The 51,344-nt window shown below is 39.9% G+C and overlaps 1 protein-coding gene and 2 long non-coding RNA genes across 4 annotated transcripts; 1 reads left to right on the forward strand and 2 right to left on the reverse strand.

The window, feature by feature from the left end:
- Positions 1 to 225: 225 nt before the first annotated feature.
- EMP2 (epithelial membrane protein 2) lies at positions 226 to 30,968 on the reverse strand. Of its 2 annotated transcripts, none has more exons than XM_075767728.1 (5): positions 30,842 to 30,968; positions 7,531 to 7,642; positions 5,130 to 5,223; positions 3,569 to 3,715; positions 226 to 2,988 (listed from the first exon to the last, which is right to left on the reverse strand). In XM_075767728.1, the coding sequence occupies exons 2-5, from the start codon at positions 7,606 to 7,608 to the stop codon at positions 2,804 to 2,806; spliced, it is 504 nt and encodes a 167-aa protein (XP_075623843.1). In that variant the 5' UTR covers positions 7,609 to 7,642; positions 30,842 to 30,968; the 3' UTR covers positions 226 to 2,803. The 2 variants fall into 2 exon arrangements, with proteins under 2 accessions (XP_075623843.1, XP_075623841.1); XM_075767726.1 differs by lacking the exon at positions 30,842 to 30,968 and adding an exon at positions 23,080 to 23,351.
- On the reverse strand, positions 14,772 to 20,253 carry LOC142603973 (uncharacterized). The gene is made up of 2 exons (XR_012837862.1): positions 20,094 to 20,253; positions 14,772 to 19,381 (listed from the first exon to the last, which is right to left on the reverse strand). It is a non-coding gene; the product is annotated as an uncharacterized LOC142603973 (long non-coding RNA).
- Positions 23,536 to 29,773, forward strand: LOC142604002 (uncharacterized). The gene is made up of 3 exons (XR_012837897.1): positions 23,536 to 24,637; positions 26,768 to 26,861; positions 29,618 to 29,773. It is a non-coding gene; the product is annotated as an uncharacterized LOC142604002 (long non-coding RNA).
- Positions 30,969 to 51,344: the final 20,376 nt, after the last annotated feature.

Raw genomic sequence — 51,344 nt, forward strand, 5'->3', positions numbered from 1 at the left:
ATTATTTTCTCACACGGTCAAGGCACTCAACCTCATCCTAAATACACAGCTGTTTCTGCAAATGATGAAAAAAACCCCTTACAAGTAAACTACTTATCAGAGCATCTGCAGATCTTGCGTTACAGAGTAGCTATTCTTTTACCACCATACACTTAAATGTTCAATAAACGAATACTTTCTCTGCTTAGCCTGGAAGGTCTTCAACAAAGGACAAAAATAACCAGCTTGTGGTTCTAGTACAGGCAGGAAGAATTTAATTTTACCTATTCACACAAATACTCAACTACTTCTCATCCAATATTGTGTAAATATATCCCAAGCTTAAAGACAAGGTCAGATTGCTAAATGTATCAAGCTTGCTATTACAGTACAAGAATTTGTTTTAACTTTATTTTCATGTACAGTTTCAGAACATATAGAGCATAGAAAATGGTATATTTTAAAGGCATATCAGATAGAAAGAATATCCTAAAATATGTTTGTCCTGTTAAAAATAGTTCAAACTGGTTTGGCATTTGTTTTCTTGGTGTGCAGAACATCCCCATCTGTTCTAAGTAGCATCATGTGTATGCTGCTGTTTGTATGCTGTGGTGTGCACGCTTTTCACGTTCAATTAAAGGGACAGATCTTTTACTGTGGAATTAAGCTATGTCTTCATGTATATAGACATCTTTATTTTAATATTTTCTCTATAAATGACCCGAGCATTATCAAGGCAAGAAACTGAAGAAACATCTCTTCAAGTCAGTGGCATAACAGCTTAACTTACAATTTTACAGGACTGTCTTCTAGGTATAAGATAGTTTTAATCCATATTTGCTTAAGAATTTTCCATACTGTTTCCTGTTTGAATAAAACTAGTGAAATACCTAGCTAATATTCTATCTACTTTCAACCTGAAATGTGCATCTGCTTATTTAAGGCAAATTCTGCTGCATAGCAAAATTCAGGCTTTAATCTGAAATGTATTCAGCAAACTGTAGGAACACTTTTTTTAAAAAGTAGGGTAATAATTCTTGAAATTCAGAGCATTCCCACTAAGAAAAAAACCTGACAAAATACTAGCATCATGCTAGACTGGTGAGAATACATTTTGCTCAGACCAATTTGGGGTTTTTTCTGTTATTATTACTTTTCATGTGTTGTCCTGCTTCCTGGTCTAATTTCTTAACAATCTTGTTGGGCTTTCTTTGCTCCCAAAAGACAAGTAGTACATGCCAAAGCATTTTAGGATGTTCAGGTTATGAAGATGGAACTATACGACCTATTACTCATGTTGGAGACAGTTCCTATACAGTTGTGCACCTGAACTTTTACTTTGTAAGAAATCAAGGATGAATTATCTGACGGATCAGACTGTCAGCTGATGTATAATGCAGTAACTACCAACTCTAGTAGAGCTACACCACTTTGTAGTAATCAATTTGTTCTACATTAAGTGTAAAACCTCATTCAAAACCTATTTACTTTTTTATTGCCTGTGTATTGGGCTGGCTGTAGTGAATATACTGAAATAAATACATGGTTAGTGCTTTTACAAAGTCAAATCTATATTTAAGCATCAAAGCTGTGACTAACCAGAAAAAGTCACTTCATTCATTTTCCACACTGATTTCCCAACTCCAAAATCACCATCAGCCAAAGCCAGTATTACACTGATGAGCAGTTAAGCCTGGTCTTAGAGTACAGATTTATCTCACAAAATTATTGAAAAATAAAAATCACCAAGTCATTTTATCTTGAAAAACTATCCTGGAATTCATAAGTATAGTAATTGCACTCTGATTTATCTAGTAGGAGTGTTTAGTTCAAGTAAAATCCACAAAGGAATTTAGAATTAATTTTTTAAAGGCCGATTTCCTAATGGGCAGACTCAGGGAAGGCTTTTGTAAATGATGTATTAGCCATGAAGTCACCATATATTAAAAGCCCGGTGTAATAAACATGTTGAGTTTAGCTGTAAAAACCTAAATTTGGCATAGTTTGATCACTAATTTGCTTAAAAGTTTGCAAATGTAGGCAAGGTAATGCTTTTTTTTCTCCCCTCTTCTTCCCTCCAGAAAGACTATGCACAATGCAAAAATAAAGGGATATAGGACCTGAATGGGGTATTTCTTACTGCTCAGACTATTCTGGTCACAAACTGTGCAGTGAATTTGCTGGTAAATTCTCCCGCCAAAGGCTCTGTATGCTTAAATCACATGTGAAAGAGAATCAAGACAATCATTTGCTGGAATACAAAAAGGAGTTGTTACTTTTGCAAAGCAAGTGGTTTTAATAAAAGCTTGATGACACTTACTGCACATTATAAATAGCAGAACACCGGTCCTCTGCCAGAACAGACACCCTGAGTGCAGCTTTGGGCTTTTAGAATTGTTTGCTTTTTCACTGTGATCTGGGCCTCATTTTTTACTCCCCCTATATTTATCCCATCCCAAAGGGAAACATCTGGTCCAGGAAATACAGTTGGCATATTGCTTACAAATTAATTTGCAGGGGCTTTATTTGTAATCTACTAGAGGCCAGGAACAAACTGTTAATGTCTAGTAAAGGGAAAACCATTTATGATGATGAAATACATAAAAGAAACAACTTGGCTCTGTCCTGCTCAGACCCCTGACCTGTAGGTGCCAGACATTCCATTAAACCTGCCTTTTTTTTAAATTCTGTTTCATATCAAGAACACAGTACATTTTTAGAGAAACAATACCTTTACTACAAAACCATGTAAATGATTATATACAAAATGGTTACTGGAATTTGGTTTTGTACTGTAGTGACAGAAATAACTAGCTGCTGACACTTATTTACGCTTCCTTAATATTAGGTACATAACACCACTGATCAGAGTAAAGGCAAATGCAATCCAGGCTAAGACGAAGGAATAGCCATAGTGGCCTTCAGAAACTTCAATGCTATATGCATTGCTCTTGTGTAGTTCTTCATGCTTATCTGTATAAATGGAAGCTGCAATCATAACACACAGACCTGGAGGAGGAAGAAAATAGTAAAGTTTAGCATCTTAAAATATCATCAACATGCACAACAACTATTCGCTGTCTCTCTTCTGTCAGCTGCTTCCACCAATGTCCTTTTTTTGCAGACACTCATTTTCCACCCTCAAACTAAACTGGGAGTATTTCAGGACACGTTTTCAGTTTCTTTGGCATGGATTAAATTTGAAGTGTTGTTGTGTATTTATGTCATTTGCAATGAACACAAAATAATTCTAAACATCTGGATAGTTTTAAAGACTAACAAAAAATTAAGGAAGTACCTGCCTGTAACACAGAGTTATTGAATACTGTTCAAGCAGTTCAGAATCTCACAGTCTCCCTTCAAAATATAAATTACTTTATTCTGAGCAGTGATGTCATCCATGTTTTAACTGCCTAAATAGTACAGAATGGAGCAGTTCACTGTTTAAACAAATATGAAGGATAAGCTGTGACCTCAAGAGCCCTACAAATTTCTCATGCAGCTCATTCTTTTTGAAACTTTTTTCCCACTGCCTTTCCTACTTTCATGTAAACATCATTAAAGTCACAAGTATTGAAAAATCACTCACATGACAGGAGCTGGATAATAGAGGTTAACACAAATCTTTCTCCTTGCTTTAGACGGAAGAGTTGAAGAATGAAAACCAGAAATGCCACACAACAGAAAATAGTAGATAGGATCATGGTGGCCTGAACAGCCTGAATTGATTGATACTCTAAAAAAAAAAAAAAAAAAAAAAAAAAAAAGCAGCCTTGATTAAAAATACAGTTTCTTTGCCTGCTCCTGCAACGAGTAGAGGAGCAGAGCTATGTTTTGTAAGGAGGAGTTCAGCAGATACAGCAAACCAGTTGTGCATACATTGCCTAGGGTGGTTCTTCTCTGCTTCCTTGATATTAATACAGCCAGTCGTTTAAGGACTTTTAAAAGCTTTTCATAAAACTGAACAGAAATACTGAACAGACTATTTCTCCCACAGCACATCCTTTGCTACCATCTATGTCCTAAAAGCGCAGTGAAAGTGCCAGGTGTCCCAAATGGCTTACAAATGCAGACCCGAGCTTCTCACCAGAGCCGGAGACAGCTCTAGCCCATACGATGTAACCAGACAGGATATCCACACTGGGCACAGAAGATTCCTTTGATTCAGGTTTTCCATCCTGTCAATTACTTCCCTGTAACTTCCCTGTAACTAGGAGCTAAAGTAACTAATAAATTTGCAGCTACATGTAGCTGCTGTGTGTAACTTTCCTGCAATGATATGGCCAAGTTAAGCTACTTAGGTAAGAAAGATCCTCATAGCACCTCTCTTCTAGCATAGCTACACTGCAGTTAGTAGGTCTGTGAACAGCAGACATACCTCAGCTACTCGTAATCTAGCTAGTTCGGGTACCTAATTTCAATGAGTGCATAGTAACACAAGCATCAAATGCAAATTCATTAAATTTGTGTTAGCTTTGATATGCCTGCGCATAATGGATCATCTCACTACAGCATAGATAGGCTCTAAACCAATTTGTTGCTTGGAAAGCAAAGTTACTTTATGGGTACATGGCTCTTCAAATCACTTACCTCTTTAAAACACACAAAGATTGAAAGTATAGAAATAAAGTAAATGTAACTTTTGAGATTTTTTTCAATTTTTGTAAAGCAGGATGTTAGGCTGTGCTGTACATTAAGTCCTCTTTGTTAAAACTGCAGCTTGTGTTCTGACTTTTTTCCACTTTTTCCCCCATCCCTGTATGCAGCCAGTATTTTTAGGTTCTTCTTTGGAAGTTAAAGTTCAATTCTGAGGCAAACTCTATCACCTCAGCCATCACTTTCAGATGACTTCACTGTTTTTACCTGATCTAATTTTTTAAGAACTCTTTGGCACTCACAGTTAGTTGTATGTGTTTACTCTTGCACTGGGCTTTCAAGTGTACCTGACAGTTCCCTCTGTTTTCCTCATACAGAAACTGCTGGAACAGTTTGCTTTTCCAAAATGAAAAGCCAGTATTAAAGTTTTTAGAAGACTTGAGTAGTTCAAGCAGCTTTTTGAACTAATATATTATTGCACCTGCAAATTTTGTAGCAATTTCACCAGATCTCTTGCTAAAGGAACTGAGACATAGGCATGGAGAGACACTCACCTCCGAATTGATCAGTGATAGCCATACAGGTGGTAGTATTTGTGGCACACATTCTCCAGACATCTGTAGAAAAATTATCTCCTACCCACCAGGCCTGCAAAATAAATATAAAGGGCTCTTACAGGAAAAAAAACCAACACCAAAACCACAAAATTCCTTACTTCTCCAAGTGTCTCCTGATGAGATACATCAGCTGGAACAAATTTCTGTTCAGTTTTGATAATCAGAGAATCATAGAATCATTTTGGTTGGAAAAGACCTTTAAGATCATCAAGTCCAACCGTCAACCTAGCGCTGTTAACCATTCTAAATGTAACTAATTAACCATTAATAATAATTAACTGTAAACTAATTAACAATTCAAGCTAAATTTGATATCTGATGGCATTTTGGAATAAAGGGTATATCATTATTCACATGCCATTTTCATTTTAGACCTGTGTAAAGTAGCAAAGGGAACAGATGGCAATCTCAAACATCCCAAAGCACAAGGGATTTTCCACTGTTCAGGCAGAAATTTTGGATAGTCAGTGGTTGCTCACTCCTTAAGATACCTAGACATGATCTGCTTTGTTCATCCAGACACTATTTAGGATGCACAACTCTTTAAAGGCACAGGATTTTTTAATTCGCAGGAAATAGCAGGGTATACGTCTACGAAACAGAAGCTGTTTAGAAGTTTTCTGGTTCCTGACTCTGAATTGAATTTATCTCAACTTAATATAGCTGTGCTGTCACTGCATAAATGCAGTATGTACACTATGGCATCTGACTGGAAGTGGCTAGTGACAAATTAAGATCCTCTTGTGGTATTTCTATTTTAATATTTTAACTTTTAACATAAAATAGTACTACAGTGACTGAACAGATTTTTACAGTAGCCTGGGAAATGCTACAAGTGGCATTTCCTCAGGAAACCCATTCCCATTCTGATAGCTACCCAGGCCTTTGTTCTGACTACAGTCGGAAAAATGTGACTTTTAAATATGACTCCTGGTAGCATCTGCTGCTTAAACAGACATTCCAGAAACCTCACAGCTTACTGTGCAGCTTTGCAAACAATACTGCAGTAAAAACTATAATATATTATGATAGTAGGCATATGTGTAACACTGCGTTTTAAGAAAAAGCATTACTTTCTCAGGATGCCATTAATTTGGATTTTGCAGTCCAAGTTCAATATATTATTTTTCAGCTCTGAGCACTATATAATCCTTTCAACAGTTATTTTCATGACTATAAAAAGCCTCTGAAGAATGTAAAGTCCGATAGAAAGTGGTTACACAGTTTAAGTTCGGAATTGTTTAAAAGTAGCTAATGACACAAAGCAGAGTGCATAGGGGTTTATTTCTGTCATTTGATTTGTATGTAGCGGATCTGAACTAAGGATACGTTACTTTGTCCACTGTCCTAGCTTTCTAAATATTCAAAGGAGCAGGGTAAGACAACCTGCTTTAGTACTCAATTTAGTGACCTACTTCAATGGAACAAATCAACCAGCTGAATGAAAGATAACATCTGAGTTTGTACAATTTTGCAATAAAAAGTTGTGGGTAACACATTGTTTCACTTGGAGCATGGTCTTGGAAAAGACTGGGATTCAAACCAGCTTCACTGAGTACAGTAAAGTATTTTCAGTAGATAATTTTTTTAATCCTAACAGTCTGTACGTACACTGAACCTCGTAGAGAAAGAAAGACTCCAGTGCACAGTTAAGAGTACCAACCAGGATAGCAGGCTATTATGGAAAGAGGGAAATTCAATTAAGAGCTAGATGTAAATTCCAGAAGGTAATTCTGGTCACAACAATAAAAAGGAAATTTGAAAAGAATGCAACATAAATTGGTCTAAAACTTTGTGCTGAAACTGCTTAACTGAATGGCAACAGATAAATTCATGGCGTCTTTCATGATTTAATTGGGCATCTTGGACAACCACTTCTGAGGCAAAGCACACCTTGACTGAAATTGTCCCCATACATTAATCATGAGCTCTCTGACTTGATGTACTTGACACAAAAGGGCGATAAATTTTTTTCCTCCCCTTTCCCTCATATCTAGCTGAACCAAGTCCCATAGCTCCACGCTGCTAGCGTGGTAATATCTGTAAATATACTCCCTGGCCAAGTATTGCACAGGGGAGAAGATGAGCTGCACAACACGGCCTTATAATATGATGCCATACAAATGTGTGGCATCTACTTGTATAGTCTTATCCAAGGATACCAGCAACAGGCATATTCAAGGCATTTTTGTTACAAAAAGGTATAAGCAGACCAGTGTGCCTTACAAAATTACGTGCTTTTAATAAGTTGAAGAGAACTAGAGAAGAATAATTTAATTTTTATGAAGCAAAGAAACACCTGTGTGTTTGAGAGAAAAAGAGAAAAAACGACACTTACATTGTCAATAGTTGAGATGAACAGCAGTGCTGCTGAGGTTATGTGAAACACAATAATGAAAGCCAGAAGAATCAACATCCTTGATCTGTGGAGGCTTTAGTCTGAGATAAATCTGTTAAAAATAAGAACATATATAAGCAGTCTTTAAAAGCTGTCAACTGATCACACTATCATTACACTATTTCACTGTGGCTATGAGTAGTCACGGTCAGCGTGAGCGGGTCTCAGAGTGAGGCGCTCTTAGAGTCAGGAACATCGTATGCAGTTTGAGTCCACAGCACACATTCTTACTCCAAAGATAAAAGACTTCACTTAATCAGACTTTACATCGGCATAACAGCTTTCTGTTTGTTACATGTGATACGTAACTAGCATCACTGGCGTTAAAATGAATCACAACTTGAAACGAAGCCAAGAGGTGCATTTTGCAACCTGCCAGTGGGATGGCTGCAGTGAGTAAACACACAGAAGTTTCTTTCTGTGTGCTTCTCCAGCAAGGATGACTTTTAGAGAAGTACTTTTCAAATTACAGCCTTATTTGCATGTGATGCTAGAATTTCCACTGGCTAGGGTAATGACTTGTTTCAACCATGCTTTCAAAGTAGGAAGGAACACAGATTTTAAAAGGATGCTTGTAGAACAAAATTAAGTGCATCAAGAACTACCTCCTAGATTTAGTAACAGCTATGTTGTACTTTAGGTGTCATATAGGTTGTCCTTTGTTCATATAGTTGCAAGTGCTATCCATTGATTAATGACTTAAGGCTACCATTTTCTCCAATCTATTGGGTTGAATAAACCCATTAGACATGTAATAATCCAATTAGTTATTTGTGTTCGGTCACTTAATGGTCTCTCTAGTCTACCTATTATCTTCATACCTTATCTAACCCATTTATTTCACATCTCAAATGGAAAAAAAAAAACCAACCTCATGTACAAAGGAATCATAAACTTTAATTGAACTGGAATCCCCAGGAAACCTGTGGGCACATAGCAAATAGGTTAGGGAAAACTACTGTTACTAAAACATAGAAATGTACAATTGCTTGGTATATCTATTATCATTTTCTTCTTGTTGTGTAAAAATGCTTGCCAATTAATATATGTTATATTCTATAAGGAATCTCCAGTCTTGCGGATATTTTCATTCTCCACTTCCTTTGCTTTGGACACATTCTCTTATGTCAAATGATCCCATTCACATAACACATAAAACATCCAGAAGAAAAGGCAGTTATGATATTTTTTTAAGACTTCCATGGTTTTTTTCATGTCTAACCCTTTTTCCCCTACTGCCATTTACTAGAATCACCAACCACACGGAGAATAGAATTTAACCAAATAAAAGGACTACTTTGACAACATTTTTAAAGCAGCTCCACTGGCATTCTCATCAGGCCAAAATACAACTACTCTGCAAAACTTTACCAAAAAGATAACAGACAGCATATAAACACACTGAATAGAGACTAGAAGTTCCAGACTAATCCTTTTTATCTACAGCACAGCATAGCATTTCACTGCAGTACAGCCTTACAAGAAGCACAAAGCCAAACAGTACTAAAGTGCTCTTGAGAAAATAAACATTTATCGGAGAACCTTATATCTGTATCTAATTGGAATGACTGTACGGGAAAGCTAAGTCAGATCCTAAAATAAGGAAAGCAACAACTCAAGTTTTTATTCCCTCCCGTTTTCTCACTGTTTAAACTTTGCCTTCTCGGCCACAACAAAGAACAGAAGCGGTAACTTCCTCCAAAGAGCCGATTCGGCTGTATGACTCAAGATCCTCTGAATCTAGTTCTGCTTCTAGAAATGTCATTCATGGCTCTCTATCGAGCCTTTCTTCAGTGAACGGAAGGAAGACGGAAAATAAGATATTTTGTGGTTTTGGATAATGCCACATCAAAATATTTTCATTGTCAGATGTACCAGTTTTCATACAGCACCCTCTTGTCTTGTGGTTAGGTTTTTTTCTGAGTTTCATTTGTTGCACAGATGGTATCTAAGCAGACAATAATGCAACAGTCATCTGCCATATAAGGAGAGAGAATCAAATTGTACTCGGTATTATTCTAAGAATAACAATACAATTTCATCTTATTACATGAAGCATCATAAAGTAAGAGAGACAGAAAAATGTAACCTAATTAAAACCAATCTTGCAAAATCAAGACTTGCCAGCACAGAAAGATCCCCTTAATCTTCAATCAAGTGAATGTTTCTGGTTTACTGCTCTCAGCCATAAACAGAAGTGTTTCAAAAAGCATGGATAAACATGTATGGGTGATGAGAAGATATTTTATGTTTTACACAAATAAAGCCAAGATTGAATGAAAGAGCTTTTTGTTTTGTCTTTACCAAAAAAATAAAGGACAGTAAGAATAGTTTGATGCTTCTGTTCTGAAGCACCTTTGTAACAGCCATTTTTAGATACTTCTGATTTGCTGGCAATGGCTCCTTTCGTGAGCTGCTACAACTTCTGTGCACACAGTGCTACAACAACTATACACAGACACGGGAATTAAATACACTCAGGGAAAGGAAGGAGACAGACCAATTCCAAGTAATTAATACCAGGAAAAGACAACAACTTGTTAGCCCATCTGTCATGTCTGAACAGGAATCCCAGAAGTGCACAGAAAGATCTGTGGACTTCAATCACTCCTAGAAACTTTCTCTTCCCACAGAGACCACAAAGGAGTGTCTCTGGTTCATCACAGCCTGTGCAAGGAGTTATGAGGGGAGGAGGGTCTTCCAGCTAAACTCTAAGTAACCTGCGTGCAGGAAGCAAAGAGCAGCTCCCTTCTTCTAAGATGCAGCCAGCAATGACACAGAAGCTCCTACAGCATCTGCATCCCTCTCAAGGTGGAAATTCTGGACTTCATCGGGGGGACTATTAGCAATCAGTCCTGCTCCACTCCAGACAATGCTGGAATTTAAAAGTTTATTTTGGAGACTCAAGATTCTTCCACTCCCTCAACAAGAAGCTCTTCCTTCCCTGATCCTCTGAGGACAGCCTGCCTGGGTACCTCTCCTAGCAGCAGACAGCTCCCTTCCTCTCTCTATGAGCAAGGGAAGGACATAGTTATGTTTTCCCATGGAGAACTTCTGAGAAGACCATTTGCATTAACATTCAGAATTCTTACTTTAATAATTTATTACTAACCAAACACTTTGGTAACATCCTATTCTGCATACTAGCTGTAGTCCTCTTTGTTTCTTATTCACCGTTAACTGTTTCTCAAGGGTTCTCTTCAGGTTCACAATTCTTCCTGGCTCTTTTAGCAGCAGCTGAAACCCCTGCGGAAGTGTGCCAAAGCAACAGCATGCCACCTGGCAGTGGCTTTTGCCTGGATCTTTCAAAATGGAGGGTACCTGCAAGAACAAATAAGCTAGCACTACTGTTTAACCTGCCTGAACTAATTCTGCTCAACAGAACCACCAGCAATTTGCATTACATGAAAATCCTGTAATCTCTTACATTTAACTTATGCAGCCACAAGAAAATATTGCTTAAAAGAGGTTGTTAGTAAGAACAGAAAATACATTTGTGATTTATTTTTAAATCACCTAAATTTGGGACTCTAGTACTTTGTACTATTGCACTGAACAGAAATCTGCAAACAACTATATTAAGAAATGATCAGACTTTTGAAGTAAAACTTTGGCATCGATGTGTGATGTGATGCGATAGGGGACTCTGTTGTATTTTTTTCCGTTGCTGTTTCGCAGCTTTAGAAACACTGCCCTATTATCAGTGCTAAGACATGCTGCTATGAAAAGGTTTCATGCTCTTACGCAAGTCTTGCTCTTAAATGAACCATTGCTCAACTCTTCTGATTTAGTCTCTTGATTGTAGGTAAGAATATTTGTATTGATCAAAAAAAGCTTCCTGGGCAGAGCCATTTTTTACTTTCCATCATTTGAAGTACTATGCACTATGCTCTCAAGTCAAGGTGTTTAGAATTTTTAAAAACACTGCCTTTAGGCATGGATGAAGACTGGGATGATGCAACAGATATTGTTCATCATTCCCGAAAGTAGTTTGAATTCTTTTAATAGATTTTACACACACACACACACACACAAGCTTTTTGGACACATTATAGTTATCTTTTAATAGAGATGATGGAGCCACTCTTCTTAGAAGTACATGATGAAAAGACTAGAGGCAACAGTCACAAGTTACAACAAGGAATATTCCAATTGTGAAAAATGTATTAATTATATTCAGTGAACGTGATTAAACACTTGGACAGGGCCCAAGACATTGTGGGATCTCCATTCTTGGATACCTTCATAACTTGACTGAAGCAAGGCCCAGAGCATCCTGAACTAACTCCCTGCTTGGAGCAGGAGTCTGCACTAGAGACCTCCAGAGGCCCCTTCCAGCTCTGCTCTCCTGTCAATCCGTAGCTACTTCAGGAACCTCCCTGTACTAATGTCCAGCAAAGCTCTGACAAAAGAGAGCATAAAATTTGACTTAGCTCATCACATGTGACATTAAAAACAGATTTTGGGGTTATAATAAGAATGACATTGGATGCTAAAATGAATTCTGCAATTGCAAGCCTCACCGTTTAATAGCACTTTACAAAGCAAGGCAGAAATGTACAGCTCAGTTAGAAGTGCAGACTGCCACTGAATCCAGAAAGAGTAAGTTATGAGGATCCTACTGAACACATCCAGATTTGCTGTGGTAATAAGGTTTCCCACAAATGCTGTTAAGTTGCAGGACACTTACACAAAACACATTGAAAACAGAAGGCCAGTTATATTAACAACAAAGATTTTTTCAATTGCTGCAGAACTGTTTCTGGGTAATACTCCAGCGCTACCTTATTTTGCACAGGGAGGATAAATGCAGCAGTCACACTTGTCTTTAATCTTTTCAGCAATACAGACTGTTGGAAGCAGTAATTTGCACTTTCGTTACAAGAGGTGGCTAAGAAGGGCCTCTGCTATAATCTTCTAGACATGCAGAGGCAAGTACCTTTTCATAAGATAAAACAGTACAACAATCACAGAACTGCACAGTAAAAAAAAATTTAAAAAAAAAATTATCCAGTCCAGGGTTCCCAACATTTCTGTATTGTAGTAAGCAAACGTTACAAAACTGGATTGCCTCCCTATGTCAAACTCCACACCTTCCCACAAAAAAAAGCCTTGGTTTATCTTTAAGATAAAGTTTATCTTTAATGTCCAGCAGTACAGAGAAATGTGCCTATTTGAATTTTCTCTACTGTTTAGTACAGCAAGCAAGCGAAAAGGAAAATTCTGTATTTGACAGTTCTCAGCAGAAGGTTTATCACTACTTTCCAGTTCAGATGTCATCTCCACAACCCATGCTTTCATTTCTTCCCATGCGGTTACATTCTGCTGCCAGGCCATTTCTCATGCTTGTGCATACTTGATTCTTGCAACCAGAGAAACATGTACATAGTACAGTATGTTTATCCTGTGATCATTTGCATTGAGAAGGCTAAAGCTTATCCTACAACATTTTCTGCTGCCCTCACTTCCCAAGATCAAGTCAGTTTTCTGTATCATCTTCACCTAAGTCAATGTATGAAGAAAATCTTGACACAGACAATCCTGGTCTATACTCCTAGAAACACAGCGAAACCACTGCAGAACAGCTCCTGCTCGGTACAGACCAAGGCTGGAGGCATGCACGCTGCTCGTCACCCACATTTAGTGTGCTGAAAAGACACGCCCAAAAGAAGGGGTAGAGGATCCTGTTGAACAAGTTACTGTACCTGCACCTTTCTGCACTGAGATTTTTCATTGCAACTAGAACAGCAGGTCTTTGGGCCATCAATAAGCATTCGATTCAGCTGAACTTTCTTGAGGTCACTGGTGTAAAACTGAATCAAAGCAAGCCTTCTTAATTATCAATTCTTCTGCCCTTCAGTGCTATAATTAAGTCTGTATATGTGAAGTTAGAAGAAAAAGCTTGTATATTGGTGGCATGAGAAGTCTGTCATCTTGTGACGCATCATAAGATGTTGGATTTACATGATAAACACTTCGTTTTGCTCAGTGTTCTTGTGTCACATCTCATGGTGTCTCATGACAGAGAACTCGGGAGTTGGCTCATGTTTTGCCTGTACCATTGTCTCTAAACTTGCACAAAATTTCCTGGTTTATAAGGAACAGAGTGATACTGTTAACTTTTTTTTTTTTTTCCTTTGTTTTCTTTCTTTTACCAAATATGAAAGGTTGTGTTCTTCTTGCGTGATCCTCAGAACTGGAACAAAAAGTGAAGTTCAGATAGCAGAGTTTCTCCCAAAGTAGCAAAAGCTTTGGGATTTCAACAACCCTCTAATGCCTAAATATCAAACAACATAAAGGACAAGAAAATCAGGAAATTTAACATCAAAGGAGTAATTATACCAGTTGAAACAACTTACTCCAATTTCATTATTCCTTCTGCAAGAGTTAATTTAACCGTTGGGAACACCAACATTACAAGATATAATTTACTGAGTGTTATTCCTTAAGACAAGGCAGATATAATATCCAAACTCTTATACTTTCTTTCTATACTTTGCCCTTTCACTGTTCTCCAAGCTGACTATTGCTCTGACCCCATTCACAGTCTGTGGTATCCATACATTAATCCATCACTTGAGTAATTTCCGTTGGATCACTGGATCACCCGTCTGTCGGGTTTTGTTGCCACAGAGTTCACCTGGCCACGTGCCCGAGCGGGAAGGCCGGCCTGACACAGGTGTCAGCACAGCCACCCTTCCTCACTATCCTCAGAGTTTCTGCGCTCTGCTGTGTCTTGGCGTGCATGTACCCCAGCTGCGGCACATGTGGAACCTTTCCACATCTCCATATCAGCTACAGAAGAATCCTTCTATCATGCAAGGAGAAGTCTGGAAAGGATAAGCACAGTCTTGTACCGTTCTTTCTCTCTAATTTCTTCCTGTGCCACCAATGCGTATCAGAAAAGAAAATACAACTAAAGCAATCCAGTTCTATTTTAGATGATGACTTGGGAGCCTTACTTTAAGGAACCAACCTTTAAACATTTCATAGGACAGGAGTGCTAATCTTGAAGCTAACATTGCGTGTACACTTATAAACTGCATGCAAAGGTTTTGCTGTCAGTAATCCCTGAAAAATGTATTGATAGTTCTCTGGTGCGTGAAGTGCGCTGCTACTGTTAGAGCTCACAGGTTTACAAATTACAGGCAAAATGAGTTTTCTCTTTTATTAAATTCTTATTTATAAGTGTAATTCAGTAATTAAGAATATAGGTCTACCAACAGATGTGGAGTCTCTGTATTTGTGCTCACATATTCTCTGTTTTCAGGGAATCAAATATATTGTAGTACTGGACCCTTGCTGACCTATTCATCATGTCCAGGTGTAGATTCAAATTCTGACCTGTTTTCATGCTCAAGTATCACAAAGCTAACAGTCAATACAGAAATAATGTCCTCTTTCAACCAGTGATCTCTGTAGCCAGCAGTAAACCTCTACAAAGTGCTGGTTGATTCTGATCAGACCTCTACAATATTGAATGGGAACCCAGGAGGGAAGTGCAAAATAAAAATAACAGTCTACATAGCAGGCAGGCTCCCACCCGATTTTCTCCTGATACAAAGCTAAGCATGAAGAACAATGTACGCTCTTCGAGAAATAAAATTTCAGGCGCCTGCTTGACACTGGACTTGGAATCAAGGGTGTTAAGTGTCCTGTCCACCCCTAGATGGCACAGACACCATTGGCTCTTTTTGCTCACAAGCAGAGGACATACTCAAGCCTGTAGCTCTTTGTGCTACCTATTTTATGTAGAAGGAAGAGAGCTTCTCACACTTCCAGCTACTCTTCAAAGTCCTTCATCACAAAGCAAGGAAATCAGAAGGAAATGAAACAATGTTCCCTGTATACAATCACCGTATGTAGGCAAAAAAAATTCAATACAGCAAAAATTAATTCACAGTATTTTGTAGAGCTCTATTTGAATTACAGCTTTTTTAACTCAATGGTAGAAAATAAAAGTAGGGTCATTCTGCCAGATCTAGATTTGCTGATGCCCTGGACAGCAGGCTGTGTTAAGATCCAGCAAACTCCAGCCCAATTAAAGCAGTCAGCTCGTTGTATTTTGATGGCAAAATACAGGGGCTTGAAGACAAACTGGCAAGACATGGAATGACCTAGATTTTATCCAGCTTCCTTCAGAAAATCTTGCCTTGCAACCAAAGCCCTGAGGTCTGCTTTTTGTGTGCACCAAGATTAATAGAAACGTGCATCTATAGCTTAATAAAGCCTTTTGTTATTATGGTAGTTGGGTGTTTGTCCATCCTATTGGTACTGTGCGGGACTGCCTAAACAATGGCAAACTTAGAGTGAATAAGCTCATGTTCTTGGCCTACCTATCACCTATGTGTTAGGGGATACTGAAGCCCCCTTTCAGCTCTTTCTGAATCTATTTCATAAATCCTAAATCTTAGCTCCTCTTCAGAAACCCTACCTACTTACCAAAAGTAGAACAGACCGTGCTTACAGTTAGGCCTGGTAGATCTTCCCTGGACTTCCTCCATTCCTTCTCACCCTGTCCTCCTCACTAGATCTGTGCTATTAAGCCAGAACTCCAAAGTTTGTGAAATTATAACTCTGCTATCCCATGCATTTCCAAACAAAAACAAGAACAAAAATTGCAGCAAAAATGCAAAGTGCTAGCTTTGAGAACTGAGACCCAAAGAAACTAATGTTTCTAATTTCTTAGGAATGCTTTTAATAAAATTTTGACCTAGGGATGCCAGCATTGCTGCCACTTCTGTAACCCTGTCGGTCATTTATTTGCAAACAAGTTCAGACTGGGTTTAGACTTGCCCTACTGTGTGCATTGCAGAGGGAAGTCACTCTGCCATGAAGGCTTTGTGGGCAGGCTGAGCAAAAGAAAACAGGCAGGACCTATGGGAAAACACCAACACAATGCCCTGTCACAGGGTGGGGAAGTGGTACTTACAGGGAAAATGAGCCTTGTGACTTACCTGAAAATCCTAAAAAATACCCTCAAGCTTAAAAGATTCAAGATAGATGTATTCAAATACTCCAGCAAAACCTGGAAGAGAAGTGTAACAGCCACTGTATGCTGAGAAGACAATTCAGCAGGTACAGAAGCCAGGTACCTACACTGACAGACTACTGACTACAGGCATATTTGAATAATAGTCTTTAAGCCTTCATCTTTTCAAAACTGCTCTTTAGAGGTTTTTGTGTATTCAGCAGAAAGGCAATGTTTGTCCTCCTCTAGCAGCACAAACCAGCATCTTCCTCAGAAGTCAATCTTTTATATATATATATATGCTTCTTTTTCCCTAAAGCACTTTTTCTTGTAACTTCACTTTTACCCTAGATAATGATAATCTCAGATTTAATGTGTTCTATGTCTGCTTCTAAATCCCAATACAACCCACAGTGGTGGAATAACTAAATAACACCTGAAATGGTTACAATTCAGCTCTAATTCCCATCATTGTGCCCTCCATCGTCTGCTCGTCTACCTTCAGTTTATGCCAAGTCACATGCCTTTGGAAAAATGCTAACAAAAACTGGTCATTAATGAAAGATACTCCATGGAAGCAATCTGCTCAAGAGATTAGTTCTCAAAGGGCACATATTGCTTGAGAAGATTCAGCAGTAATTTAAAAGAAGGAATTACTTGTATACTGTAGTTTCTGGTTTCTTACAAAACATGAATGTATTCTCTCAGCTTTCACAGTGGCATCTGCAAAACACGTTACAAAACATTTGTAACTCGAAGTATGTATGAGTAGAGCTTAATTGTACATGTAGAAATTGAAAGAAAGCACACATCATTTCAGGCATTCAATGCATCTTTTCTGTCCAGCCAGTTTGCTTTAAGTTGTGTACCAGATACCACTTCAGCATATACAAAGTTGTGGTGTACATTAAAACCTTCTTAACAATCAGGCTGGTCTAAAGGTACTAAAAGCTTGTTTTCCTAAGCTAAATGAGACAAGAACTTCTTGTTCTGGCTTGTTCATTTTCAAAGATGAAGACAGACTGGGGATATACTTGCTTGCAGGTCAGGGCAAACACATGGAAGGAAAAAGAACTGTTTAACCTAAAGATGAAAATAAATGGCTATAAATCACATGTAAGCACATTTAGGATGTAAATTATAACTCTTAGAGCTGTCAGGTTCTGGAACAACCTTACAATCACCACAGCAAGGGAAAAAAACCCCTGCCTCCACAAAAAGGGATTATGTGTGCTAGCAGGGGAGTAGACCCGGTGACCCAAGAGGTCCCTGCAGTTCTGCACTCCTCTGAAGGTTAACCCAACAGTTTCTTTGAGGTCTCTGTATGTTTTGCAACATGCTTTTGCATGATCCTCGTGCCTTTGGCACTCTGCTGAATTCTCTCCTGTCTTTCAAAGACTTCAGGTAATGCTGGGAGCAAAGTCGACTGTTGATCCGTACAGTGGAGTAACACAAGCGGTGATGATGGGACTGACGACACACCATCAGCTTGCAGGGATGATTCATTTCTCAGGTAGGTAGTAAAGCTACAAAGAGTGAGCAAGGCCTGTTCCCCTTTTCTGAGGGTGATCCAAGGGCCACCGTTGCCCCCCAAGACTCAAGAGCAGTGATGAGGAACCGCAGAGCTCTTTGCAGCCTGCTGGCACAGCCCTGCCTCTGGCTCGAGGAATCAGACAGCCGTTTCATGGAGCCGGGACAATGACATGAGGGTGGACCAATAAGCTATTCAAGCTATGAGAAGTCACCTGGGAACCTGCTTCTGAAGCAAATAACTGAACTGAGGTGTGGCCTGGCCTCACCCCTGCTCAATCGCTGTGTGGCCACGGTTGGGTGTCGAGGTTGTCCCTGTTCAATACCTCGTCAGGGCAGGGAGGGACGGACTAAGTACAATACCAGAGCTTTTCATCAGGGTGACAGATTAAATGTGTCCTCAATCTGATCCAATGGAAAGCAAAACCAAAGCACACCTGCAGCATTAGCTCTAGACATTAACATAGTTCTGACAGCAAATCTCAGACCCTGAGCTCTACTGACTACAGACTGCTGCTTATTCCAGATACTGCTGATTATTCCAGATACAACAGAACAGCTCAAGTTAGTTATGTTGTTCCACCTAATTAACCAACAAGCAAAGGCAGAAAAGGTTTGTCTTTCCAGATTCAAAGCAAAGCGTTTAATTTAGTAGAAATGAAAGCTGATATTGTTTTAACTTTGGCAGATGCTCTATGGAAATTGCTAGCAATTAAATGTGTTACATTCACTGTTGTAAAATTTTCAAACTGCTTGTTTTGATTTGGCTTTGACTAGCTCTGTATTGAGAAATTTTGGTTTTAGTTATTTCAGAGTTTACACATCATCTATCAAGAGTGTGAAAATACATCGCTATTGACAGTACAACAGTTGGCTATAAAATACGAAGAGCAAACAACTCTTCCACAACTACTACCATTTTGTTTCACAGCAATACTGTAGCATATGATTGGATGTAATACTCAACCTACCTTCAGAATATCATTTTTGCATTCTAATTTGTAATTGGTGCAATTCAAGTAAATCTTAAAGATTGCCATGTGAACTTTACCATTTCAGGTGGAAGGATTTCTAACACTTATTTCATTGCACAGTTGAGCACACTAGTTGCACTCCTCTTCTGCACTCTGGTGTTTCTGTGTTTGAATTAAGTGGCTGGCTTGCTGCTGCCGTGGATCCGGAACTGTCAGCCTCAGAGAGCAGGTGAGTCTGCAGACTGATGGCAGAAATCACTATCAGCACACGCATCTCAACAGGGGCATCTGGGGGCTTTGGAAGGTCGCCTTCTGCCTGGAAGAAGGCCATAATTTTGATGTATTTCAGGACACTTAACACCTGCACTAAACACCTGAGGGAGTGTTCATACTGCCCACCTTGGCTGTTTGCGGCCTGTGCGATTCCAAACACAGCATAGCGTTTAAGAATCAGTGAAGTAAACCATAAATATATATCCTATAGCCATCTCTAAGGAGTGTCTGAGTCAGTCCACTTTCTGCCCCACCTACAGTCTCCTGTGAACATCTCTACACAGCCAGAGGGTTGTATTTTAAGGTCACACCCAAATTATGAGGCTTCACCTGGCAGGCACATACCATCACTAAAGCTGCCCATGAAACTTCATAGGCAAAATAAAAAGGCATAATTACATTTTCCCCATTCAGTGAAGAAACAATAATTCCTTTGATGGATGAATTCAGGCCATCACGCTTTCTCTTGAATCCCACCCAGCAAGATGTATTTTCTAAAAATTAAGATGCTTATCTTCCTGATGAAGTCATAGGCATCACCTGACATACTGAGATATATTTTACAAAATTATCTTCTCCCTAAAATAGTAAAGGTTTCAACAAAAATAGCAAAGACTGAGACCCCACCACAAAGATCACTGGTTTGCTTTGAGCATCCAAACAACAAACAAACCCTACCAAACATTGAACAGGTCCATGAATGGAATTCCTTAGTGCTGTGCTTATGTTTCCCCTGCTTTCCCTCTGAGACCAACCTGATTTCAATAAAAGCTGTGCATTCCTTCCTACTTTCAAATTTGGCTGCGCTGAAGTATTGCATGGATTTTTCTTATTAGTTCCTGTATAACACATTGCCTTTTCTCCTGGGTCTTCTTCCAACAGGAACAGGGCAGCAGGACCCAGAAAGTACATCTTCTGCCAGCTAGCAATATAAAAGATCTTGTCCTCAAAGACCTACTTATCTCTTTAATTAAAGACATTCTTGTACTGATTTATGTGGTGCCATCATGTCTTACATGATGCTCAAGACACAAACAGAACATGAAGCCTAAGTGGAAAACCAAAATATACACAATCCACTGAGGTGAAAAAAAGAAGAATTTCCTTGTGCTGTCATCTATCTCAGTTTTAACTGGACAGGGAAACAGCATTATGAAAGGAGACAGACTACGTCTACTACACGTACCAAAACTGGAGGAAGGTCTTGCTCCGCTAAATATCCATATGGGATTCTACAGTACAACATTGTTCTAATCATTGTAGGACCATCAAACCCAAGATAGGAAACAACCTTGAGACAAACGAGACAACAAAAAAAAGGTGTGAAAATGGAAGTAAGAGAAAGATACAAGGCAACTGTGAAGTGAGAGATGCTAATAAATCAAGAGGTAAAGAGTGCATTAACTGAAAGCGGGTATAAGATGAAGGTAGAGATGTTAATTTCTTTTAAGCAATGTTGGCCAGAGACAGTAACTACAGCATCTAAGAACTGAGACAGAAGCCTTGTCTAAGAGAATGACATTGCAGCAGCCTTCAGTCTTGACCTGCTCAGTCTGTCGAACAACTTCCTTTATTAACAAGGTTTTAAATCTGTGTAAGCAAATAGAATACACTGTCTTTCCTCACAGGCAGATCCACAGCATAATCAACACTGTTTGGGTGCTTATGATAGAAGTCATTCCAGAGACCACAAATAAAGAATACACCGCCAGTAGTGTCTTGTCTACTGATAGTATGTTGTTTTTATTTTAAATTATATTAACAGACTGTTTTCCTTCCCAAATGAGCATACTAACAAGAAACCGATCAACTCCTAAGAGTTTTCATGGTATTACTGCATTTCACCTTGAGTTACTGTTGATGGCTATCAGCAGAATAATTCCTGGTTTCCTGGCTGGGCAGACAGCTGACCTGCTAACATCCATGTCAGCCATGCAGCTGACATGATAAAATCTGTACACATCTTTATTCAGCATGGAAGACGAATCTTCCTCCAGGTATCCTAGCAGTCTATCCTCCAACTTTATTTTACAAGTTCACAAAGGGATGCAGAAGATATCAAGAGTTCTCTCTTTCAACGTATTTTAAGCACAGGTCAAGTCCTTACATCTTACACTGAATAAACTCCCATCAGCTTCTGGTGACCATGTTTCCCATATACCTTTCTTTTCACTCCCACTTTGATTTTACCAGCTGTGGTAAGTACCTGTACCCCAGCTGCATTCCTTAGCTTGGCATTTACTTTGTCACATACTCTCTTACTAAAAAGTAGCTGGATTCTCCAGTAAAGTGCAACTCACATTTCTCCCCTCACTGAAACTCGTGCCCAGTACTCCCCCACCACTCATGTGGGTTCCTGCCAGCCCATGTGTGAGGCACCTGCCACCTCAGTCCGGGCACTCCAGCCTCACAGTTCTTTTCCTGAACTACCCTGCCCTGCCTGGACAGCAAAGCCTCCGGAATCAACATCAGAGAGCAGCTCTGGATGGAAAAGTCATTACAGACTATTTTATTTGACAGAAAAAAATGTCTGCTCAGGAAGGCAAGAAGGTTTATTTTACATAGTTAACATACCAGCACTGTACGTACAGAGTCTGAAAGTAAGTGAAGAGAAAGTGCTACTTTTTTTTTTTTTTGATGGAGATTAGCCAACCATAGCTGTTCACTTCCAAAGTTCTTAAAGAAAACTCTAAGAAAACCAGGTGTGTATTTTACAGCTATTTGGTGGGTTTCTTCACAGCCCTGTATCAAGTCAGAAGATACTTCTAAGACGTTTCATTGCAATAATTACTGATCATTTACATCTTATTCCCAGGTGTTGGGGAAAAAAAAAAGATCTCCCTGCACCATGTGAACAAAGCATTTATGCCAAGAAAATAATGGAGAGGCCGAGCTGCAGGTTTCTTGGTGGCAGCATTCGGTGAGTAGGAGCAAGCCCTGGGTACGTCTGCTGAGGAGAGTGCACTGTTCTTCTAGAGATGTCCAAACAAGGAGCTGACCTCTAAAATTCAATACTCAATATTATAAGCAACCCATGTTACTGAAAGCTGCCCATCTCGTATCTGGCACATAACCCCCCAGGTATGACTTGGACATTACAGACAGAAAAAAAGCAGCAGTGAGAAAGACAGACCTTATTAAAACTGTAGTTTGACTCAAGTGGAAAAAAGTTTAACTCTGGCAAAAACTTCACAAACCGAAATCTGCACTGAATTATACAGAACTGTATTTTCCTCCCACTAGGGGGGGGCAGCTGCCAAACCCAATCAAACGTTATTGTAGTATACGCAAACTCCACTTAGGGTGCATTAAAAAAAACAAACTATCCCGTGGAGATAGCGAACTTTCTGCTGGCTTGGCCCAGCCTTTGAGTCGCTTGCGATGAGCCCAGTTTTCCCGCCCCGTCCCGCTCCCCCGATGCCCGATGCCGAGCGAACTGCCCGGGTCCCGCGGCCGGAGCACCCCGGGGCGAGGGAGCGGGGCCGGGGCGGCGGCAGCTCTCCCCGGCCGGCGTTAGCCCTCCGGCCCCGACAGACGGCTGGGCACAGCGGCCGCCGGCGTGCAGAAGTAAAGTTTGTCCTGTAGTAAGCAAAACCCCTTCATTTTTATCCCCCCCCCCTTTTTTTTTTTTTCGGTTTCTTCCTCCCCTCTCTGGCACAGCCACCCCCTTCCCCCCGCGGCGGTGGCGGCCCCGGCCCCGTTCCCCGCCCCGCTCCCCCCCGCCCGGCCGAGGCTACTCACGGGCGCGGGGCGGGCGCGGGGCCGGCGGGCAGCACTCCGCGCGGGCTGCGACCGTCTGGCGGCGGCGGCTGCTGCCTCCCGCCCGCCCTCCTGCCGAAATGATGTCAGAAGCGAACTGGGTGTGGAAAGAAAATACTTTTCAGAAGTGCCCCTCAGCCGCCTGCGAAGGCAGAGGTGTGGGTGTGCGTGACCGTGTGTGTGAGTGTGTGCGCGCGGGGAGGGAGGGACGGGGCGAGCACGGGAGAAACTTTTCCCCGCCCGTTTCCACTCCGCCGCGGGCGGGCATCCAGGCGCGCCGCTGCCCGGCCCTCCCCGGGGGCGCTCGGCCCGCCGCTCCCTGCGGCCGGGGCCGGTCCCGTGAGCGCTGCCCCGGCGGCGCCCCCGGGTCGCGCCGCCTGGGCAGGGCGGGCTGAGCCCCGGCCGCACGGGATGCCACCAGGCGGGCGCTTGTCCCGTTCTCCGGGCGGCCCCCGCCCTCCGTCTCGGCGGCGTGGGCTGAGGCGGGAGCAGGCTGGGCGCTGGCCCTGTCAGGGGAGTGCCCGCTCCGTGTGAGGCGGAGAGGGTCCCTCCCGCCTCAGCGCATCCGTCCCGGGGAGCCCCGCCAGCCGCCTGCTAGCCTCCTGTCACCGAGGGCGAAGGAAGGGGCAGGAGGGACGGTGCCTGCCCGGCGGCAGGGCGAGGGCTTTCCCCGGGGAGGACGAGGGGAGGCCCAGGGAGCCCCCAGAGGAGCCGTCTGTGGAGAAGGGAGCCCCTGTCCCCAACGCGGCCGGGGCCGCTTTCCCCGGGCCGACAGCCGAGCCCCGCGACCACCCTGTCCCGGCACCGCAGGCCCAGAGAGGCCGGGCGGGAGGACGGCGGCGCGCTGTGCCGTGCGGGCGGGGGGCGGCGGAGCAAAGGCGCCATTCCGAGCCGGTGGTGCCAGCCGCGCTCCCGCCGCCGGAGATTGTGTAACCGCTCCGCGCCGTCTCCCGCCCCTCAGCGCCGGGGGTCGGCGGCCTGCGGGGGAGCGGGGGGTTCCTCCTCCCTCGGTGGGACGGCGTGAACAGCTCCGGCCCTCGGCGGCGCCGCTGAGGGACGAGCCCGGAGCAGCAGCAATGCCACGTTAAGGCAGAGCCTCCTCAGCGGAGAGCGCAGCGCCGCTGAGGCTCGGCTGAGAGGAGTCCTGTCTTTTCCGTCAAGGAGAAAACCCTGATTCTGGAGAGCTGCGGAAATCTGTGTTTGTAAAGCCATCTCCGGGCAGCTCAGGTGAGCCCCAAGTACCTGCTCGCACCTCACGAACCTCCTCTCTCCTGAGAGCATCAGTAATGAGCCGTGTCCGTTTTCAGCTTCATGTTCACAAAATACGTGACAAAATAGTTGAAATAATGACCATCACCAATTGATGCTATTTACTCCTACTGTGAAGCAGAACGAAGACTTTAATTCAGCTTTTTGGCTGCCTTGCAGGTTTCTAAACCCTCTACTTGCTCAGAAGGCCAAAAAGTCTCACCTGATGTTCAGGATTAGCTCTTATCACTGCGTGAAGTTGGTGATGAAATCTGGCTATTCCGGTGTGACAGTCAGGCTGCTTATGTTTGTTTTCTTTTGTGTCATATATTTTGTTACAGTTCTGCACAAGTTGCTGTTAACACTTGTTTTGTGTTACCTAAATATCAACTAGACCTTGACTCTGCATTCACACTGTACATGCAAGTTTATGGGCAGTGTTTCCCAATCCCAGATTACCTGTTCTGTAAGAACTGTGGTGAATTCCAGCAACACCATCCGTATTCCTAAAGTATTCACACAAATAGCAACTATTATGTTGAGCAAAACACTGTGTTGGTTACTACTAAAATCCAAGTAGAGTGACCTCACTTCATTGCACCTTCACCCCTTCTGAAGTGCAGCATTAGTGGGCACCTACAGCTATTAGGAATCTCATGCATTGCTAAAAAGCAAAATTACAGAAACACTGAAAGAGCTGCTTCAGCAGTCTAAGTGCCACGAACTCCACCAAACACTGCAAGCAATTCAACCAGAGTAAATAGTTGGATACTAGATTTAGGTCGGTTACAACTACCAAACATCAAAAAAATCTTGTATGCATAAATCACTTTGGAATCCCACACAAGACTATCCTGTGCCGTAAACACTCCCCACTGTTCACTAACACTTTATGTTTCTGTACACTCATATATATTCCAAGTTTCTGGATAGGAGGGACTGGCAAAGACCTTTAGTGGCTGCTTCCTTTGTACATCACCTATTTTCTGGTAATTGTCTTGTGGTTAGACTGGCATGGGAATTCAAAGTGGCTCTCAGGGGAGATGCTCACAGCTTTGGGGCTGAAGGAGCAGGAGCGAGAAACCTGGGAGTATCGGTGGAGGAGGCAGCCCTGCTTGTCGATTCCCGGGGATTTCAGGAAAGAAAGTGGTACCTCAGGCTGAGCCAACCACTATAAGCATAAGCAGCCCAACTTCCACTGGGCTGCAGTCACTTAAAACATTCCCCTCATACAGAGCTAAGTTTGCCAGTGGAATTGTGGTATGAAACAGAACACTTGATTTTTAAACAAAAGATGTTGTTGCTTGCAACTTAAGTGACTAGAAAGAGGACAATTGACTGTTCTACTTCATCATGTACTGCATTAAAGGCACTGCTTGTTAATAAGTGTATAATACTGTCCCTATAAGAAAACATTTACTGGTAAAAATAGTCTCCTTTCTTCTCCCTCAATTTCTCTTACTTGTGTTTTTGATTGTTGTATAGTTGTCATCCATAATTTATCTTAGCTAGAAGCTAAGAATAAATATTTTTAAAGCTGTATCAACACACTGCCAGATGAATTCAGGCTTTTCCTGGAAACAAATTATCCAGGTTCTGCTTTTCAGACTTGCATTGGACTGATGTGCTTTGAGTGAGGTGGTTTTTTTAATGCAGTGTTAAGTGTCTAAAAGTGGTGTTGACCCTTTTTCTGCCTCATCCTTCATTCATTTGCATGGATGACCATGTGAAGGAAAAGCTGGTATATCCAAGTATCCAAGTACCTCCTTCTACTTTGGCAAGTTTATCTTTGGCAAGTTACTGACAACAGAATTCATAGTGGGCAAACGCAAGACAACCATTCCATGCCAGTTCTTCCTGCTTGTCTTGCCATATCCTAGACTGTACCTTTGAAACCAGATGGAATTCATAAATGAACAGATTTTTCTCTCCCACTTCCCACTACCAGCTGTTACACAGTGGACACAATTTGCCTGTATATTTGAGATAAGCCTTTTCTCCAGTAGCTATAATTCCCTTTTATCCATGAGGAGCTTTCAAAGCAAGGTCTGAAAGTGCAGGCTGAGTAGCCATCATGACCAAGAAAGACTGTGTAATGGAAATACAGGCTCAAATGTTGATCCTACTGGCATATGTGCGTGCATTGAATGTTGAAAGCTTACAGACAATTTGCAGATATGTAAAATGGGTTGGTGTAAATGTCGGTCTCATTAATTTGTAATATAAGGAGTGGAATACGTTCTTTTTTTTGCATGTAGTGACTACATAGCTACAGTTTATGGCTTACCATGTATCTATCAAAATTAGCAAACAAGTTTGGTGTTTACGTAGCTAGAAGGGATCAGGGCCTGCTTTCTGATGTGCAATAAGAGGTTGGAAGTAAAAACACAGGCTAACAAGATCTTTGGATTTATCTGAACAGGAATAGGAGGGAACCTGCAAGAAAGGAACCTCATGATCACCAGTGACACCAAGAAAGAGAAACCTTCAGATTGAGGGAGCTGCTCATCAGTACGGTAATTGAGTAATTACTTGTCCAAATCTTAAATGACTTCTGATAAAACTATCTCTGCTTAGATAGGCTGTAATCTGACTTCTCTCAAAGTGGAAATACTATGCCAAAACTCGTAGTAAGAGGAACATAAGGCGACATCCTCTGTAGGCATCCTTGTGATACCTATGTGTTAGTTTGTCAAGACATACCAATGAAATATTTTTAGCGCAATAACTTTTGATTAGCAGACCTGCTACCTCACTTATCAACCGTGCCCCCCAATTTGCTGTAGTCTGTGAAATTCTTGAGTGTGCACTCCATGCTATCATCCAGGTCATTAATAAAGACATTAAACAGCATAGGTCTCAATATTGTCCTCTGAAAGATGCCACAGGTCACCAGCTGCCAGCTGGACATTGCCACACAGGTCACAAACTTTTGAGCCTGGCAGTTCAGCCAATTTTCCAACCACTGTGTTGTTCACTTCTCCAGTCTGTATCTCACCACTGTGGTGATAATATCACTAATGATATCATTACACCATTTGGACAAGGTGCTTTGGGGATCTGGTGATGAAGGAGCATTTCTCTTCCAATAGTTGTTTCTTTCATTCCTGGTTAGTTTTACTTTACTTCCTATTTACTCCATTTCTTGTGTTGGAATATAGGATCATTACCACTATTAGACCTGGTGACTTATGCATTATACCTGTAAACAGTAACACATGGGTTGTGTAAGGGGTTTGTGTAAGTTGACCTAACAAACTCGGTCTCTTTTCATGTTGATTTTATATTACAAAGTTTTTAGTAATACACTTCTAGTTTTGCATCTGAATTGGAAGAACGAAAGTCTGAATATAATGGCTTTATTTAGCAAGCTTAGACCTGTTTTTTCAGTACCGGCAGATGGCTTACATATATATTCCTCAAGATATGAGGTGAGTTAAAGTCCAATAAGACAGTGAACTCTCATCTATTCTTCTCTAATGTCAAAAATTAGACCTGTTTGAAACATCTGATAATTTTTCTTTGGATATTTTTCCTGGTGATTGTGTATAGATGAGTGAGGGAATAACCCTTTCATTGCAGTTTGCCCATTATATTTTTTGAAAGTGGTTATCTAAAAAGTAGATCGTATGTTGTTAGATTTCTCTTCGTTTCTGTCTTCCAGCAGGATGGGTGCTGAATTACCCCAGTCATTGCTTCCTCTGACTGCAAAAAACCCCACTCTTTGAGAGTGAACGTACTCCTGTTTAAGCTGTGTTTTTCCATATTAGTTTTTCGCATGAAGAGGCAGCAGTTGCCAAATACTTAGGGAGGAATATGGGCTTCAAAGAATTCTTCAAAGAGCACTGATGGAAGAAATCTCATGTGTTTCTTCCATCAGTACCTACCAGGTACAGTAGCATGGGGAAAATTAGCATGCAGCTTTAGGTAACTGAAAGGTCAACTTATAAATGTGTCTCTTTTCAAAAAACAGTGATTTGTAATACTTTGTCTAGCAGTGCCTGTGAACAGTAGAGTGTTGCCCACAATTCAGAGAGCTGCCATCCATAGAGCTTCCCATGCTGCAGCTTTTATCCTTCCATTGTTTGTCACCTTTTGTTAACATAAGGTCTGACAAGCAAAAAGACTTTGCAGAAATACTAAAGTGAGACTAATTTTGTTTATTTACAGTTAAAAATTCTTACAGCAAATTCTATAAAATAGGACCTGGAGAGTTCAAAGGTAATGTGAAACATAACAGTAAATGCTTAGCATTGGAGATTTTGGAAATCTGGAGCTGAGATTCCTAAACTGCTTGCTTGGAACACATCCATGCCTTATCATGTGATCCACATACTGTTAGGCATAGGGAGACAGCAATACCATTCAATTTACCATAAATACATATTATGTCTTTCGGAGCAAAATCACACGCTGCTAATGCTCAAAATCCATATGAATGTGATTTCTTCTGCCCTGTGGACCTTAGGAAGTATGCTGTAGAACGATTCCACTGTTGGACAGCTCTGTGAGGGGAGGAATGGAGAAAACAATGAAAAAGTAAAGAGTGAAATAGACTTTTCCTCTCTCATGGTTCTTTAAAAGTCCATACAAGGGAGCTGCCATGCCCAATGTAGAACATAATTTCATTAGTCACCTGAGAAACCACTGAGGCACATCAAAGTTCTCACAGTTTTGTCCTCCTTCTCCTTCCTCTCTGCAGGTGTCAGAGGGTTCTTTGCTTTCATTCCTGAGAGCCCTGGTATACTCATAAAAAGTGTCTCAGATCTTTACAAACCTTAGTGTGTCCTTGGTAAACAACCTTACTCACATACCCCTTCCCACTCCAGCACTGGGAACATTTCCTCCTCCCCCTCAAAGGAACATGATGAGATTAAGTAAGAGCAGCAGCTTCCCAACAATCTTTAACTCCTTGAGAACTGAAGTCCTTGTTCAGGCTCGCTGAGCCTAAGAACAGGGAGGTTGGTAGGAGTTCTGGCAAACTTACAAAATCTTGAGGGATCTGAAGATGTTTCCTTTTTCTTATTCCCCACTTCCACCTCAGTTAGCATACTTCTCCACTGCCTCTTATCCCACTGTCATCCTCCAAAACAAAAGATGCATGAGTCAAAAAATATTCCTGAAAATGAATGCCTTTGGTTAGCTGCGGTAAGGCTTTGGTGAAACAAGTGAAAGACTTGGGCATAAACAGCACAACATGTCAGGGAGCTGTGTTCCATGGTTTACACAGCAAACATATATAGGATATATTAATTCAAATTTTTGTCTGCAGGACCTGCAAATCTGTGGAGATGACAATAAATGAAAAGGAAGAGCTTACCCTTCCTTTCTTCCCCTCTCCTGTGTCTTCCCCACTCCTGTGTGTTCTCATGTAAAATGCTTTTTTTGGTATTAATTTTGTAATCACTTAAAAAAAAAATAATAAAAATTTCTGTCAAAAACTAGCCAAGACAAACTGTAGCGCTGCCCCTGGAAATGTTATTACTGGATCAGACAAAGCTGTTTGCCAGTGCAGTGATCTCATTATGAGAACTTCTTAAAAGCAGTATTTCAGAAAATGGTGGTGGATGATGGCAGCAAAAGCATTGAGTGCAGGGGCCTTTAAGTCAGGAGGGTATTTTGATGCTGTTGGCTAGTGGGTCACATCTCTTTAGCCCATTTGCAGAGTTTTTCTATTTAGTCAAAAGTTGTACAGACAATGGTAAATTAAAAATTAGCTCTGTAACTGGATCTAGCTATTAAAATTCTTTGTTAGGATTTGACAACCCTAGCTTTGTTTGGAAAAGGAAAGGAAATACATTGGCAAGAACTAAAGGCAAGCTGCAACAAAAAATAAATTGTGGAGCCTCTGAAGTACAGTACAGTATGTCAAGGACTTTTAGTACATTACAAATAAACCTGCACGTTGCTTACCATCCTGTCAAAACAATTGCAATAGTAACCCAACCCTGTGAACGTATAGCTTTACAAATCAAATACATAAGAAAACAACTTCTAGCCAGTCTCTCTGCTAGAGATACGAATACAGGAGAATAAATCTTGTTATTAAAGAGGGGTAATAAGGACTTGGCCACAGAAAACTTACTATTGTTTGAGATCTGCAGGAACCTGTGGTTAAAATGGCAGGACTACGATTTCATTGTACAAACAAAATCCAAAACAAAGTCAAAAAGTGCCCTACAAGAAGACACTCTTTTGAAAAGTAGCCACTTGTACTGCTTAGAGGAAGAATATATTTTGTCACTTTGGTTACTGACCTTGTCATCCAAAAAAGCACAAATCTTTAATCACTCACAAATCATTATGAGTGAATTAGAAAATATGCCTGTTTGTTCCCCCAAGAGAACTGCTTGCTCTCAGCACATTCCAAATAACATCAAATATTTAGAATGTAAGGAATGAATAAATCACATTTTCATCTGATTTATAAAGTAAAATAAGCTACTTAGCTTTTTTATTTCTTACTAGTGTCCAAACTAGTTCAAAGGAGACTTACCCATGTGCAGCAAAAGGTGAGTGACAGACGGTTCCATCAGTGAGGCTGCTGTCTTTCTGTAGAAATCTGTTCTGCAAGACACATGTAAATAAACAGCTTTAGACTCTGACCCATCTATAAGATGGTTCTGCTGGTTCTGCTGCCAACCCCATGGAGCAAACCACAGCATTCCTGCAGCTTTCTCATTTAAATAGCAAGCCTGCTCTGCTGATACACTTCTCTCCATGTAAATTGGTGCACATGTACACATGTACATTTCCAAATATGTACACGTAAAAATTCAAATCCAGGAACCGGGTCATCTGAAAAGAATTTTTGGATTAGCATATTTTCTGAGGACTAGCACACACTACAAAGGCTCTTATTCTGTACACCATTGGGAAATTCATCACCTTTGTTTATTATTATGATATGTCTCCATGCATGTAAGGGTTAGCTCCTCCTAAGACTGTCTATTAGAAAGAACACAATATTGTAATTCCTACTGAATTCTTATGTAAGTTTAAGTATTTCAATGATCACTTAACTAAATCTCACAGGAAAAGCATTACAGAAAAGGGAGAAAACTCACCCTCTACAGATTTTAACACTTACTGAAGTCAGTGGCATATGTATTTAACTCTTCATGGGAGCATTGGGGTGCTGCGTGGCCATGAACCAGATTCTGCCTGCAGATATGCATTTTTTACTCTCATTGACTTAAGTGGATGTTGCCACAGGCAGGTTTTGGACCTGTGTACTCTTAAAATGGATATTGTTTTCATAGTGATTGCAAGTATTAATACTGCATGGGCACAGCATGAGCCCTGTCGTTAATAAGAGCTGTTTTTAGTGAATTACAGGCAATAAAAAATGTAAATTGAAAGTAATAACAAATCTTACAAATTTTACAGTTTAACTCCTACTACATAAACGATGCATAAGGGCATCAGGAAACAGCAGTGTGTTGTAACTCTTGCAACATTAGGAGTCTCAAGGCATTTAGTGTTTTCTCAAAGACAGTCATAGGAATATGAGAAAGACTTTTGCCCTCATATTAAAAAAAAGGCAGAAAATATATTTGTCATCTAAAAGAAGCCTAAAAATAATTTTTGCAACCTATTATTTTTTAAGCCAGTCATAAAAGATATAGTGACCTGACTTGTGGTTTTTGAATGTAGGTACTTGCCAATAATAAGATGTTATCATACGGGTCTTCGTCGAAATAAAATAACTATTAATAATTCCACAAAGCAGGTGAAGCTGTATTGTAATAGCTGGGACTTCCGTACATATTCTACTTTTAAGTAAAGTTTGGGGAGGAAGTAAATGTTGCAGCAAACTGTAAAAATCAGGCTGCTATAAAGGGAATGAAGAAGAGATTCTGATTAGTTCAAGCAAAAAGATTGTTAATGAGAAGAAGATTTGAAGCTGAGACGGAAAGTACTAATGAGAGAGTTAGGTCTGTCTGTACTGAGCCTGCAGACCTGGGTGTGTTCAGCCCTCCTCCCTTTTCCCTCTGACCCACTCCCTGTTTCCACAGGAAGGAAATACATACATGTAAGTCAAAAGGAAATCTAAGTGTGCTCCACCAGGCTGGCCAGTTGTTCAGGACTGACATCTGCCTTTCATTATAGGTAAGGAATTAGTTGCACAATTTGAACAGCATCGTTGGGAGTAAACCAGACAGTGGTAGGATTTAGATCAAGAAGCTGGACTTGTTGAAGGCAGGAGTAGCATTATAAATTTTAAGTAGAAATTATTAAAGCCGTATTTTTATTTTTAATTTATAAGAGACCATATCATTAGGATGTTCAGGAAGTGAGATGAAGCAGAGTATAGGATCTGTGCAAATAAGTTTTAGATAACTGAAGGGGCATCAGATATGTGCCAAGAAAAGATGGGGAGAGCAACAGTTAAGGGCATAATCCAGTGTTTTGAGTAGCAGCAGAAATATTGGAGTGAGATTGATTTGCATGACTTGTGCAGTACCTGTGCTCGGGACTTGGCTTTTCAACCTGATCTGCACGTACTTGTGTTAAGAAAGAGGGAGATGTATTTGTCTAACAAAGAGGAGAGCAAACTTAGCTAAGCTGAATTTCACCACTGATGGGAACTGAAGTCTCCCCTGGAACCAAGTGCACTTCTGGGAAAATTGTTTCTTTCTCCCTCCTGCCCCGTTCCAGGACTTGGACACTTGTAACTGTTCCCTTGCCAGGCAAATGTCATCCACCACACAGTTGGATCCACTTCTTTGCTTATTGCATTTATCCTGTGATCAGTCTAGACTTGTCTAGCATTGCTTTGCATTCCTGGCAGTTTTAAGGACACATATGTCTTGCTGGCTGCATGTGGGCTGCTCGGATTGAACAAGCTGTGGCTGGAGTGCCCAGGCTGGCCAGTTTTCAGAAAACCACAGCAGCTTCATCTCTCTTCCTTTTAAGAATTCCGTCTAAACTGTGTTGTGTTCTTTTCTCCCTGGTTAAAACATCATGTAGGATGCTCTTTACAATCCTATGTGTGGAAAAGCATATTCTCATATAACATCTAGCCTTACAGATGTTCCTCTTTCACTTAAACCAGGTGGCTAATAGCTACTAAAATTCAAGGAGGGGCACTAAGTATTGAGATAATCTGTATCTTATTTTTATTCCTGTACAAAACTGCTTTGTAGGTGTGTATTGGTAAAGATTTAATGGCAGATAAAATCCAAAATATTTCAGAAGGAAAGGAATAACAGGAGTTGCAATTTATTTCCACGTGAATTATGTAAATCACTTGGTCTGTTTAGCCTATAGACTAACCAAAGGGGCCAAGTGCATCTCTTGAACCTATTCTGAAGGTAAAAAGCTGGGTAAAAGGACACTTGCAGCAATGATTAGAAGCCTCAAAATCAGATGATGATGATGATTATATTTTGAGACCGGGCAGGTAACCAACTGCCCCTCTTGGGGAGCTCATTGGACAATGCAGAGGGTTTTGGAGTTTCCTTCTCTTCTATGGTAAATTACTCTGTTGGCTAGAACGCAAGTTCAAGACTGCTGAGCCTTTGTTTGCTATTGCACTTTGTTTGCTAAGTGAAGTGGTGACTTCACTTCTTAGCTATGAAATGGACTTCACCTGCCATCCAGACTTGTTACGAAGCTTAATCAGCCCATGCACGAAGAATTCTTTCAAGAAGAAACCTTTCAAGACAGTGGTTATGATTATTTCCATAGATCTGATATGGTTCTTATTGTAGTACTTTTGCATTACTGTCATGGTGATCTGAGATTCACTTACATCTGAAGAATGAAAAATGTTGGTAGGAAAACTGCGAGAAGTTTCCCTAGCTCAGTATTTAAATCCTCCAAGGACAGCAATCCCACCACCTGTCTGTCAGCCTGTCTCAGCGCTGCACTATCCTCCTGGTAAGAAAGGTTTTCCCAACGTCCAATCTGCACCCCCAGATCTATAATTTGTGGTCATTGCCGTTGCTATATTGTTTAGCACTGCGTAGGAGAGTTTGGCTCTTATGTCTTCACAAATCCCTTTCAAATAGTTTTAGGCATTTATTAGAATTCCTGTTAGCCTCCTTTTTGCCAGCCTAAACAAATACTTTTTTTTTATGATGTGCAATATTTCCTGCACAGTACATAGTGAAACCAGCAGGGAGACAATAAGCAGGAAAGCCAGACAAGAGCATGATGCCACAGTGGCTGCATCTGGCAAGTAGCACTGCACCACCCGCAAGGGAGAGGTGCATGACACTCTGCTTCGTGCAGTTCACCAGCGGGTACCAGGTATTGAGCCTGCCAAGAAGCTTCTTAGCAATGACTCTTGAATGGTCTAAGGATATATTTATGTCATTAGTTCCCTATTTAGTCAGGTTTTGGACGCAGATAAGTGAATCATTAGATACATATCAGGAAGCTGAAAATTTTAAAAATGACAGCTATTCATAAAATATGAATAGTATGTGCCTAACCATTCCCTACTATTTCTACTTCAATGTGTGTACATGTGCACAGATTAGGAAGAAGGATCTGTGAGCCTGCAAGGCCCATGTTCTGGAGACCTCTGTGTGAAAAGAAGAATATCCAATATAAAATCTATCAGTCAGGACATGATAAATTGCATTTTTGTATAGCCTACAGTTTATCTTAGGAATGAAGAAACTTATGGTCCTGAATTGCATAAGAGCAACAAGATTATCTTGCTCCCAGTTATGTATAAATTCATCATTTAAAGTTCTATGTTTCTTTATGTATGTAATGGTATGGATGTGGAAATTGTTCCCTGTGGCACAGGGCCATATGTTAGCAAAAACACGCTAGAAGAAAGTTACACATGAGCTGTTTGGCTCGGTCTTTTTTTGGCTGAAGCTGTCACTGCATTGGCGTGAGAGACTCTTTCAGTTTTAGTAAAGTTTGCAGGTTTTAAGTGCTCTTACTTTGTCCCTATGCCAGTATGGTTGGCAATACATATAATTCAGTAAATTAAAGTGTCTAATGTAAGAGGGTTTTGAGAGTACAGCAAAATTATTTGCCTAAACACAGCACAAAGCAAGGGGTAGTTAAGAATACAGGTGAGATATAGTGTACTGGAATTGACCTGATGTCAAGGGATATGTAACTAATATAAACTGTATAATAGTATAAACTAAACTAATATAAAATAATATAAACTGTAAGTTATTTCCCAGTATGTTCTAGTGATAAACTTACAGAAACAGAAATACCTTTAATGATGTTTTGGTGTGGAACTGTCTTTACTCCTTGAATCTCGCAGCATTCAATGTGAAAAGTGCAATGGTATAAGTAGAGTAAATAAGTAGAGTTTTTGTTGGAAAACACTGACAAATCTTTTCCTCTATGCTCTAATAAACTTCTGTTTACCAAGAGCACAGTCCTAAATATCATTCTGCAGTTTTGCTTCCTATACCTCCATAATTTTTGACTGAAAACTATCCATCTGCTATTTTGGTTAAAGAGCAAACAGTGGAACAGTTTGCAATGTAGTGTGTGTTTAGTTTAAATTCACAGGAAGGGTGTTGAACTTCTTTAGGGTCTCTCATATTTAACCTTTGGTTGATAACCATAATCCCTCTTTGAGGAGATTTACTGCTTAGCAAAGACGTTTCAGTACATCATTAATGATCTACAAAGTATAAAGTCACTAAATGCATCGACAAGATCTCTAGCCACTCATAGTAGGGCTTGTAAGAATTGGACTTTCAGATGGGTATAAAAGTAAGAATGCCTTTTGTAAAGAAACATGTACAAATCTATGTTAATATTGTAATTGCTTGTAGTGTACTTCCATGGTAACCTTTGTCCACCAACAGGTCTGTTCAAGAAGCTCTTTGATTATTTATCTAGTGCATATACTATATTCATAGATTTTTCCCCTCTTCATGCTGGAGGGGTGCAAGGAAAGAAAAGCACCAAGAACATACCACAGAGCAGAATTTCTAGATAGCAAGACTGTGTAATGCCTAGTCTGTTCTCATGCCTGCCAACTGCTGTCAGACAGACTGCATTATTGAGCAGAAAGTGGAAGAGATTAGACAGTACAGGGAATAAATATTAAAGTGGGACATTGAATAGTTTCTTAGTATTTTCCACTTTCTGCCCTTGTACTAAGAAGTGAACATAGAGAATGTTTTAGACATCTCACATTATCCGTCTCCTTTATTCCACTCAAGGACATAAGGCTGGTCTACATACACAAACTGAAGGGTAGAGTACCACTGGAAAATAAGACTGTATTGGCAGTCGGTCATTAATAGTGCAATAAATATAAAAAATTAAAATAAGTAAGTATCATATGGTAAAATGCATTATTTTAGCAATGCTATTCACGTACTACCAGTTATACTACAGTTACTACTGTGACAGTTCATTTAACCTTCAGAAGGCCAAAGTTCTTCCCATTCCAAAGCTGAAGAGGTTATATCGCTTTCAAAGCTCTGGCTATTTTGTAATACTTATTTTAGAACTGTGGATATTGCTATTAATAGAATCATCTCACCCATTTCTGAGTCCAGAGAAACAATAAACATCAGTGATGTTTTGTGGCACTGAGACAGCTATGCACTGCTGAAAGGTGTTACCTTTTCCAGCTCTGAATTTGTCACCTCTTCTAAAGTGACTATTCAGTACTCATAATGCAAGAAATGTTTCTGAAGCACATTAACTATGTAATTCACTAGTTTGTTTACTTTTATTCCATACTGTCTTACTTGTCTTTTGATGAGCTAAAGAGACTCATGCTTTTCAAGTGTCCTCATTCAAGATGTTTCCCATGCCTTGATTTTTTTACCTATCTCTACATTTCTTCTTTCTAAGAGCTTTTATTAGGTAACAAAATCTGGAGTCAAATGATTGTGTGTAGTCTTTCAGTTTCAAAAACCCCAATAACCTTAAAAAGGGAAGAGCTGGAGTTTTTTCCTCTCTCCTGAACTAGCAGCAGATTTTTCATGCAGATAAATGTAGATCTGATAGAGATGGGCAGTTAATTAAAATAGAGGGTTTTGGTTTAAAATCTTTTGTTACTTAATGATTTTCTTCCTTCTAGTTTCCTCCTAAAAACAAACAAAAATGTTTTGCTTGGAAACTGCATAGTAATGACCGCTTTATACATACCTCTACCAGTTAGTGTAGCCTGTGAATCTGCATCTTTGCAATGAAACTACAAGTTACTAAACTTTCTCAAAAGGCCCTTTGAGCAGACACGCTGTAGGTAATTAGGATAGGGCCATGCTTCAGTTCTGGATTTTCTGTCACTTGTAGACCATCTCCATGTCCATAGCAGATCCTTGGATTTTCTTCAAATCTTATTCTCCATTTTTTCCTAATGCTTTCTCTTTCTAGTTTATAAACATACTTTTCAGTAGTGTTGATGTACAAACTATGAGTGAATGTAACCTGAAGTTCACACATTTGCCAGTCTCCGCTTGGTATTCAGGAGTATCATAATGTATTTCCCATTCTTTGTGAATTTAAATTTAATTTTATCATCAAGGTTGGATAAGTTTGCTTCTATCATCTCCTTGGAAATGGGTGAAGGCTTCTCAAGTGGTGTTTTGTGAAAGAGCTAGAAGTGTTAATTGTAAGAGTTTCAAAAGATTCTAGCTGTAATAAAACACCTTTGTCCAAGCTAGAGTACTAGTTAGCTACTTTGGGGTTTTTTTGTAATATTAGTTTTCTTGTTCTGGTGCAATATCTGTCTTTCTGATTCTTTTTCCTCAGTAAGTAATATTAATGTCAACAAATGGCTCTGCAACAAAGGTAGGAATTTCTAGATCTTTTGTCAGTGATGTCTGAAAAGGTAAATGTTCTGTAAGCTAGAGATGGAGGTGTAACTTGCATAACTGTGTCTAGGTTAACTGAACCAGTTAACTGGGGTACAGAGAAGGATAATCATGATAGCATACAAGATGGGCTATTTAAGTTAGCTCTGGACCTGGGATACTGAGTACTTGGTGTTTGAAATATGAGCAGGTGCTGTTCCTGTGCTATCAGGGTACCCCAGCTGCACAGTATAAATCTATCTGGGCACACACAGGTGAGTTGCAGGCTGTGGGAGGAAGAGAATCTCAGTGTCTATAGCCTGAGCTGATCAGAGGAATTTTGGTAAAGTAAGTAAATGGTGGGGTTTTGTGGTGTGGAGTTGTGTGGGGTTTTTTCCCCTCTCTCTGTTGCTATATGGTGAAGGTAGGGATGTGATGGTAAAGTTCTATTAGATATGAAGCTTCTGTGAAGTGTGCTTGCTTATAGATTCAGAAGTAGATATTTCCTTCCCTCTGATTAGGAAAAAGATAATTCCAAACAGGGTAGATACTTTCCAAACAAGTGATGAAAGAACACTATTCAGAAGCTTTTTCATCCATGAAGCTAGTTGTCTTCAGTTTAGTGATAGCATGGCCATTTGTTGTGTTAATGTTCTTCTCATCAGGGAATTCACCTAAGTCAAGTTGGAAGTTTGGCATCTGTTATCTTCTCTCAACATTGGTGATGCTGTATGAAAAAAAAAAAACAGTCCTTTTTAACTGCTGGGGAAAGTACCCCAACTTCCCCCTTGAAAGAACTCACTTTATATTTTAAATATTCTAATTGTGTTATAATCTTTCTTTTTCCTAGAACAGTTATAGACATATAAATTCATACTTCCATAGGAATGAGAGGGTGGAGAAAGCTACGCATTGGACAAATGCATGTCATATGCTCTTAATTTCTGGAGAGCTTTGTTGTTTGGTTCGAGCCAGTAGACAACAGTGTCTAAAAGAGTCCAGACTCCATGGCATCATTAAGAAGCATCAGGTATTTGGAAGGATAGTGACAGGCAATCCCCAAAAATACTGTACTTGGGAAAATCCTCCTTAAAGGAGGAGAATAGAATATTTTTCTGTCTAACTTCTTTAAGGCTGTGGTCCCTGAAATTCTGCTTTTTCCAGGACTGGGTTGTTGGTTCATCCTCTAGCTGGATGGAAGGGAGGGAATATTCTTTGCTTTCTACTTAGTTGAAAGGTAGAAACTCTTCCCATATTTTCTCAATCCCTCTCTTTTTTTCCTCCTCACAAACAAGACAAATTAACTTGTTTCCATACTCTTCCACGGCCTTGTAGGACTGCTTTAGTCTCAGTGCAGTGCTGCTTTGCAGAAAGTGTTGGAAGGTAAAGGTCTTGTCCTTAGCAGTCTTTTATGTATGTAGAAGCTATTGTAGTTAGCAGATCAAAACAGATTTTAGTTGTTGTGAAAATATGGACCTAACAATATTTTGTAGGTGCAAACAGCTGTGGGTTTGGTGGGATGTAGCAACATTCTGTCATCAGCATTGAAACTGCGGAGTTCAAAAGCTGTATGGGATTTCTGAATTGTTCCTGAAAGAATATATGAAGTCTGTTGGGATGACTCATTTATCCAGTGTGTTGTCGGATGAGTTTCCCCATTAGTCTCATCCACTGATGTTATTTGTCTTGGTTTTCTTCGTTCAGTTCAGGATGGCATTACAGAAGCTCCCTGGGAGCTTTTTACCACATCTTAAGAAACTATTGTATTGGCTCTCAGTTTGTAAACTTCTGTTTCTAGGTGCATTTCTCTGTTCTAACATGTTTTGTCTGGTTTGAATACAGTATGAATTGAATAGAGACAGGATTTTTGTGTGTCAGTTCCTCCCAGTGGGCCCTTGGTCAGAGTTGCTTATATCTATTCTTGGGGATGTGTGCTTAGCACTGCAGTACCTGTTCTGCCTGAGAGGGTGCTGTCACAGAGGTACCTCCAGTTACTAACCTAAATGAGAACAGTTCCTCTCCTTCACCCATGTGTCCTCGTTTGTTAGCCACATGGCCAAGTTCTAATCAAGCTCTCTTAATGTAGTTTAGGAGGAAGCTAATGCTGCCTATTCAATAAAGAAGGTCTATTGATTATTTCTTTAAATTATCTGTTTAGAATCAAACGTAGCTGGTATTCTGCCTTCACTATGAATAAGTTTGACTCAACCCAGTAAGAGCTGCTTTCCATTTAAGCCCCAGAAGGGCATAAATATGAAAGATCCTCTAGTAGCATTAAGTTTCTTCCATGTATATTCTCTTTCCTTATGTGTTCTAGTTCTCTTTTGGGATGGGCTGTTTCCCTTAGGTGAGAAGAGCAGAATTTATTCTAGTCAATGTGTTAGGAAGATGGTACTGAGGTTTGAAAAGATCTAGGAGTCTGAGAACTTTGAGCCTTTTATGTTACTGAAGTCTTCTGAATGAACCATATCAAGCAGTTTATTCACCTTTCATTGGTTGCCTATTTCATAGCCTCTTAAATTTATAAATGAAAATATTCCTGTATTTTTTCCTCATTATTCCTTTATTAATTACGCACAAACTTGCTGCCACCATAGTGACTTATTTCCCCCGATTTATCAATACACTTCCAATAATAATACTTAGCCATCCTTATTCAATTGCAAGAATCAATTATATTCAGTTCCTCTTGTGTTTACCCTGTAAGTCCCCTTCTTCTCAGGTTAGCATAAATTAGTTGCTGACTGCTTGTCCCACTAGTTACAGCCCAGGAGGAAAGTGCTGATCACAGCTGCTGAGAAGCCCAGATGAATGCCCTGGGACCAGCTCTGGGGACAGCTCAAGCATCTCCCTGCCTTGCTTGCTCAACCAGGTGCTGAGCTGGCCCTGCAGCAGCCTCAGGGTAAACGAGGGGTGAAGAGGAAGCTGCAGCCCTGAGGTAGATGTGAAAGAACAGGAGACAGTGGAGTCCACTGAGGTACACAACACTACTCATTTTCTCCAGTCAGGCTTTACTATAAACAAGGAGCTTCTACTTGCTAGGATTGCTTTCAGCATTTTAAAAATCGGTTTCATCTTTGGGGTTAGCTGTGCTTACTGCTTGCTTCAGGCACTAACTTAATGGAAACATGCACAGCAAGAGCTCTTATCTCTCTTTTTGCAAACCACAAGATACTGCACAGTGTCAGTTTAACTTTTTCAGCCCAAAGCATGCTGCTGTATGTTAGCAAGGTGCATTGCAAATAATTGCTTACACTTGAGAACAAAAATGACTTCAGTTACCTCAGTAAGACAAAAGTAAATACTTACAAAAAAAGGAAAACAAATGCCTTAAAAAAAATGTTTCCCCTTGAGTCCTGCTATGAGTGAGAGCTGTTGTAAATTTCTGAATCCAGATTCATGGTGCATTTTAAATGCTGTAAACTGCTCATCACATTCTGTACAAGATGATTCACTTTTTCCAACCGCTTCAATGTCGCACATATGGAATCTGTTGTGTTTTGTCAGCCAGTACTGCCCTATGTTTCATCCCCTTGTGTATATAAACCATGCTTAGTCTTTCAACCATTCCTGTAATAATCTTATGTCTGTAGTGTTCCTTTCAGGAGAGAGAAGGCAAGGCTTTTTGATACTTTATTTTGTAATCCCAATGTGGGATCTAATTAATATATTAAATGTTGTAATAGCTACTATAAGGACACAGAAGATTACTTGATGCTGTGTTAACTTGGATAGTTTGGCTTCAGACTGCTTAGCTTGTGATCCTAAAATTGTGCTCACTTTTGAGATTGCAGGTTCTGGGTTTGGTTTTTTAGTCATAACAAGACTATATTTGAGCTTTTTAATCCCCTGCAAGTTTTGACAGTCACATTTGTAGAAGATAAAAGCTTCTTCCTGTGCTGTGAGGCCTTCTCATCTGCCTTAACCTTTCAATGTTTGGCAAATGGGATTAAAGGTTTTACTTGCATCAAAATAAAAGTTTAAAGTAATCAACTGTCAATAAACCTGTTGGCAGTTGTTCCAAAACAGTCACCATAGTTTATAGATTGCTATGGCTGATTGGCAGTGCTTACTGAATTCCTCAAGAGGGTGGAATTGGAACCAGGCCTAGTGGGTGTGTCGCGAGGAACGAGGGGGCTGTGTGGATGTGCATCTTCTCATTTCTCCTGACATCTAACCTGGAACTACATCAAGCTCTTTTTTTTTTTTTTTTTTTATTCAAGCCTTTGGAAGTCACAGTTTTGAGGTTGGCTTTTTTCTTGGTCTGTAGTCTGATAGCAGCATCACCTTTCAGATTAAGCCTGTTTTTCAAATTTTCTGTGTTACTAGCTGTTGCGATCTCCTTCCTTTGGTTTATGTTAGTGAAAAATTAAGCACTCCAAACTTACTGTCTCTTTGTCTAAACAGGGAAGTCACAAATATATGCTGTAAATTAAGGCGCAGTATAATGAAACTATTCTTAAAATGTTGAATCACTTGTGTTTGAAAACACTGAGAACTGATTGAACTCGTTGAAGAGCCAGTGCTGGAGAGTCATTCCCTCACCCTCCTCCCTCGCATGCACCTAAAACCAGCCTGACAGGTGAGAAACAGCCTTTCTGGTGTGGGGTTTTTTTTGCCTGCTTTGATAGTGCCTGCAGCTCTGCCAGGTGCAAGGTGTGGCTGCATGAGAGCTGAACTGCCTTGTGCTGAGTTGTTTATCTGTGCTGGGAAACCTGCCTCTACCAACCTGTGGTGGGGAACTTGAGCTTGGACATTGTGCTCAAAGACAACCACCTGTGGTGAAAGCAGCCCCATCTGCTGCAGCAGAGGTGTATTGGTTAACACTGAATAATTAAACCTATAATGCAAAAATAAGAATTTGTCCCTTTGGAATAGCACTCTCTTGTTTTCTCCTAATGGCTAAGTGTAAAGATTATAGGCTCCATTACAATCTGAGGGAACAACACTCTCCACCTTTCCAAAGGCAGAATTGTTATGTTTTGAACTTCCTATATTTTCACTGTTTTCTGCATATTCAGAATATCAAGTGATGTGCAGTTTTGGTTTTTTTAAATAATATCACAGTGATAGTCGGCCTTGAAGGCCCCATTTCACAAACCTGTGACCAGTAGTACAGCCAGCTGAAAAGCAATTTCTCTGAATTGAACCCTGTACTAAAGTACTGCAGTGGCTTTACTGTTGAATTGGGGTATTTGCATGTGTCAGTAGATATTGGAATGCAAACTCTTATTTCATAAACAAATTCAGCTTTGATATAAACAGGTTTCCATGTTTTGTTGTGTTAATGGGCTTAAGGACAGCAAACATCTTAATTTGTTTTTCTTTTTTGCAATCTCTGGTTTATTTGTGTCCCATCTCCCCCCTGCCAGCCTCTCCTTTCTTGTCTCACGGAAACATAGGATTACGTGAGAAGCTTTTCATTTGAGCAAAGAGAAAGGAAAGCAACTTTGGCTCCTCAGAAACATGAGGGAACCAGCCTTATAGGTTCATCCAGTAGGTAAAGACGTATAAAACACTTATTAATAAATATTACTTTATGTAATGTGAAGAACTGCAAGAGCCTGTTTCTTTTGAAATCTTGCAGAATGTGGTATTGCCTTTCAGATCTTGAACTTGCAGTGGAATACTAATATGAGCTCTTTTGGGGAATTTTCCTAATAGCTTTACTTAAAATGACTGCTTTACATAAAATACATAAGGAAAAATACTGACTTGTCAAAATTAAAATAATTTTGTGGGAACAAATAATTTTCTTGGGGTTTTTTTGACAGGGAAGGATTCTTCTCAGTTGAATGAGAGATCTTCTACTGCATGTCCCACTCTCCATTGAATTTGGCTGTCCTTAAGTCTCACTAGCAGTTCTGCTGGCAGCCTCACCTGGTAATTTGATACAAGTTTTTATTCTCTCCTACTGCAGTTGTTTCATTTCTTATCACTGTTAAACATCCTTCAGGACAGAACTGAGACTGACTATATGTAGTCTGCTTAGGCAACTCCCCTGGTTCAAATTCCTGTGCTGCTGTTCATAGCATATGTCAGACATCTGCCCTGGGAAATGTTTGCCCATCATCTGGTGGTTGAATAGAGGCTGAGGATAAAATCCTGTTCTGAACTGATCAATCAAATTTGTGTTTTGTCCTCACCTCTGAGCAGCTGTGTCTGAGGCTGTTTACCCTTCTAGGCTGGATCAGCATATACATGTTTGGTTTCTTTCCTGTCCTCCATTAAAAAAAAAACAAACCACACACACAAAAAACCCCTTAGTGACACCTGTTTCATCTGCGTAGGGAACAGGGTACTCAAATCATGTGGTACCATGGGATGTAAAACTGTTCTCCAAAATGAGTGTGATTCCCACCACTACCCCAGTCTTACGGAATTCAGTAGGATGCTATCACAGTTTAATTGTGTGCTTTTGAACTCCATCACAGGATCAGAGGCCTGAATATGTGAACTTTTTCTTACAGTACTGGTTTTCCAGTTCATAAAGGTAATAGCTAGTACTATTTCTTCTCTTAATTCAAGTCATGTGGTAGAGTGTGTTCAATAGCTTAGGACTGCCTGATACTTTCTGACCTTCCAAGAAAGATCCAATCTGTTGGAGTAGTTTGACTTGCTGTCGGGAGGACCTGCCAATGAGCTGTTTTACACATTTCAACATTTCCATTTTGCAGTTTTTCATAAGACGCTAAATTTTTTCCCCCCTTTCTTGGATAAATGTAAGTTACACACTTGAAATGAAACCAAAGCTAAGGAATATTAAAAGCTGGCTGGAGCAGGAATGTCTGCTTTCAGTTTGTTGCTTCCTGTTCTGATCATGAAATTTGAATAAACTTTGTTTAAAGATAACAACAATCCCACAAATCAGTGTTTGGTGTAGTTATGTCTGCTAGCACTCCTTTGAAGAAGGGACCACTATAAACTCTGTCACGGCTTTTTAGTACAGTGAAGTATTTTGGTTGCCAAGATCATAGTTCTTGTTCTACTCTTTTTTTTTTTTTTTTCCTGTTTTGAATCAAGCAAAGAAAGAAAAATTTCTACATAGTTCTTGCTAAAATTCACAGATCAAATGTTTTCTGGGGAAAAGATGGTGAAGATATTAATCTGAAAGTCTCCTATACGGAGACTGACTCTTTGATTATACTGAACAAAATAGCTTTAAGTAAAAAGACTTATTTTATGATTATCTGATGTTAAAAACTGCATTCATTTGCTTAGCAAGATTCCTCAACTGCAGTCTAAAATGTTTGTAATCAGAGAAGACTTGGGAGGATATTCTAAAGAAATGCTCATCTTTATCACAGAAGAGTGAGAATCCTACAAAATGTTATTTCGTGTTCCCAAGTCATAGGAATCTTTCTTGTAGGATCATTTTAAAAAAAAAAGTTACTTTGAGTTCTGTGATGCTCGGCAAGATAGGAGTATAACTTTCTAAAGGCACATGAATAGGATTAACCCCAACATACAGCCCTCTAGGTGCATGAGAAGGCACTTGTCTCACTAATTCTTCTGTTTCAGTACTTTCTTTGACAACGGATTTAAAAATTCTGAAACATAGCCTGAAAGATTAATTTGGCTATAAATTCTGCTTTCAGAAGCTTTGTACTTCTGCAGGGTAAGCTCATGCTTCTGTCTAAAAATCAGTCTGCCCTGCTTGCTTTTGGACAAATCCTTGCAGCTCTGTTCCTCCCCAATCAGTATTACTGGGAGGAGTTTAATTGGCACTCTTGAATTTTGCATTTGAACATCTACTGGCTGCAAATCAAAAGTTTTGTAGTGATAACCATCAACAACTTTATCAAATCTTTATGTGTATAGTGAAATACCAAGGCTTTTTTAGTCAAAAGGGAGAACAGAACTCAGGTTCTTTTCATTGTATGACAATACAGAGTCAGTGGATCTGTGTTTAAAAATAGTCCAGGCACAAGCCTGCTGACTTTTGGCTTTTGAAGCTGAAATGTTAGGCTATTAGATAGGTTGCAAGATTGCCAGAAGTTCCTTCTACTTAAATTCCAAGTGGTTTTCTTAGACAGTACATTCTCATATTTGGGCTGAAATGTGAGTGGGTATGGTAAAATGGCGATGCCCTTCTTAGCACACAATGATCTCCAAATACATAAGTTAACAAGGCTCAAGCATAGCTCATGGTACATTCTCGGTTAGTACAGAATATGGTATTATGGGGTGTTTTCTGAGCAGCGTGAGCGGTTTTTTTACCTTGATCTCTTTGAGATTTAATAGGACTTTGAAGAGTGAGCATCCTCAACCGTAACCTTTCAGGTATGGAAGCAGAGGAATAAGTAGTGATCTTGCTAGATGCAGCACAAAAGTAAAATTATGTAGAGCAGAACTCCTGCTTTTCCTTTTGACCTGTATATTTTTTGTGGTTCTAGCCACTTGTTTGAATTTTCTGTAACAGCATGTGTCTTAGTAGTTACTTTGCAATAACAGTTAGAGACTTTGTAATTTCCAGAACCTCAGCTTGTGCTTAAATACATGGCAGAAGATTTGACACTGCTTCTTTCTGGTATTATAAAACAGAAGAGAATGTGAATATGGTTTCTTTAGTCCTGTGTGAAGACATTGAGGTGTTGACTAAAAGACAGAATGATGACACAATTTCTTGTTCTCCTCCTTTTACTGAGGAAACTGCTTCATGTATTTTTATCTTTGGCTGAAACTGATTTTCAGTGTTGAAAACTCACTCCGGTGGAAAGTTATGATGTGGTGCTAATTTAAACAATTTCTAGTGTCAAGACTTGATGTGTTTTGAAAATAAAGCCTTGCCAGTTTCAGCTATGATAATTTTAGCATCGCTGTCTTCCTTACGCAAGAATAATTAAGGAAGATGAAATAATAAAGGATAGCGCTTGAGTTCTAGACCTGTAAGACTTTCTTTTATGCAGGTGGTGTAGCCAGACTCTTTGACCCTTCTAATTTTCTAAGAAGGAAAGGCAATTGGAATTTCTGCTCCTATTTAACTACTGTAAAGAAGAAAAGTGAAGGTTGAGTTTATTCAGTTCAATGGGTGGCCCACTGACCACGTGGACCACACCCAACCCTGGGGTTGCAATGCTAAAAGGCTTTCGGCTGATTCCCGTTGCTGCCATGAAGGAATTAGATTTAAAAGAAAAGTGAAATTACAGATGTTTAGTTGTAAGTATCCTGCTGTGCAATGTACAGGGCTATGAATTAATATGAACAACACTTAGATGCCTGCAACTATCCATCTTAACAGCTATTTTGTCCTATTGGTAACTGTTAAGTGTTCTATTAAGTGGTAACAGCAAACAAAAGGGTAATGCATGTCCAAATACAAACTGTAGAGTGCCACTAACACAGTAATATCCTTTGAATAATGTTAAAAGATGACATCTAAATCAATTCATTATTTCATATCACATAAAGACAACTTTTTTATTGTTGATCTTTAACCCAGTTGGCTTCTAAAGTACTGTCATTGTTCCACTATTTGTGGTCTTTGACAAAAAACAGAGAACTTGACCTGAAAGAGCCAGACACTACCAAAGTCAGTGACTGGGCTCTTATCTGTGTTGCAAAGGCAATGTTTGGCTTTGATTGTGTATGTGACTGTTGAACAGCAGGTATGCAATTCCTGAAGGAGGGAACAGCATTGTCATCAAGACTCCTACTGGTGGCTGGTTTCTAGATAATAACTCCATAGAAAAAATTGTCTGTAATTATAGGACGGCAAAGAGCACTTCCTTTCTGCTTGCCAAAGCTCCATCAGAATACTTCCCTCAAACTTAATACAGATATTTGTTCAAAAATTAGGCTTAATTTGAACCCACAGTAAAGAAACTTAAGCCATGTGTAGCAGTGCCACCTAGTGTAGTGTGTCAGTCCCTGATTTTCAGGGTTAACAGAATTTTAACTCCTGTTATATGATGAGTCTATAATGGTTTGGGAAAACAAACATTACCTCTTTGTTGTAGAAAGTGTTTTAAAGGTGATTCTCTAAAATCTGGGCCAGAATATTTTCTTACATGAAACAAGCTTTTACCTAATGGCTTGTTTCACTCATCTTTGCAGAATTAATGACACAATATTTTGAAGTAATCCATGTACAACAGGTTATTTCCCTTTTTGTCATGTCTAGCTTTTAAAATGAAATGGACAGGTGGGATGGATCAGTGATTGGATACTATTTAGTCAAGAAATATCAGCTTAATATTGTAGATATTTGTTGAGAATCAATATTTTTGTAAAATATGTATTCCATTTGTAAAATGGAATAAAGTAGCATTTATTATGACCAAAATTGGTAGAATTTGTGCCTGCCAATCTACATAAAACTTGTTTTAGGACGTGGAGGAATGGAAATAAGGATTAGACTACAGACTTAAAACATTAAATGGTTTATCCTGTGTGAGAATTCTGAAAAGAAATGGGTTTAAACTTGCTGTGGCTCTTAACAAATTGTTGTAATTTATAACTTTTAGCCTAACAGCTGTTTAAGTTTTGGCTCCTAACTGGCAAAGGATAACCCCCATGAGTCTGAACCTTGTTATCATTACAAGTAAACAAAGCAATGGAGTGGATTTTTATTTTCACTATAATATCTTTAAAGACTGACTAATAGAACCTAGAGAAGTTTATCTGGATTTTCACCAGTTTTAAGGAAACAGATTTAGCTCTGTGTACTTCTAACCAAGAGGAAGTTCATCACTGGAGCTGCTGGGAATTACATGTTTTTTCTAGATTCCCAAAGGAAACACTGTCAGCCAAAGTCAGAAATGGCAGGAGGACAGAAAGCAAAAAGCACAACTGTTGGATTTATACTTACATAGGATTTGTGCTGCTTCACCTTCTGACTTAACTGGAAAAGAGTTTCAGCAGCTAAAAACTGTTTATCTAATGCTGTCTAGTTCAATGCACAGAGACACTTCTGAGGCCGTCCATGGAACATGAGAAGTCCTGCCTTTGAGTTCAGGAGTTCAGGTGCTCATATATGCCCTCTTTGTCTGCTGATTCTAGACTCAAGAAGGGCAGAACCCTACCAACAGGATCTTTGAAGAAAAGATTTATGTGAAAGGATACTACTGAGTGGAGAACTTACAGCATATTGATCCTCAGAATATTGGGATGTTGTGCTGTATGAACAGCAAACTGCTCAAAGATATCTCCAGATAATGCTGCCAAGGCCCGGCATCACTGATACAGGCATAGTGAAAACTAAGTGAGCAAGTATAACCAACACTGTCTTCTACATGGAGATACTGCATGTTTCTCAAGAAAATCAGGCTGCAGACAGGAAAATTTGGGTACCCTCTACACTGCCTTTATTCTTAAGAGTTAATGAGACACAGTACTTCTCTAGCCACAAGGGTTTTTAGTATTGTGAGCCAAAAATAGTAATTAAGTAAATTTGAAACTTAGTCATCAAACAGATAACCTAGTATTTCTCTTACCTGTTCTGATACACAACAAATTTTGTTGAGTCAAGTTCCTAACAACTGAGGTACAATGAATTCACCATCAACAGTAGAGTAGTACGTATTGTTCTTTGCTTCACAGCAAAAGGTAATTCAGTAGTTGCTTCAGCTGGGAAGATGACTACTCAAAGGTGGTATTACTACCTGAGTATGCTTCTTCAGCAGCAACTGTTGGGATTATTTCACTGCTGATGAAGACCTCACTATGTGCTGGAGACTGCAGAACCACCTGCCCAAGAACTGTCTTGAAATGTTGCCTCAAGAATGCACAAAACTGCACTGTGCCTTTTTTGTTTTTTTGACTGAAAGGTTCCTGAAATATTTGTATACCATTTGACACTTCTTAAATATTGTAGTCATTGCATGTTACAGGGAGTACTAAATGCTGCGTATGTAAATCAGATTTCCATGGGACTCCCCAAGTGTTCCCTGTTCCCACAGCATCTTATCTTCCCCTGTTACCTAAGACAATGTTTGAAATACACATGTCACTACCCATCATCCACTCTCCGTTCTTCTGAAAAGTCGTCCTGCTATAACTTGGCCTTGCATATGCCTCAGTATAGTTTTTGTTAGCTTGACCTAATTTGGAGCTTTGTTTCTACAGCACCTCAGTGAAGAGGGTCCTATCTCCAGAACTTTGAGCTGCATCGTTGCTCCCACAACCCCTGGAGGGGATTATTGTTTTGGCTGTTATCAGTGAAGAGAATGGACAGTATTTGACTGAGCTGAGTTTTGGTGTTTCACTTGCATCTATATAAGGGCTTTTTCTATTATTAGTTCTAATACAGTCCATTAATGTAGTGGATTTGGAAGCCCTGGAGTAGAAGGGAATCCAGGTAGCTTCAAGCTTGTATAGCCTAAGTTACTTTTTTTAAAGTACTTAACATGTATTAAGATATCAATGGCTGCCTTGTAGCTGGTGATTCTGAGCAAATATTAATGGCAGGAGTATTTCAGAGTGCTTCCTAGCACTTGTAGACAACTGATGGCTTTGAAGATCAAGGCCTTCAGGTGGAATCTGAAGCATACAGGAAGAAGGGAGACCTTTGCTGTTAAGTATGAGTTACTCTGATTTTACTCACTAATCTAGTGGGGAGTAATAGGGTATACAGAAAAGCAGGTGATCTAGTTTTTTCCATTCTTCTCTGTTAATAATGTTTCTGTGATGTGTGGGTTTTATCACCAACTAATAGAGGAACATTTTCAGAGGACTCTGTGTTAAATTGTTGGCATTGCGTTACAGGTGAGCTTTGCTTTTTTGCCACCTTCAGCCCCCTAGCCTAGGTTATGCAAAAAAAAAAAATAATTTTGAAACTGCAGCAGAGGTGGAGATTCTAATGACAATGTCTTCCCAACACTATAGTAGCCAACCTGGTTTGTTTTGGTGCTGAAATCTGCATTAGGTCCTTCTGCAGACCCCTTCAGGGCAATCTTCTGCCACAGTTAGCAAAGCCAGTTAGCTCTGAATCATCTTTTAGGCGATTGTGTGAAACCCCATCTCACAGCTTTGCTTTTATTCTCCAGGGGCAACCACATCAAATGGTAAATGTACCTACATGGTTCTTCTAGATCCAGGATAGATTTGTGGATGCTAGACTGACATATACAGTAAGAAGTATGTGTTTTGGCCCAGGAAGAATAAAAACTAAACAGTAAGCACAAGTTATAGGCAGCCTTCCAAGAGAGTCCAAAATCATGACTGTTGCTTACTGTATCTCACTGGCCTTGCATAACCAGCAGCAGGACATAGTACAAGTTACTGTGAGCTGGCATTGTGCTGAGGGTTACA

The sequence above is a fragment of the Balearica regulorum genome, chromosome 15 (genome assembly GCF_011004875.1).
Source record: "Balearica regulorum gibbericeps isolate bBalReg1 chromosome 15, bBalReg1.pri, whole genome shotgun sequence".
Lineage (NCBI taxonomy): Eukaryota > Metazoa > Chordata > Aves > Gruiformes > Gruidae > Balearica > Balearica regulorum.

What these genes read in the sequence shown, in the direction of transcription:
- EMP2 (XM_075767728.1), bottom strand. Translation starts at nt 7,608, where the DNA reads ATGTTGATTCTTCTGGCTTTCATTATTGTGTTTCACATAACCTCAGCA. An exon ending in TCATCTCAACTATTGACAAT is followed by an intron (nt 5,224 to 7,530) that starts GTAAGTGTCGTT and finishes TTTATTTTGCAG; the next exon opens with GCCTGGTGGGTAGGAGATAA. An exon ending in TATCACTGATCAATTCGGAG is followed by an intron (nt 3,716 to 5,129) that starts GTGAGTGTCTCT and finishes TTTTTTTTTTAG; the next exon opens with AGTATCAATCAATTCAGGCT.